Source organism: Ictalurus punctatus, chromosome 5, assembly GCF_001660625.3.
Source record: "Ictalurus punctatus breed USDA103 chromosome 5, Coco_2.0, whole genome shotgun sequence".
In the NCBI taxonomy this organism is placed as follows: Eukaryota; Metazoa; Chordata; class Actinopteri; order Siluriformes; family Ictaluridae; genus Ictalurus; species Ictalurus punctatus.
The window spans coordinates 17,759,191-17,831,279 of NC_030420.2; the positions used below are offsets into that span (position 1 = coordinate 17,759,191).

Consider the following 72,089-nt stretch of genomic DNA (forward strand, 5'->3'; position numbering starts at 1 on the left):
CTCATCACCATGCCCTACTAGGTGGGGAAAAATATTTCCCCAACTAGGTGGGGAAAAATAAGTACACCCTTCCTACTTTCACAATCATTAAAAGAGTAATTAGCAACCAGGTGTTACTAATGAAATTCACAAGATTATTTAATCGTCAAGAAGTGTGTCTACCTCTATAAAAGCAGAACTTTTGGCAGTTTGGTATTCTGGCATGTCTACATCATACCCAGAAGAAAAAAACATAAGATTAAATGGATGGTACGATATTAGAGGAGGTGTACAATTACAATCCAAAGCTTGACTGGTTCACTTCATATTTTTTTTCTTAGTCATGAATCTTTGGTCTTCCTTAAGAACAACCTTCATGTGGGAGACAGACTACCATGTCCACAGCATTTTTTATGGTGTTGGAAATATGGTTAAGAACATCAAGTCCTTTGAGCAATATGAAGGCTAAAAAAATGCTTAAACGTGAGGTTGATCTGTATCTGCTGTAAAGTTGGAATAGAACTAGTAAATAAATAAGAATACAATACAGTACATGACTTATGTCATGTGATAAGTAATACTATGATGAATTACATAATAAACATTTAGTAAATAAAGACAATTTATTTAATAAAATTTCATGAAAAACAAAATATAAAACTCATAAATTATACAAAACTTGAAAATCCTTTTCAAAATGCTGATAATTGTTGAACAAAATTTACATAAAGTATTTTAAATATAAAATAGATTTCTTTAAAAAACTACTACTCAAAAACAATGTTTTCGCAAAATATGATATATACAAAACATTTACAACAGCTAGTTCACACTGAAATGAAGGCATGAACGTAAACACAGCTGCATGGTATCATCTTCAGTCACATATATACAAAACTGTAAATTAAAGTCTTAGTGTGAAAGCAAAAATATTTATATATAAAAATTCTCTCAAACATGCTTCGTTACAGTAGTTGAAAACTGAACAAATAAAACGTGGCTTATTGAGCAGGGTGACGTTATACAACAGACCTCAGTTAGACAAAGATGACAAGACTTGTACAAACACATAAGGCACTGAGTGAGTCATAAAATAATGACAGTTGTCTGTTCTCAATAATAGGTATAAAATAAATACATTATTAAAATAGCAGTGGGAAATAAGTTGGATGGAACAAAGCAACCATTAATTAACATTTTGATAACTGATGCTCCACTTGATCAATTATATACATCTAGTACACAAATGTAAAATAACATGAATGAAGTATGAAGAAACATACTGAAAGCCCCAGATAGGAATCATTTGTAAAAAATTTGTAGAGCTGAGTTTGGGAATTTCAGCATGGATGCCTTTTGAATGGCCATGCTATGAGCAAAACAAGGAAATATAAGCAATATTAGAAGACAACAACAAGTACAATATATACAGTACGTTAGCTATATGTATGCTATCATTCTATAGCACAAGCTAGTAACTGATAATTGGGGCTTTAATTCCAACATTTTAACAGAAGCCTTTGTGCTTTTAGCAAACAGGTAAAGAAATATCACTTGCCTGAAACACCAAGAAACAGACAGTGCTAAATAAATGATAACATTATTAATATAAATGTACATTTAGCATTATGCAAGTTTTCATAAAAGTGATTTCAAAATATTACTTTTGCTAATAAGATTCAATAAATATTAAATATAAATATTCAAGCAATATACAGTATCTCAAAAAAGTGAGTACACCCCTCACATTTTTGTAAATATTTGATTATAACTTTTCATATGACAACACTGAAGAAATGACACTTTGCTACAATGTAAAGTAGTGAGTGTACAGCTTGTGTACAGCGTAAATTTGCTGTCCCCTCAAAATAACTCAACACACAGCCATTAATGTCTAAACCGCTGGAAACAAAAGTGAGTACACCCCTAAGTGAAAATGTCCAAATTGGGCCCAATTAACCATTTTCCCTCCCCGGTGTCATGTGACTTGTTAGTGTTACAAGGTCTCAGGTGTGAATGGGGAGCAGGTGTGTTAAATTTGGTGTCATCGCTCTCACACTCCCTCATACTGGTCAGTGGAAGTTCAACAGGGCACCTCATGGCAAAGAACTCTCTGAGGATCTGAAAAAAAGAATTGTTGCTCTACATAAAGATGGCCTAGGCTATAAGATTGTCAAGACCCTGACACTGAGCTGCAGCACTGTGGCCAAGACCATACAGTGGTTTAACAGGACATGTTCCACTCAGAACAGGCCTCGCCATGGTTGACCAAAGAAGTTGATTGCACGTGCTCTGCGTCATATCCAGAGGTTGTCTTTGGGAAATAGACATATGAGCGCTGCCAGCATTGCTGCAGAGGTTGTAGGGTTGGGGGGTCAGCCTGTCAGTGCTCAGAGCATACGCCACACACTGCATCAAATTGGTCTGCATGGCTGTCGTCCGAGAAGGAAGCCTCTTCTAAAGATGATGCACAAGAAAGTCCGCAAACAGTTTTCTGAAGGCAAGCAGACTAAGGACATGGATTACTGGATCCAGGTCCTGTGGTCTGATGAGACCCAGATAAACTTATTTGGTTCAGATGGTGTCAAGCGAGTGTGGCGGCAACCAGGTGAGGAGTACAAAGACAAGTGTGTCTTGCCTACAGTGAAGCATGGTGGTGGCAGTGTCATGATCTGGGGCTGCATGACTGCTGCCGGCACTGGGGAGCTACAGTTCATTGAGGGAACCATGAATGCCAACATGTACTGTGACATACTGAAGCAGAGCATGATCCCCTCCCTTCGGAGACTGGGCCACTGGGCAGTATTCCAGCATGATAACGACCACAAATACACCTCCAAGACGACCACTGCCTTGCTAAAGAAGCTGAGGGTGAAGGTGATGGAATGGCTAAGCATGTCTAAACCCATCTAAACCCTATTGAGCATCTGTGGGGCATCCTCAAATGGAAGGTGGAGGAGCACAAGGACTCTAACATCCACCAGCTCCATGATGTCGTCATGGCGGAGTGGAAGAGGACTCCAGTGGCAACCTGTGAAGCTCTGGTGAACTCCATGCCCAAGATGGTTAAGGTAGTGCTGGAAAATAATGGTGGCCACACTAAATATTGACACTTAGGGCCAAATTTGGACATTTTTACATATGTATATGTGTATGTATGTATATATATATATATATATATATATATATATATATATATATATATATATATATATATATATATTTGTACTCATGAATAGTACTCATAAACAGCCTTTCATCAGTTTCAGTTGTAAAGTCATATGGTCAGTGGGGACTCACTCTTATTAGGTAAAACATATAACACATATGCTGACGTAACAATGTACCCTAAAGTTGCATGTATTAATATCAAGCAAATTCAAATCTAGCTTTGTACACATTAAAGTGAATTAAACATCATTGGAGACCCAAAATAGTGAAAATGAGAGTCATAGAACATGCAATTTAGAGGCGTGGAAGCAGTTACATTTTAAGGCAGCAAAAACAGATTGTCCAAATACCTGTATACAGTCTTTATTGTTTTGATAATTTTGTGATGTAGCCAAAATATTATCAAGTACCTACTCACAAACAAGGGTTGTCAAGACACTGTAATGATAGTCACAGTGAGAAATGCATTTGAAAATTATTTGAGCGGTTTTGCTAAACAGCACCTCACACATCAGCATTTTAATCTGTTTACAGTCACTATGCATTCTTGTGACTTGGTGTATTTCCAAAAACCAACAAAGTCATTGCAAAATAAGCTTCTGTATATCCAGCACCTGATATCACAAAAAGAATAAAACACCTGAGCACATTTTACAACTTTTCTAATTTCTTAATAAATCTTATTAGAATGTTATTTTCGAAAACACTGATGCATATATGGTGTCTCTTATTTAAAAAAATATCCCCTTTAAAGTCCAAGTATAGGATAAATATACATCATGATTATGAGTATCAAAAATTTCAGGATACAATTTATCCTAAAACCCAAATCTATCTCCTGAAACAGAAAGGAAGAAGATTCACTATTACAAAAACACTGTCGATATCATGGTTGTTAGCAGTAGAACCCTGGCATGATCAGCAGAAACATTCCAACATTCACAGATAAGCCAAACTGCATCACATTTGAAACATGAATACTGACCAAATATTAGCTTCATAATGGCCATGTCTCTAGTCACAGAGTGGTGTTCAAAGCTAACAGCAAGTTAGGGCTCTCAAAGCAGGGCAGACTCTGAATCAAAGTTGAGGTCAGGGAGGGGGCAGGGGTCTTGGGAGAAGGATCCCTGTGCTCTGCGGTACTCCTGGAACTCTTGCATCAGGGCACTGAAACGTGCCTCACTAAGAGAATGATTGTATTGTTGTTGAGGAGGCTGGGAGGCTGAGGGAAAACTAAGGAAGGAGTTTGGGCCTATAGTTGAGAAAACAGGTAAAGGGAAGAAAGGAGTGAGCAGGCGGGAAGAACAGTGGAAGTCACATTTGTCCCAATACTTGCAGTGTATTTATACACTCATGTGAAAAAATAAATACACCCCATGTAAACTGTTGTTTTTATTTATTTATTTATTTATTTTTACATTTTTGGACAAGCAAACATTTGATCCTTTTAATAAAGGTGATACACTATCAAATGACACATACAATTGACATTTTATAGTAATTTTCACGATTTAAATGAACAAAAAACAAACAGATCAGTCACACAGAAAAAGTTAGTACACCCAACGTTTATCACACCTTCAAGTCCATAAAATTAGAATCAGGTGTTCAAGATTGTGTGGAAGTGATTAGAACGCACTTAGGGAGTGTAGGTGGAACCTGTCTTATTTAAAACTCTCACATCTAGTGTCTGGTGTTCCCTTTGATGTTGATGTGTGTGGTGTCATCATGCCAAGATCTAAAGAGCTCTGTAAAGCTTTCATAAAAAAAGATTGTGGATGCTCATGAGTCTAGTAAGAGATTTAACAAGATCTCTAAATTAAGATCTCCATCATTCCACTGTAAGGAAAATCATCTACAAGTGGTGCAGATTTCAAATGACATTTTGTACAGGCCTCTCCATCCCAGCATATTCAGCCCAAGAGCAGACTGTCTGATGCAAAAATAAGTCTCCAAGAACCACAAACTTTCATTATAAGATCTGCTAATAAGTCTTGCAACTGTTGGTGTCAAAGTGCATGCTTCTACAATCAGAAAGAGAGTGCACAAATTTGACCTGCATGGGAGGCGTGCCAGGAAAAAGCCTTCGCTGTCTAAAAAGAACATAAGAGCAAGACTGCAGTTTGCTAATGATCATACAGGCAAAGACCAGGCCTTTTAGAATTTGCTCTGGACAGACGAATCAAAGATAGAGTTGTTTGGCCACAGTAACAGCAGACATGTTTGGTGCAGACCAAAGACAGCCTTTCAGGAGGAGAAACTATGAAGCATGGTGGAGGAAATGTTATGGTTTGGGGTTGCTTCGCTGCCTCAGGGCTGGATTGCTTGCATTCATTGATTCAACTATGAATTCTACATCATATCAAAGAGTGCTTGAAGATAAAGTGAGGCCAGCTGTCCAAAAATTGAAGCTGAACCGAAAGTGGACTGTTCAACAGGATAATGATCCTAAGCACACTAGCAAATCCACCAGGGAATGGCTCAAAAATAAGAAATTGGAGGTTTATGGAATGGCCTAGTCAAAGCCCAGAGTTGAATCCCATTGAAATGTTGTGAGGGATTTGAAATGGGCAGTACATGCAAGAAAACCCTCAAACATCTTGCAACTGAAAGAATATTGCATGGAAGAGTGGTTGAAAATTCCAGCAAGCTGATGTCAGAGACTGGTGGACAATTATGCAAACAGCTACAAGAAATTATTTCCGCTAAAGGGGGCAATACTAGCTTCTGAGGCCAAGGGTGTACTTACTTTTTCCCAGAGAATAATATCGCATTTATTAATATTTCTGTTGAATAATGATTGAAAAATCTAATTTTTCTTTGTGAAATTTGAAAATTTCAAAGATGATCAAACGTTTGCTTGTCCAAAAAAGTAAAAAAAAAAAAAGTCAACAAGTTCCATGGGGTATACTTATATTTTCACATGACTTTATATGGGTAAATAGCTTATGGGACGCTTACCTTCCTCCTGAAGGTCCTGGAGGCCAGTGCTGGTAACCCTATCATGCCTCAGTTCCCTCCCTTGCCTCATGCCTGCGTGCTCCATCTTTATGGCCTCCAGGAGGTCAAGGCCTATCTGGTATTCAGTAGCATCAAACTCATAACACTCATCTACTGATGTATTCCTACTTTAGACAGATACAAAACATACAATAAGACTTCCAAACAGTATGTGGGGCCAATGAAAAAGTTGTTACAGAGGTAATTCACCTTTTTGACCTTCGCTCTTGCAGGTGTGATTCTCTCTTGTGCCTCTCACTCTCCTCTGTAATCTCAGGAGAGCTCAATAATGTAGGAGTGATGGAAAGGGACTGGCGGAGGTGCCCAAATGGCCCCACGCTCCCCCTACCACTGCTCTGGCTGGCATAACTGGCTCGACCACACTCTCCTGTACTGTCCCTGCCCTCACCCTCGCCCACCACTCCATGTAGTTCTCTCTGAATCTCCCTTGAGGGAAAAACTGCATGGTGGGGTGAAGGCCAGCTGTAACCCCTAGGCAAGAATGGCCTCTGAAAACTCTTTCTGGAGACCATAGGGTGAGGATGGCCCCACCTTGCAACTAGTCTGGGTGCACTAAGGGGTCGAGGGGGACCATGGGGGACATACCTGTGCTGGACTAACCTTAGGGTCTCTTGATATGACAGTGGCCACTCTTGAAAGACTGTAGCTTGTTGATGTTGATCTGACTCTCGTCTGTAAGGTTCTACAGGTTTTGGTGGATCTAGGACTGATGGGCCATGCGCATTGATGAGAGATGATGGAGTCATGTGTGGTCTTTCACTATTACAAGGTCTCTCTGGGCCATAGCTGCTGTATGATTTGGCATGCCTTGTCCCTTGCCATGAGGGACCAGACCTCAAGTAAGAATTTGCAGGTGTGCAACCCAAATTGTAGGACTTGTCTTTTACACTAAGATGGGGTAGCTCATCTTTGTAAGATTTATTAGAGACATATGTCCTGGAGCTTTGATGATGATCCCACTTCTGAGACCCTAAACTAAGAGATTTCCTTAGGAATGGACGGGGCTGCCCCATACCTGAGAGTGTCCTGTATTGACCAGTGCTTATTGATTTCTTCATTAAAGGCACAGGAGCCTGAGAGATCCGTGTACTTACTTGGTTAGTCCTCTTATTCTGAGATTGACACCACTGAGTGTGCTCTGATAAAGATTCTTCCATACTCTCACCTTGATAAGGGATATTATAGACTACTTTAGTACTCTCTAGAGGCTGTGCTGGGCTCAAGTGTCTGGGTTTATCAGAACCAAGGCTTTTGTCAGAGATCAATGGATAGGGACTATTTCCTTTATAAGCTAAATACTGTGTCGAAATAAATTTTGTGTCTGAGGACCTTGGGTTTATACTTGTATGTCCTTGTGCCAGCTGTAGACAGGGTTTAGAACTAGTTACATTTTCAGGAATAGAACATTCTACAGGAATGGGTATTTTATGATCCACCAAAAATCTGCTTCGGTGATCGTCATTCTCCTCTAAGTGGTAATGACCTTGATTCTCCCAGTTCTTAGGAACCACATCAGGTTCACCTCTTAACAGAGTCCCATCTGCTTGTTTGGTGCTGAGCCAAGTAGATTCTGCGAGTTGACACTCCTCAATAGGTTCATCTACACTCATCTCAACAAAGCCTGGCAGGCTTAAATACTCCAGAATAGTGCTTGGTTGCAGAGCAGGCATCCTGTCAGGCTGTGGCACTATCTTGCCTTTCAGTGATTCAGATAATCTAATGGAGAAATTAGACTGATCACTTTCAACTTCATTTTCAAGAAGGGGCAGAGGAGAAATGTGATTGGGGCTAACACTGAACACACACTTGTCACTCTTGCGAGAGCGTGCTCTGACACCCTCTTTCTCTTCTTCAGGTTGCAAAGATGAGGAGCTGGGTTTATCTTCAGTTTTGATCTCACTATCGCTCTTCTGATTATCATGGGTAATGGTGAAACAACCAATAAAATTCTGGCTCAAGTTAGTCCTGAATTTTGGGAAGTGTCCTTCAGGGCTGGCTTCTTTTCCCCTTTCAGCAGCAGAGTGCTGTGTTCTCATCCAATGATCCTCGGTTATAATTCTTGTACTGGAAAGCTCCGTGTCTATTGGTCTCTCTGGGCATTTGGCCTGTGCCTTACTTATGTCTGACTCACAGCAAGAAGGACTGTCCCTTTGGTGGGAAAGGATTGAAAGAGAGGTGTACTGTGTAACTGATGATTGTGAAAAATCTCCTGCTGCTGAGTCTTCTACACCCTCCAAACCTCTGTGTGATGTGTTTGGGAACATGCATTGAAGTGTGTTCCCCTCTGGGGGGCTCAGAGCAGGGACCTGGCTGGTAGGAGAAGTCACAGGGCTGATGTCCCATTGAATGTATGGGGAGGTGGAGGAGAGTGGACTCTCCATGGGACTACTGGTGTTGCCAAAATAACAACCCCTCCGATATTCTGAAACTCGTTGGGCCAGGCTGCTAGGTCTCTGGGCTTTTTGCCGGAGAGGAATATCCTGAGGTTTCGAGATGGGTTCATCCAACTCAACCCCAGCCCATCTTCTAATAGGACTTGCTGACTTAGACTGTTTCTGCTCCTTCTCACGCTTTTGTGCTCTGAGGCTGGTCGTGAAGCTTCTCACCACCTCTTGCTCTTTCATCAGTGTTAGACATTTGCTGTGGCTGCCCTGCCCTGCTGATGGTGGATCTTGTATCAGTCTCTTCTCTGACCTAACTGAACAGGATTTGGGAGAGTCTCGGAAAGAGCTACTCTTGCTCCTTTCAGCATTGTCCTGTACAGGGGACTGAGGGAATTCTTTTTTTGTTTTAATTTGCATTGCCTTAGAATCCTCTAAACATGGTTGGGCAATGAAACGGCCATCGGGACCTCTGGATATAGACTCAATGGCAGACAATGTGGACGGGGAACCGCCTAGGTGGCTCTCAAACAGAGTGTAGCATGGTGGTGGAGATGATGAGGGGAGAAGTTGCTTCTTCTGATCCTGATACTCGCTGTGGCTGCCCTTATCAAAGGATGAGCGATCTGAACGGTCGGAAGAAGAGGAATTGGGAAAAATGTTAAGTGGAGGGCATAACTTCATCTTCAGTATGCTCTTGGGACTGTCATCAGGCAAGCTAGCTCTGAGTGGAGAAAAAAGCAAGACAACAAATAAAAGAGTTTTACCAACAAGATATGCAAAAATATATTGTTTAGTCAAAAAGCATTTGGTCAAACTCATCATATTATTCATATTCACACTAATTAAAATGTATTGTTATAGTATATTACTGTGGTATGTTTAGAGCGCAGGAAGGGTCATATTACATGACCTAGGAAATAAGTAACAAATATTTGTCACGAGACGGTAACTGAGGTGGAAGCAGTGCAAGTAAAGACGTTTTATTAAAGAGAGAATGGCAGAGAAATCCAAATCGGGAAACAGAGACGTAGTCAGAAACAGGCAATGGGTCGGGCGATCGGCAAACACGCATAAACAGGGCTAGGCAGGAATCGAAGTCGCGGTCACTATAAATGGGGACAAAACAAGAAACATGAAACTAAGACTAGGAACTGGGAGCGGAAAAAACCAGCGTGGTCTAAGTGAACTAATCTAACGTTAAACTAAATAAATCTATCGAGGTACGTAACTTTAACTATCTACTTCGTATCTAACCTAATACTCTGCAAACTGTACTGTGAAGCGAGGGGTATATATCCCAAACATAATCAGCGTTAAGTGCTGACAGCTGAAAACAATGCAGACACACCTTTGAACAACAACCAATGACAAAACAGGGAGGAGACAGAACAGAAACAAAACAAACGCATGTGTCCATAGTAAACAATGTCACAGTTATCAACCTTCGAAGAGCGTGCGCCCTCCGGCACTCCAAGCGCACCGCAGGCTGCAGCTCTGACTAAAGGGAAGTAATATTGTAATATTATATTCTACTGTTCGAAAACTCCCTGAAAGTTTGTGAGAGTGTTTTGGAATGATGTTGACATGCAGAGTACTGATGGAGACTTACTGTGCAGATCGAGTCTTCTGGAAGGCAGTAGAGATAACTGAAAACAGTAAGGAGGTGGGAAATAGCAATTTATATAAAGTCACAGAGAACAAAACAAATGATCAAACAATGCAATTTAAAAAAACAACAAAAATACATTAATGTTTATACTTTAATTCTTGACAAATTATATAAAGCCTCATTGTAATTGTGTAGGATGTGATGTGAAATATGATAGTGTTCAATCAATGATCATTTCAATGTTGGTCTTTCTTTCTCTGTGGCTGTCTAACAAAATTCAAATACAGGTATGCATTCGGAATAAAAAAAATAAAAAGCAATTAACTACCTAGAACACTCTATATATGGTTTTTGTCATCCAATCAACTACAGTATATAATCTTGGGCAGCGCGGATTAGTGAAGCTTTCACTGGTTTTCCGCACATGCCTTAAGCGGGGTCCCCCCATTTCTCATCATTCCTTCCTGCGCAGTTTTCTTTCTCTCCCAAAAAAACACAGCTGAGGAGAATTACTTTAATTGCGATGTAATTACTGGTGGCGCTGGTGGTACGGACTAGTAAGAAATTACTAGGATTCCATATGTGCCTGAAGTGGTACCTCATCCATTTTTATGTTAATTCCTTCCCGCGCTGTTTTATCTCCAGTCAGCAAACGCAGCTGAGGAGAATCACTATAAGTGCAAAGACTCTTTAATGCCTCTGGGGGTGGCCCCCCTGCCACGGATGGGGAGCTACTGGGCGTTGCAGTGCTATATAGGGGAAGGGAAGCCCCGAGTAGAACAGAAGTTTGAGCACATTTACTCCAAAGTGAATGGATCCAAGCATCAGACATACACTCTTTCATTGCTTTACCAAACAAGCGTGATTATGAACTGTGTTTCTTCCACCATCAGTCACTTCAGGGTTTTACACAAATATTCAGCTCTGGAGCAGGTAGTGAATTCTGGAAAAATGGCAGCTTGAATCTTCTTCACAATATGACATAAAATTTCTGATAGTCAAATTCTGGACTGGAAGAGTGGCTGACAAGGACGTGGAGACCTACCACAGACGATTCTGTGAGCACTTACAAGCAAAAAACAAAAACCACTAGACCAGTTTGGAATATGGTATAGCATGAGATGTTACAAAGTCAAAATAAAAAAACAAACAGACGGTACTCTAATGCAAATTTCCAATTCAATATCCATGGGACCATATAACAACAAAATCACTTTCCCTGGACAGATCCAAAGATGCTACATATGTAACTCAACGGAACACCAGAACAAAGACTGCGACAACCTGAAATGCTGGAAATGCGGTAAACATGGACATAAGGGCAAAGAATGTAACAACATAGAAGTCTGCAACCTCTGTGGCGAGATGGGATACCTTTACTTCAGATGTCCCAGATTGTTCAGCAACAAGCCAAAAGGAATACACAATGAACAAGACATCCAAGACAACAATCACGACAACAAGGATGAGCATTGGGAGCAACACAGAGATGACACGAGGAGACACGCACAGAAACAGGCAAAGGCACAGGATGATGTGAAACCGGACCAGGAAGAACAATGGAGAGGAGAGGACAATACACATAGCAGCGACACAAACGACAGCACTAACAGCAGTGACCCTACCTCATCATCAAGCAGTTTTGTGGACGAATTTATACCACTTCCCGGACATTCAAACGTAAACAAAACCATGAGAACTGTACAAACACCCAAGGACACTAACGTGGAAACGACAACACAATGTTGAGACAGAGAGGACATAACCCCCAGTGACTTATTCAATGAAATAAAGCTATATATATATAAGCTATATAATATAATCAAAGAGATGTCATATAATATGTGCACAAGAGCTACGATGAACAAACACAAATGATATAGAACACATAAAAAAAACTATGGACAGAGGGAACAGCAATAATATCTATAGGTGAAAACAGAGCAGATGGAGTGGGAATATTTTTTAAAGAAGAGGTTGAAATAATTAGAGAGAGATATCATACTAGGAAGAATACTGACGGTCAATTTATTTTTCAGAAAGCATAAAATACTCATCATTAATGTTTATACACCTCCAGAGAGAGCGGGGAAAATTAGGATATTTTATAAATTAGAAGAACTTTTGAATGTCGGGTACAACATAATAATGTGCTGGGATTTTCAAAAGTGAACTTAAGGATACCTTTAGAGAGGTATACCCTAACAAAATTGATTTTACAAGAATGGACAAAAAAGTTAAAACCAGACTAGATAGAATACACATATCTAAAGGCTTTTAAACTGAATTATATAACAAGAATACCTGGTAGATTCAGACCACTTGGGAGTAAATGTTAAATTAAACCTGAACGTGAATGTAACAAGGGGATATTGGAAATTAAACACACAGTGTCTTAAATGAACAAGTTATTTTAGAACTAAAAACTGAAAAAGAAAGAATCACGCAAACTACAGGTGTTAGCAAAATCAAATATTGAATTATGGGATATTTTAAAGACTAGAATGCAAGCAATATTTAAACAACAATGTAAAAAAATTAATAAACAAAGAAATATATATTATGAGACTTTAATGAACAAATATGTTACATTGCAAAATAAAACAAATAGAACTGAAGAAGAAGATAATAAATTGACTGATAAAGATGAATTGGCACTGCTTAATGATGAAAATGATGAGATGGTATTCTCCTTACCATCTTGTCTCTTCCTGCGGCGCTGCTTCCTCCTCTGGTTCATAACACATGCTGTCACCACTGAAAGAATGATAGCCAAAAACAGGAAGCACACACCCGCAATCACACCAGCCATCAGGGGCTGAGTAACAAAAGCCAACAAGCTGGGAGGAGCTGGGTATACCTCCATACCTGCAGAGCACATTGTAACAAATATGATAAAATGAAATGGAAATAAAAAAAACTTTTACTATTACTTGAGCTAAGTTAATGACTACCAAACTGATTTCTTTGTCACTATTATTATAACTAGAATCTCTTACTAGTAGCTCTTTCGATCTTTCATTTAATCCTTTTTGCCAAATCAGAATTTTGTGAAAATTGTGCTTTATTGGCCATGAACACTAGTGCATACAAGGAATTTGAATAGTTGAGCTCTGACTCTACTTATAAGATAAGATACTTAAAAGATGTACGATAAAACCATAAGGACAAGGACACAAACAACACTAGAAATATAATTCATGTTCAAGGCAACTGTCATAATTTTGTATGTATAAAATTCACACATACAGTGAATCCGGAAAGTATTCACAGCGCTTCACTTTTTCCAAATTTTGTTATGTTACAGCCTTATTCCAAAATGGATTAAATTCATTATTTTCCTCAAAATTCTACAAACAATAATCCATAATGACAACGTGAAAGAAGTTTGTTTGAAATCGTGGCAAATTTATTAAAAATGAAAAAAAAAAGCACATATACATAAGTATTCACAGCCTTTGCTCAATACTTTGTTGATGCACCTTTGGCACCAATTACAGCCTCAAGTCTTTTTGACTTACAACGAGTAAGTAGTTTTTGAACTACAACAAGTTTGGCACACCTATTTTTGGGCAGTTTCTCCCATTCTTCTTTGCAGGACCTCTCAAGCTCCATCAGGTCAGTGCACAGCCATTTTCAGATCTCTGCAGAGATGTTCAATCAGGTTCAAGTCTGGGCTCTGGCTGGGCCACTCAAGGACATTCACAGAGTTGTCCTGTAGCCACTCCTTTGTTATCTTGGCTGTGTGCTTAGGGTCGTTGTCCTGTTGGAAGATGAACCCAGTCTGAGGTCCAGAGCACTCTGGAGCAGGTTTTCATCAAGGATGTCTCTGTACATTGCTGCATTCATCTTTCCCTCGATCCTGACTAGTCTCCCACTTTCCTCCGCTGAAAAACATCCCCACAGCATGATGCCTCCACCACCATGCTTCACTGTAGGGATGGTAATGGCCAGGTGATGAGTGGTGCCTGGTTTCCTCCAGACATGACGCTTGCCATTCAGGCCAAAGAGTTCAATCTTTGTCTTGGTCTGAGAATCCTTCAGGTGCCTTTTGGCAAACTTCAGGTGGGCTGTCATGTGCCTTTTTCTGAGGAGTGGCTTCCGTCTGCCCACTCTACCATACAGGCCTGATTGGTGGAGTGCTGCAGAGATGGTTGTTCTTCTGGAAGGTTCTCCTCTCTCCACAGAGACATGCTGGAGCTCTGTCAGTGTGGCCATTGGGTTTTTGGTCACCTCCCTGACTAAGGCCTTTCTCCCCGATTGCTCAGTTTGGCCGGGTGGCCAGCTCTAGGAAGAGTCCTACTGGTTCCAAACTTCTTTCATTTACGGATGATGGAGGCCACTGTGCTCATTGGGACCTTAAATGCTCCAGAAATGTTTCTGTACCCTTCCCCAGATCTGTGCCTTGATACAATCCTATCTCGGAGGTCTACAGACAATTCCTTGGACTTCATGGCTTGGTTTGGGCTCTGACATGTATTGTTAACTGTGGGACCTTATATAGACAGGTGTGTGCCTTTCCAAATCATGTCCAATCAACTGAATTTACCATACGTGGATTCCAATCAAGTTGTAGAAGCATCTCAAGGATGATCAGTGGAAAAAGGATGCACCTGAGCTCAATTTTGAGTGTCATGGCAAAGGCTGTGAATACTTATGTACATGTGCTTTTTTTTGTTTTTTATTTTAAATAAATTTGCAAAGATCTCAAACAAACTTCTTTCACGTTGTCATTATGGAGTATTGTTTGTAGAATTTTGAGGAAAATAATGAATTTAATCCATTTTGGAATAAGGCTGTAACATAACAAAATGTGGAAAAAGTGAAGCGCTGTGAATACTTTCCGGATGCACTGTATCCCTAATCTCTGTAGTAGCATGTTTGTTAAACACAGGACTTGCTGTCTTATCTGAATAATCTGAATAAATTAAAGGTGCACTTAACTTTAGATCTACCATGAGCTCTCATTAGCTTTTTTAGTCTCACAATAAAAAAAAAGATAGTACCTAAATTTTTTTTAAAAAAAGAGTGCGTGGTACTGGATTCATGTATGGTGTATATATTTGCTGACCAACATAGCAGTCATGCAAAAATTTCGGCATTTACTTAAATGGTAAAGCTGGATGTTTACAGTAAACACAGTGGATATAAAAAGTCTACATACCCCTGTTAAAATGGCAGGTTTTTGTGATGTAAAAAAAATGAAACTAAGATAAATCATGACAGAACATTTTCCACTCTGAATGTGAAATTATAACATATAAAAATTAAATGAAAAACAATTAGAAACATTTTAGGGAAAAATAAAAAAAGTTACAATAACCTTGCTGCATAACTGTGCACACCCTTTTATAATTGGGGACGTGGCTGTGTTCAGAATGAACCAATCACTTTCAATCTCATGTTCAAAAGTAATTATCATACAGATGTCATCAATTAAATTATTCTGATTAACCCCAAATAAAGACCTGCTGTTTCTGTAGGATTTTCTTCACATCTTTTTGGTTTCATCTGACAGTTGAAGCCAAAGCATGCATGGTATCTCACTTGCTGAAAGGAACCGTTAAAGAGAGGGGTATAAAAGAATTTCCAAAACATTAGATGCAACATGGAACACTGTGAAGGCCATCATCAACAATTCGAAAAAATGGAGCACCACAGTGACATCACCAAGAACAGGAGTTCCCTTCAAAATTGTCCCTTCAAAAAAGACAAGAACTTACAAGGGAGGCTGCCAAAGAGACCTACGGCAACATTAAAGGAACTGCAGGAATATCTGACAAGTATTGATTACGCATGTGACAAAAATCTCTCATATTCTTCACATGTCTGGGCTATGGGGTAGGGTGGCTAGACAGAAGCCCTTTCTCACAAAAAACATCCAAGCCTAATTAAATCACCCCAAACCATGTGACAAAATGTGTTTTGGTCTGATGAGACCAATTCCAAAAGTTATAATAATTCCATAATTCCAAAAGGTATGTTTGGTGCAAAAAAAGCAACACCAAAAGAACACCATACCCACGATGAAGCATGGTGGTGGAAGCATCATGCTTTAGGGCTGCTTTTCTTCAGCCAGAAGTGTGGCTTTTATCAAGGTGGAGGGAATCATAAATAGCTACAAATACCAGTCAATTTTAGAATAAAACCTTCAGGTGTCTGCTAGTAAGCTGAGGATAAAAAAGAATTTCACCTTTCAGCACAACAATGATCCAAATCATACATCCAATTCAACAAAGGAATGACTTAACCAAAAGAAGATCAATGTTTTTGAATGATCTAGTCAGAGCCCAGACCTGAAAATCTGCAAATAAAAATCTGTAGAGTGACCTGATGCAGGCTACGCACAGGAGCTGCCTTCACAATTTGATGGATCTACAATGTTTTTGCAGGAAATAGTGGAAAAATATTGCCAAGTCAAGATGTTCCACACTGTTAGGCTCTTACCCAAAATTAGTTTTGTAATAAAATCAAAAACTGTAAGTACTACAGTTGCAATCAAAATTTTTCAACCCCCATTGAAAATTAGGTTTATTTCAGCTGTTTGCAATGAACAAATCAAACAAAAGCAATTGAAATAGTTCAACACAACGTATGCTTCAAGTGATTTCGCCAAATTCAACTGAAAATGCAACTTATAATGATTTCTTCAGTCTCAAAATTATGCAAGCCCTTCATGGACAGCATCTTCAGTACTTAGTAGAAGACCTTTTGCTGTTATGATCTGATGCAAACGAGATGCATAGCAAGACACCAGCTTCTGGCAGTGTCCCTGAGGAATCTTAGCCCTGAGGAATCAACTGCCTTCTTCAAATCCCACCAGATAATTTTTATGGGGTTCAAGTCAGGTTACTGTGATGGCCCTGTAGAATCTTCCAGGACTTCTTCTGCAGCCAAGCCTAGGTGGAATTTGAGGTATTCTTGGGATCAATGTCCTGTTGGAAAGTCCAATGACGCCCAAGCTTCAACTTCCTCACAGATGGCATGACATTTGCTCCTAGGGTTTCCTGATACCGCAATGAATCCATCTTGCCTTCTACATTGTAGGATCTCAACCAAAAGCAGGATATATGACCCACAAAAGAATTAGACACACAAAACCCATGGACACTCTCAGACAGAAAACCCAACAGACAGCTCTGGAGGAAATGTTACAGACTACCTTCCATAAAACAATTAACCCTAACCCAGCAGACACTCAGGAGCCACTTAATTACTCTCTGTTTGCATTTGTCTTAACTCAACCACCTTATCAAAATAAGACGAGTGTTGGAAGCATCACTGATTCAGGGCTGGACCATCTCAACCACAGAAACTGCTGTCAAATACAGTAACTTAGGCTTTTGGGCTAAACCCGATGGCTTACCCACCAGATAATATGCAAGGATCCTCAACAGGAATGTGATAACTTCAGTAAGAAAGGAGGGGGGATCCCCACTTGGAATGTGGCCTTTGGCTCCCTCAGGAAAGAGTCCACACCAACACCCCCCTGCCCCTTTTGTTGAACCGAACCACAGATTCAAAGACTGAAAATTAATACATCTTGAAAACAACTGCAATCACCCATTTTCTGCCATGTTTATAACTACTAAGTTGCCACAGATCAGTTATTTAGCATGCCTTAGTATAATAGTACTAGTATGATTATGATTATTTTTCTAGTGTACATAACAACGGTTAATACATGTCATGTGTGGTATGTGTGTACTCATAAGGAAATTTAGGTTGAACGTTGTTGTATGTACATGTTATTATTCCGGACAAAGTTTAATCCACACATCATGAAAACATGTGGAACCACCCATCTGCAGAGACAATGGACTGATTACCATCCTGGGTGGAGCATATGGCTTACACCCAGCCCTAAGAAGATCTCTGGTTGGTTGGAACCCTTAGATGGTGGGACTAGCCAGAAAGAGTTAAAATTCAACTCTCTGCTCTCTTACTTTGCTCTCTTCACCTCTTGGTTTGTTCATCTCAACTCAGAACTCATCTCATCAGAGGTGGCGGCGGGAGTCTTCAATCGGCTCTGCTCAGAGACCCAGCCTAGAGCTCCCCAACCTCTCAAACCTCCCCCATACTAGCAGCTGTTTTGTTCATCATTCCGGCTGGTCTTCTGAGACGCCACTCAACGCCGACCAGACCATGACTTAATGAGGAAATCCCTTCAACACAACCATCGATAGGCAGGCAAGCAATACCCGAGAATCTAGCTAAGACTGGTGCATATAACATTAACTTTAAAGCCCTTCTAAAGAAGTGAAAATAGATTGATAAGATTGATGGTTGGTTCAGGTCATGATGTGTGAAATAACATCCTTTGTTATAAACTCGGAACTTCATTCACTTTCTTAAAACCATTTAACACCTGTTTGCTGTGTGTGTCTGTGTGTTAGTGTTAGATTAGTTTCTCTGTTGTAGAACAATTCAATAAAGTTTTGTCTGATTTTAAACATACGTGTCTTATTGTTAACGAGGTCCATTGCCTTGAATTGTCGATCTTGCTACATGCTCTTCAAATAATGTTTAACTGTATTTAGGATACTATTTCTGCTGGCCATGAATGTAATATCTAATGCACAATTAATGAATATGCCAAATTCAGCTTATCGCTGGATGAATAGTTGATCAGAAATACTAAATTAGCCAAATTTCTACTTTCGAGCTGATCAGCTAGCCTTTCCCCCATTTTTGGTGGAGAATACAGGTAGCTCAATTTAAACAGCAAATCTTTGTTACATATAATAGTGGAGAATACAACAATTTAACCTGAACAGCTAATTTTCCATGCTTGACTGTGGACAGAGTGTTCTTTCTTCATTCTTCTTCCTCCAGACATACTGCTGATCCATTGTGCCAAAAAGTTCCAGTTTTGTTTAATCGCTCCACAGAACAGAATCCCAAAACTTCTGTGGCTTATTTATATAATTTTGAGCCAACTTTTCTTTTGCTTTTGGGTCAGTAGTGGTGTACGTGTTAGAGTTCTGGCATGGAAACCTTCTGCGTTTAGTATGCGTCTTACTGTGCTCACTGAAACCTCGGTGCATGTTGCCACCAAGTCATGCTGCAGGTCTTTTGCAGTCACTAGAGTTTTTTCACAACCTCCCTTCTCAGAAATCTGGTTGCAGGTGTTGATAACTTCCGTTTTCTGCCCCGTCCAAGTAGTGTACACTAAACAAACCCCTAGCCAGTTCAGGTATTTCATGTGCTCCAACTCAAGCACACCTGGTGCAACTAATGAAGCCTTTGGTTGACAACACCTGTTTTGCATATTTGTGCTGTTGTGAGGGATTCTATTCAGGGGGTTGACTAATTTTGAGACACAAAAACCTGCCATTTTAAGAATGGTGTGTAGACTTTTTTCCACTGTATGCAGATATTAGCTAGTATTTCTGTTATTAATGGTGCCAGTGAACAATAATTATAGATAAAATCTGGACTGGATTTATGTTACATTAATTTTGTTATTATTGACAATAACAAAACAACAAAATTCTCAAACAAAAGCAGATTGTTTACCAAATAAATGGCTTCATTGATATCAGCCAATACTTAAATGAAAAACAGTGACTACGTTTACATAGACAGCAGTAATCTAATTATTGACCTTACTCTGATTAAGATAATATTGTGATTAAGGTGTTTACATGAGTCGCTTTTAGAATACTCCTGTCATGTTCCCGTTTTACATGTTTTAGAACATAATTAGATTAACAGCCTGCATCATTACATCACCGCGCCACGCCGTCCGACGTCCCTCCAGAATTTCACGTATCAACATACAGTCCGTCTTTGTTATGGAACTGTACACAGTTTTGGGTTTTTTTTACGAACGCTTTAAGTGCAGTTAATTATTTGTCATGCTATACGTGCTAATAAACAACTGCTTGAAGCCGTGGGCTGCATCTCAAACCGCGTACTTAAAGTCTATATAGTAGTCGAGATACATGTATTTTTCCCCACTATAGGCCTATAGTAGGAAAGTATGTGGTTTGGGACGCAGCCGAACTCTGCTCTCCGTAAAACGTAAAACTGCAGTGTGTGATCGTGTCCTGTCGCAAAATGCGGTGAAAACTCTCACATGACGTTCATAGTGTGATTAAGGTGTTCCCTTTCAAAGGGAACTTCGACGTTGCATTTAGCATAACAGTATGGGAACGTCCTTGCGCGTGTGACCGGTATCTGAAGCTTGTGTAAAATCATGCCTCTACTTATAGGCCTGCCATGATCAGGTGACGTGGCAATTAAGCACGTCACATGATATATATGGCACCTGTGAACCATGCCGCCAGCCTTATTATCTTCAGCTAAACTGCATGTCTGTGGTTTGTGTGACAAAAGAAAAAAGAAATGCTTAATTTCTACTCTGTATTTCTCAATATCTCTAAACTTTTCTATCCCTTTTTTAGAAAAAAAAGAGAAAAGAAAAGAAAAGAGAGTGAAAGAATCAGCGAGAGGGATTTCAGGAAGTGTGTTTCATCACGGGAGGAGACGGACACGCTTTCTGTGTGAAGCGTTTGGGCATAGAGCATGCTACAGCAGCCCTTGAGGGGTCTGACTGTCAGCACTGTGAGCATTTCACGATTACGCAGCTACGCTCTCGGCTCGCTCTCTTCTTGTCCGAAGGGAGCTGGGTTTCAGAGCCTCACGGATCTGGTCGTGGGGTTCTTGTATGGATTTGGAAGAGGAGCTGGAGACGAGTGCTGCTCCGTGTCTTGCTCTGTCTTCCGGGTCCGGCTCTCCTCCTTCCCCTATGGAAAGCCAAAACACTCTCGCTGATTCCGAGGAGTCGGTAGAGGGTGCCATTGCACCAAAAACCGACAGCAGCTCTCAAGCGTATAAAGAGCTGCTTGAGGTGATCACTAGGGTGGTTGAAAAGTTGAATATAGGCTGGATGAGCGCTTCCTCTCCAGTGAAAATAAATATAAAGCTCCCTCACACCGCAGAAAACTCCCCTTTTTTCCGGAAGTGCCTGATGAGATATCACGCTTCTGGAGAACACCATACACTAGCCATCTTTATAAACCTGCAACGTCTAATTACTCAGCCATCATGGGGAGTGAGCAGCGTGGCTACTTAGCGATGCCAAAGGCGCTTGATTATTAATCTTGCGCTTGGTAATTTAGGGAGGCCTACTTTACCTTCTAAGCCACGTAAGGCCACTTCGGTGTTGGTGGGCAAAGCCTATGCGGCATCGGGTCTTGCTTGTGGGTCCCTGCATACAATGGCAGTGTTGCAGGCCTACCAAGCAGACCTGCTGAGTGAGCTCGATACTGGTGAGGGAATTGGGCCTGAGGCAGTGGCAGAGCTGTGCCGCGCCACAGATTTATCTCTCCGGGCGACCAAACAAACGGCCCGCCATATCGACCATTCAATGGGTAGCCTGGTTGTGGCGGAGAGGCACATATGGCTCAACCTCTCAGGGATGGGGGACAAAGATAAGGTCTCCTTGCTGAACGTGGCGCGGTCAATGCCATCGCTGACAGGTTTCGCGAGGCAAAACAGCAAACGGCAGCGTTCAGCCAGTTCCTTCCCCGTCGTGTCGAGTTCACACGGGCCTCCATGAGTGGGGCCCGGGCCAGCGCTGGTGCGAGGGAGACGCAGAAGATGAGTGTGGCAGCCCGCCTCCCCCTGCAGAAAGCCATGGGGACCGGGCGGCCACAACCACAGCCTGCTAAGAGGCCTGATCTAAGAATGATCATAAAAGCAAAGCAGGCAAGGAAGGAATGGTCCTGATGGGCCATGGAGGGACGTATCAGGGGACATGAGGTTGCTAGGGCAGTTAGCCTGCCCTGGCCAAGGCCACCCCATGTTTTCAGTCTTCTCTGGTCAGTGATCTGTCACAGGGCGACGGAAATCTGATGCTTTCCCTCCAATGAAATGTGGAAAATCTAACATCACTGAAAGACCATTTGGCAGCGTGGAAACTACTGCCAAATGTGTCCCCATGGGTTCTGTCTATCATAGAAAAGGGTTACCGGGTCCGGGTCGACCCCCCCGGTTCAGAGGTGTGCTCACCACAGTTGTCAGCACAGAGCAGAGCCCAATGTTAGCGCAGGAAGTAAGTTCCCTTTTGGACCAAGGGGCCATAGAACATGTACCACGTTCCCTAAGGGAGGGAGGTTTTTACAGCCGTTATTTCCTGATCCGCAAAAAAGATGGGCGTATGCGGCCAATTTTAGATCTGCGTCATCTGAACCGTACTCCTCGAACATACAGGCTCAAGATGCTGACGCTCAAACTTACCATGCCACACATTCAGTCCGAGGACTGGTTTGTGACGATAGATCTGAAAGATGCATATTTCCATATAGGAATATCGCCCAGTCACAGAAAGTTCCTGAGGTTTGCGTTTGGAGAAAACACATACCAATTTCGGGTTCTTCCCTTCATACTAGCTTTATCCCCTCGCACCTTCACAAAGTGCATGGATGCTGCTCTGGCTCCCTTACGACTCTAGGGCATCCGTGTACTAAACTACCTGGATGACTGGTTAATTCTAGCACGATCCAGGGAACAGATTGAGATGTTGTTCTCGCCCACATGAGGAGCTTGGGGCTCAGGTTGAACCTCAAGAAAAGTATGCTTTCTCCAGTGCAGAGATTCTACTACGATGAGGGCGTTTTTATCCCCAACACGCGTACAATCGATCCTATCAACTTTGAGCAAGGTAAAGCTAGGTCTGGGCATCCCCTCCAGTCTTTACAAGAGGCTGTTGGACCGTATGGCAGCTGCAGCCAACATCATACCATTGGGCCTAGTGCACATGAGACCGTTTCAGTGGTGGCTGAAAAGTCGGGGGTTTCATCCGAGGATGAAACCTCTGAGAGTAATCAGTGTCACATGGCGATGCCTACGTGCTCTGAGTATTTGGAGATGCCCGCAGTTCCTAGCCTCGGGTCACACTCTAGGGGCGTCTTGTTACCACAAGACGTTAATGACTTACGCGTCCCTCACGGGCTGGGGTGCAGTCTTAAGTGGCTGTCCAGCTCATGGTCTTTGGAGTGGCCCTCATCTGGAGTGGCATATAAATCGCCTAGAGATGCGGGCCGTATTCCTAGCGCTGAAGTTCTTTCTTCATCAGTTGAGAGGTCACAATGTGCTAGTTGTGTCAGACAACACAGCGGTGGTTTCATATATCAACCCCCAGGGAGGGTTACATTCACGCCCCCTGTTCAGGCAGGCGCAACTAATCCTTCTCTTGGCAGAGGGAAAGTTCTTGTCAGTGAGTGCAATGTACATTCCGGGCAGCCAGAATGTAGGGGCAGACATCCTGTCGAGGCAGGGGCTGAGGCCTGGGGGTTGGAGGCTCCATCCACAAGTGGTGGAGTCCATATGGTGGAGGTTCGGACAAGTGGAAGTGGATGTGTTCGCCTCCAAGGAGACAACACACTGCCCGCTATGGTTCGCCCTCACTCCTCCTGCACCATTGGGGCTGGACGCTATGGTGCACATGTCGCCGAGGTCACGTCTATATGCTTTCCCCCGGATCGCTCTGATACCACAAGTTCTAGCAAGAGTTTGCCAAGACCATCTACGTCTGCTGCTAGTAGCACCTTATTGGCCAGCTTGAATATGGTTCTTGGAGATAATTTCCCTGCTCGATGGCACTAATTGAGAGATTCCCATCTGCAGGGATCTACTGTCTCAAGCCGGAGGGCTGATTTATCACCCTCGGCCAGAACTATGGAAACTGTGGGTCTGGCCCCTGAGGGGCACCAGCTCATAGATTCTGGTCTCACAACTGAGGTTGTAGAGACCATGTTAAACACTAGAGCACCATCCACAAGGAAATTGTATGCACTCATGTGGCAGCTTTTTGTCTTGTGGTGTGAGGAACGTCAGCTAGACCCAGTGAACTGCGCAATAGCTACAGTCCTGGAGTTCTTACAAGAACGTTTCTCAGCAGGGTTGGCTCCTTCTACAATCAGGGTTCACGTGGCCGCCATTTCAGCCAGCCATATCCCTGTTGATGGAGCCTCTGTGGGGCAACATCATCTAACTTCGAGGTTCATGCGTTGTGTCAGACGGCTGAGGCCCACCTGATGGCCGCGAATACGTTCCTGGGACCTTTCTGTGTTCTTGGAAGGTCTGTCAGGGGCCCCATTTTAAATGCAACGTCGAAGTTCCCTTTGAAAGGGAACGTTGGGGTTACGCATGTAACCCTGTTCCCTGAGAAGGGAACGAGACGTTGCATAGCTTTGTCATACAGGCAGGCCTGTGAATTACTTCTTCGCTTCATATAATAGAGGCTTGTGGCGTGGTTCACAGGTGCCATATATATATCATGCAACGCGCTTAATTGCCACGTCACCTGATCATGGCAGGCCTATAAGTAGAGGTATGATTTTACACAAGCTTCAGATACCGGTCACGTGCGCAAGGGCGTTCCCATACTGTTATGCTAAATGCAACGTCTTGTTCCCTTCTCAGGGAACAGGGTTACATGTGTAACCCCGAAGTTTACATGTCTGTAGTACACATCCATAATTCAACTAAAACAGGAGTATTCCACCTGTCTTAATTCGATTAGAGCTTAATTCGAGTATGACCTTAATTAGATGAAGGTAAGTAAAAATTGCTGTTTACATGGTAGTTTCTTAATCAAAGTATAGTTTTAATCGGGTTAAGAGTGGATTATTGTTGTCCATGTACAGTGAGAGAAAAAAGTATTTGATCCCCTGGTGATTTTTACGTTTGCCCACTGACAAAGAAATGATCAGTCTATAATTTTAATGGTAGATTTATTTGAACAGTGAGAGACAGAATAACATCAAAAAAATCCAGAAAAACGCATGTCAAAATGTTATAAATTGTTTTGCATTTTAATGAGGGAAATATGTATTTGACCCCTCTGCAAAACATGACTTAGTACTTGGTGGCAAAACCCTTGTTGGCAATCACAGAGGTCAGACGTTTCTTGTAGTTGGCCACCAGGTTTGCACACATCTCATGAGGGATTTTGTCCCACTCCTCTTTGCAGATCTTCTCCAAGTCATTAAGGTTTCGAGGCTGACGTTTGGCGACTCGAACCTTCAGCTCCCTCCACAGATTTTCTATGGGATTAAGGTCTGGAGACTGGCTAGGCCACTCCAGGACCTTAATGTGCTTCTTCTTGAGCCACTCCTTTGTTGCCTTGGCCGTGTGTTTTGGGTCATGCTGGAATACCCATCCACGACCCATTTTCAATGCCCTTGCTGAGGGAAGGAGGTTCTCACCCAAGATTTGACGGTACATGGCCCCGTCCATCGTCCCTTTGATGCGATGAAGTTGTCCTGTCCCCTTAGCAGAAAAACACCCCCAAAGCATCTTTCCACCTCCATGTTTGACGGTGGGGATGGTGTTCTTGGGGTCATAGGCAGCATTCCTCCGCATGTATATGTGCTTTCTTGAGCAGGGGGACCTTGCAGGCGCTGCAGGATTTCAGTCCTTCACGGCGTAGTGTGTTACCAATTGTTTTCTTGGTGACTATGGTCCCAGCTGCCTTGAGATCATTGACAAGATCCTTCCGTGTAGTTCTGAGCTGAACGTCACTGTTCTCATAATCATTGCAACTCCATGAGGTGAGATCTTGCATGGAGCCCCAGGCCGAGGGAGATTTGACAGTTCTTTTGTGTTTCTTCCATTTGCGAATAATTGCACCAACTGTTGTCACCTTCTCACCAAGCTGCTTGGCAATGGTCTTGTAGCCCATTCCAGACTTGTGTAGGTCTACAATCTTGTCCCTGACATCCTTGGAGAGCTCTTTGGTCTTGGCCATGGTGGAGAGTTTGGAATCTGATTGATTGATTGCTTCTGTGGACAGGTGTCTTTTATACAGGTAACGAGCTGAGATTAGGAGCACTCCCTTTAAGAGTGTTATACTCGTTACCTGTATAAAAGACACCTGGGAGCCAGAAATCTTACTGATTGAGAGGGGGTCAAATACTTATTTCCCTCATATAAATGCAAATCAATTTATAACATTTTTGACATGCATTTTTCTGGATTTTCTTGTTGTTATTCTGTCTCTCATTGTTCAAATAAATCTACCATTAAAATTATAGACTGATCATTTCTTTGTCAGTGGGCAAACGTACAAAATCAGCAGGGGATCAAATACTTCTTTCCCTCACTGTAAATGCAGCTAGTGTCGCAATGGAAATACTGGAAAAACTGATGGTCCTCAGCTAATATGACTATGATGGTTAATAAATGAATTACTGTCATGTTTTTATACTTACCTTTAGTGGTGATACTGACTGATTCACTGGGATCACTGACTATTCTAGTTCCACGTGACAGCAGCCTCAGCTCATAGTAAGAGTCCTATGGTGTGGAAATTAAGCAACAATAAATTTATATGCCTCAGTGGTGGTTTCTGTTGCATGTCATTTTTACTCTTGTCAAACTTACTCTTGTCAGTCCTTGAACAAGGATTTCTGTGGAGTTGACATTGATTTCTCTATCAAGTGTAACCCATTCACCCATCTCCTGCCTTGCCTGGAGCACAAAGGCTTTGATCAGTGGAGACTGAGCATGGTGTGGCAGCCACTGCAGCAGCACACCCACTGCTGTGTAATTGACTGACAGTGAGGTGGGAGCAAGTAGTGCTGCTACATCAGTTACTACAGTGGGTGGATATGTTGGAGGACCTGAATATGGGAAACAAAATAGGCAGATCAACATCACAATCATATAAAGAGCAATATCAGAAAATACAGTTTACAGTTGCAATCAAAATTATTCAACCCCCATTGCAAATCAGGTTTATTGTCAACATGTACAGTCTTTCAGCTGTTTGCAATGAACAAATCAAACAAAAGCAATTGAAATAGTTCAATACAATGAATGCTTCAAGTGGTTTCCCCAAATTCAACTGAAAATGCAACTTATAATGACTTCTCCAGTCTCCAGACATACCGCTGATCCATTGTGCCAAAGAGTTCCAGTTTTGTTTCACCACTCCACAGAACAGAATCCCAAAACATTTGTGGCTTATTTATATAATGATTTTCAGACAATTGTGTAAATAAACCTGACATTTTGTAAATAAACCTGACTTGCAATGGGGGTTGAACAATTTTGATTGCAACCTTATTTAAATGGAGTACACTGATCATAATTTTTAAATACATATAACAAGATAGTTAGCAGAAAATAATTACAGCAGCAACAATATAACAACTTTAAGTAAATGAGAATGTAGTAAACACAGGGTCAGAAATTTCAGAGACACTTAGCCAAGACTATACTACTGACCAAGGGTCATGATGGTGACAATCCCACTGAATGGGCCAGAGCCCAGCTTGTTCTGGGGCAAGATGCTGAACTGGTAACTGGTGGCAGGCTGGAGACCTGTCACAAGGAGCCTGGATTCAGATGTGGAGACTGGGAGTGAGGTCCACTCATGTTTCTCTCTATTAGTGGGCTTCACCCTGAGGTGAACAAAAAGAACAATAAAATAAAAAACTAAAAGCTAACATTCTTGCCTAGAAGCTTCATACTACAACTGATAATATATACTAAAATAAGGTCACTCACCAGATGCTGAACCTCTGGGTATATCCTCCATCAAAGCCAGGCTGCCAGGATACATTGGCACTGTTAGTGCCTGGATCTATAGATACCCCAGTCACAGCATGGGGGCTTGTCCCTGAGAATGCATGAACAGTTTATGCATAAAGACAATGCAAAAAAACAAAAATAATTAAGTTTACAATGTTAAATGCTTTTCTCTCTAAATGTTCTTCACTCACCTAACACTAGAACCACAGTGCCTTTACTGACTGTGGCCAGGGAGTTGGTAGCATGACATTCCCATGCTCCTTGATGATTTTTGCTGACTGGACGCAGAACCAGAGAACCATTGGACAAAACAGTAAATTGAGAGAAAAGTGTACTCCCAGCCTGCAATACGAGACCAGAAAACATTCTGAAATGAGCAGCACAGCAATATCGTAACATATTCTGAATATGAACTTAGTGTGTAAAAGAAGAAGGTCTTAATATAATTTGTTGCCATTTCTTTATCGTTATCTTAGGAAAGTTAGTGCTCACTTTGGTCCAGGTGATATTAGGTGCTGGGTCCCCATGTGCTTGGCAGGGAATGATCAGCTCTCTACCAACTTCCTGTAGGTACTCAGCCCTGGGGGACATCTGAAACAGTGGGGGATCCTGTAAAAGAGAAGGAATGTTAATGACTAATTCAGGAACTCTTCAAATCTGGGGCTTCATTTTTTTAATGTTTTGTACAGATTCCAGTGTGGGTGTATGCATGTACCAAAAACCAAATAAACAAATAAAGCACACAACAAGAATTATCAGATATATAGAGCCATGGGTACACAGTCTCCTACTCATAAGCCCCTTTATAAATCACAAGCTTTTGGTCTAACCCATCTCCTCTACCACTTATAACCATAAGTGGTTCATATCACACCTGCTTTTTGTTTATTTATGGTCTCATATGCATATAAATAGAATTATAATTGTCTAGTGTGTACAATCTTTATGTGTAGAAGTTTAAAAAAAACATTTGTCAGAGCCAGTTACACATCTCAGATTATTTGTAGACTCCTGTACCTTCAGAATGACTTTGGTAGGTTCAGACTGACCCATAGTCCCATAGCTGTTGTAGGCAGTGCAGGTGTACATGCCTACTGCATCATCATTGGCTGTGTCTATGAACAAGGAGCCTTCTGAGTTTATCATCCAACCTGGGTACTAACCAACAAACAGAAAACAAACTTTACTGTCGAGAAATATTCTATTTATGTATTTGTGATAATTTGGGTGATGGATATGCATTATTTTGTTCAGTACCTGGCGTATATCCAGTGAGGCACCATCTTTGGTCCAGTTGACAAACAGCATCGGAGGTTCAGCTTGAACTGGGCACACAATTGTTCCGCCCATGCCAGCAGGGAGGTAAGTCTCTCTGGGCATCCGCACCACCTGTGCAGGATCTAAGAAATTGAGATAGGATAGACGAAAAAAACTAGCGTAACAAATTGTACCATACAGTAACAAACTAGAGAGTACCAAATTACTGTTCAAATAATGCATATACATTTTGATATATGCTAAAGTACTTTGACTATTATGCAGCAGGTCTTGTTCAGTCTTTAAACACAATACTTACATTTCACTTTCAGGGTAGCAGAAGCTGAGGGTGGAGTCAGTAACCCATTGGAGGGAATGCAGGTGTAGTTTCCTGAGTCTTCAGGGATTAACTCAGGAATGAGTAGAGAACCATCCACCAGGATCTTTACACGAGACTTCATAGATCTATGAAGACATGCACACATTGTGTGTGTTAACAAAGGATTAAATATAATAAAATATCTTACTACAGTGTAGAACAAGTAATATCTATATATCTACCTACCTACCTACACTCACCTAGCATGTTATTGGGAACACTATACTAATACTGGGTAGGGCCTCCCTTCCTTAGAGATTCTAGTACATGTTGACTTGACTGCATCACACAGTTCCTGCAGATTGTTCAGGTGCACGTTCATGCTGCGAAGCCCCTCTTCTACCACATCCCAAAGATGTTCTATTGGATTCAGATATGGTGACTGCAAAGGCCACTGAAGAACACTGAACTCATTGTCATGTTCATGAATCCATTTTGAGATGACTTTTGCTTTGTGACATAGTGCATTATCATGCTGGATGTATTCATTAGAAAATAGATAAATTGTGACCATGAAGGGATAAACATGGTCAGCAACAATACTCAAATAAGCTGTGGCATTCAATATCAAAAGTAACTGCTTTAAATACTACAGTGCAGCTCATCCTCATGGACTGCACCAGATTTGTCAGTTCTTGCTGTGAGATGTTACCCCACACTTACACCAAAGCATTTGCAAGTTCTTAGTTACGTCTGGGGGGACACATGGTTAAATGTGGTTTGCCACTGCAAGGACGACCAGCTGTCCTTCCTGTCTCCCTGTAGCACTGTCTTAGGCATCTTACATTACAGACATTGCAGTTTATTGCTCTGGCCACATCTGCAGTCCTCATGCCTCCCTGCAGCAGGCCTATGGCATGTTCACGCAGGTGAGCAGGCCCCCTAGGCATCTTTCTTCTGGTGTTTTTCAGAGTCAGTAGAGTGGTCTCTTTAGTGTTCTAAGTTATTGTACCTGTGACCTTAATTGCCTACCGCCTGTAAACTGTTAGTCTCTTAAGGACTGTTCCACAGGTGCATGTGCAATAATTTTTTATGGTTCGTTGAACAAGCATGAAAAACATCATTTAAATCCTTTCCAGTAAAGATCTGTAAAGCTTATTTGGATTTTACAAAATTATCTTTAAAATATAGTCTCCTGAAAAAGGGACATTTCTTTTTTGCTGGATACACACACACACACACACATTATACCTACATATTTACTATATTATATTTTTAGCAACTATAATCACATAGGCATATCATTAAAATATTCGCTAAATGACTGGGGCTCTTTGATTACTAAAGCAGAAGGAGTTTCCTTTATGTCTATCTAAGGGGTTAGGAATATTAGTTATAGCACAAAATTATGCTACTAGGTTAAGAATAATAGCTTCACTTTAGCATTATATTCTTTAAGTTACATGACAGAATAATAGAATGGGGTTTAAAGGTTAGTACTATAACTACACTTGATCTACATAGAAATTAGCCTATCACAGAGGTAAAGATGCACTGAGTACTCACTCAACATAATGGATATTTTGCCCTTCTTTCTGCCACTCATATGTGAGGTTAGATGGGTATGCATCAGCATGGCACTTCAGAACTGCATCCTGGGACATGTTCATGGTGGTGTCCTCAGGGGAAATAACAATGACTGGAGAACCTGTTTGAAACCAGGAATAGGGCCCAAAATTACAAACAAAATATGCTACAAATCCTGATTTAATCTTTTGTAATTAATGTTTATAGAAGCTGCTCATCTAGAAATAAACAACAGGTGGCACTATTTATTCTCTTATATGACTTCTAAGATGCATGATTTACAGTAGGATTTTTATCATTGCTTATATTCTGTTTTTTTACTCATTTCTAAAGAACCAAAGCTCATTTGTCTTTTGCCTGAGCCATTGGTGCAAAACATTATAAACTCATTCATTATTTCACACACTAAACCACCTCTAAACACATTTTCATGATACTCTCAGGCCAAAACAAAAAAGTGCATAAATCTAAAAATGAATGAATGTAAAATGACCTTACCAGCACAAACATTAAACAGCTTTTCACTATGCTTCGGTTTCAATAGCCCAGTAAGAAAAAATAAGTTAAAATGTTTTTCTATAGAAAATACAATGCAAAGAAACTGTCTTCCATCCATTTTCTGTACCGCTTATCCTTACTGGTAGGGGACACCCTGGACAGGGTGCCAATCCATTGCTGGGCAATCAGCCTACAATGCATGTCTTTGGACTGGGGGAGGAAACTGGAGTGCCTGGAGGAAACCCCCATAAAGAGCATGCTAACTCTGCACACATAGGAATTGAACCCTCAACCCAGGAGGTGTGAAGCAAACGTATTAACCACTAAGCCACCGTGCCCCCAGAAACTGTCTTAATCTTAATCCTGATCTGGATTGCAGTGGATCTAGAGTCTGTGCCGGGAACACTGGGCATGAGGCAGAAAACTCACACATAGGGAGAATATGCAACATGTAGCACACAGATATCAGGAACAAAAATTATTCTTCCAGTGAGCCCAAACACACACGCACAAATATGAACAGCAACTAAAAAGGCCTGTGCTACAAACTGCTGGATAATAGAGAAGGATATAGGCAAATGAAAATATGTACAGAGAGGTAGAGGATGAGGAGCCAAACAGTCTCAAATGAAATTCAGCCTGAAATTCAGGCTACACTAGTTGTCCTTGTCATCAACCATGCTTTGAGAGACCTATACTTTTCAAATATCATTTGGATAAAGAGAACATTATATGTGGTGTACTGTGGAAAAGAGTTGTTGAACAAACAGAAAGGATCAGTTCTAAATTTCTTAGTGTTCGTTTACTTTTATGTTTAATGAATTCTTCCTATGCAAATGTAGTGTCTATTTTGGTAAAATTTTTTCCACTTGTATACAGCAAAACAAAAAAGGAAGGACAAAGTATTAAAAGAATGATATAAAGAATTACACATCTATGCAATTTTCTCTTGATGGACACAACAATGACACAAATGTACATTCACAAACGATTAGAGCAGCACGGGGAAACATTTCTTGTTGTAATACATACTTGTAGATAAGTGTATTTGGGATGCAAACATTTCACTTTGAGAAGCGTGTTTATGGTTTTTGAGGCAGTGTTTCATTTTGCTTACAACATACAGATTTGCAAAATCTGTATTATGGTTCTGAGAAGTGTTGTCGCATTTGAGGTGAGAGACACTGTTACCTGAAATGTGTATAAATAAAGTAAGAAAAATTTAAAGGATTAAGGTTAAGGGATTGTCTACAGACTTTCATTACGGTCATGAAGCCTGGTCCAGGATACTTGCTTCTCTAAGTTAATATTTAATGCCTCTAGAGCCAAACTAACCTGGTTAAGCCCCACTGTGCCAAACAGTACCTCTTGCTTTGTTCCCTCACATGGATGAGTCAGGATCACTGACCTTTAACCTGTAGTTGGGTAATGTGAGTCAAGTTTCCCTCAGAGTTGGATATGTGACACTTGTACATTCCTGCTGTTTCCCTGGTAACCTTGACCAAAGATAAGGTTCCATTGATTACCTGATGGGAACAACAATGTCAATAGTTAAAAGAGAAATGTTACATGCATATCTCAGTTTCAACAATTGTTTAATTAATTTATTTAAGTACTACAACAATTTAATGCATGTAATTCTACTTTGACTTTTGCCATGTTGAATCTGATTGGTCCCCTATATTTCCTATTGTTATATTAATCTTCCACGGCATGTAACATTTCATTTATTTTAGGTATAATTTTAATGTTAATTTTGACCTCTCTAGTGCTGTTTTTCTAGGATCCCAAACAGAGAGTGGTAATTTGTGTGTGTAATCTGATAAATTTGGCAGTTAGTTGGTGGGTGTGTTGTGGGATTTGGGAATAATTGTGAAAATGATGCAAAGAGAAAGAAACAATATGAAACCATATAAAGTCCAATTGAAGTCAATAGTTGAGGCCTATTCAGATCTTTAAGAAAATCCCACAAGGGTAAACTGAATGCATTTCTAATTTGGTGTCAAGTATAACACTGATTTAAGGTGGTGCGATGTGTCAAAAAATCACTCAAAACTCAAAATATGATATGAATGCAAAAGTGCAGACATTACACTTTTCACATGTATTCTTTGAATGCTAATTATGGCATTATATGTATAAAAATATGGTGAAAATCCAATATGAAACATCATTTTGAGAACACTCAAACACTTTTATTTTGACTTGAAATCGCAAAAACATGCCCCTGAAAATTGAATACCTGCCATCCTGCAACATTAACTTGTGCATAAATTTGTTGTTGCCAAACTGACTTTGAGGCCAAGTAATTCTTACTAATAGTGAGAGCTAAACAACGAGAGTTTAATGAGTTTGAGTTTGCTGGCCAGCAAATGATGGGTTTACACTGATAAAATCATTTCACAAATCAGCAAACCATGCTCTGCAATTGTGTCTTTTAAGCAATCTTTAGTTTACTACCTTAATCTTGTCTTCTTCCTCCAGTGTGTTGTCCTCTTTTCTCCAGATGACTTTTGGTTTTGGGTTGCCATGTGCACCACAGCTAAGGGTGAGAGATTCCCCCAAAAGGACCTCCACAAAGGAAGGGGGTATCTTTATAAACACTGGAGGAGCTACAGTGAAGAGGAAAGGGGAAAAATTCATACAGACTTTAGCTAACGGAGAACTATTATACTCTACCTATATGGCCAAACACACCTGCAATATTTATCTAATCACATATACATATAATAAAAACTTTTAACATCTGTTTTTTCACTTTGGCCCAATCACAAATGATTAAGTAATCATAGCCATCAGTAAAGCATGACTAAACCTATTAAACACAAAACAACAAAACAAAGATTTCCCAAATGCATAGAGCCATTCACAACTTGGAAAACAAACAGGCACTATTTAATATAAAATATGTGAGCAAAAGTTTTGGAAAAACATCTCAAAGGCGACCAGTCAAAGGCGAATAAGACAAGACTCCTCATTTGAGCACTGAGCTGTAATGTGAAGAGATCTGTCACGAGCACTGATGTTTTAAAAATATGTGTGAGTGTCTTGGGGATGTGAGTAAAACAAAATGAAAAAACAGGCAAAAATGTGTGAATGTGAAAGATAAAAAATGTGTTGCTCTCGGTCACTCACACACACACACACACATTTCAGATGATACAGCATGCTCAAACACTGTTGTTAGCATAGTGCCAAAATACACAGCATTGTGTAAAACCCTCATGTACACTGCAGTACTTGAAGTGGTCAGCTTCTTCTTGTTATAAATCCCTGCTTAAAGCTTTGTATCACAAGACAATCACATAGATCACTTACACTTGCAAGACTTTATTACATATACATTATGTATAAATCACAAGATTTATACAGCATTTATACTGGCAGCATATACAGTATGTGTATAAACATAAATGTATGAAGTGTGTATATATTTCTAACATTTTTAACATTTGTTTTTGTAATTTAAATCATTATTATCTCTACACACTGCTTTCTAAGGTGGAACATTCTAATGTTACTTTCTAGCTCAATATCACTGATAAATGAGCATGGGTTACTGTCTGTGTGGAGTTTTGCATATTGTCCCCATATCCACATGGGTTTCCTCAAATCTCTCATAAACCATGCAAGTATGTGGATTCCTGACTCTTAGTTGCCCCTAAGTCTGAATGTGTGTGTAGTCATAATGAGATAGACTGGTGTTCCTATCTTGGGTGTACCCCCCTTGCAGGGTCCCATGGGCTCAGAATCCACCACAACCCGAATCAGTCTAGGCTAAATCAGTTCAGGCTAAATTCTCAAGCTGTGAGGAATCATACCTGTGATTGACAGGAAAGTCCATGTGCCATTTCTGAATTCATCAGCTGTTCTGTCCAGCAAAAGTATCCGACACTCAAACCAGCCTTCATCCTCCAGAGTCAAGCCATCAACCACTAGAGACGCTCCCCGTATCAGAGACACACGGCCTGAGGAGAGAGAGTAAGCCAAAGAGACAGCAAAATGAATAAGAAAAATACAATACCTATAAAAACTTCAGAAATTTTTATTTGAAAATATACACAAGAACAGGAGATATTTATTGCAAGAACTTTGAACACATGATCCATACACATGACAATGTAATCATATGACTACATTGAACAGCAGAATATAACAAAACAATTGTTGATATAGTCACATGAAAAAATAAGTATACTCCATGGAAATTGTTGGCTTTTTTGACATATTTGGACAAGCAAACATTTGATCCTCTTTAAAACAGTGTCTATTAATAAAATTGATATACTTGAAAAAAACCACAATGAAAATCAGCTTTTTCAATCATTTATTCAACAGAAATAACAATAGATGTAATATTCTTCTGTGAACAAGTAAGTACACCCTTGGCCTCAGAATGTAGCATTGCCCCCTTTAGCAGAAATAACTTGTAGGCATTTTGCATAATTCTCCACCAGTCTCTGACATACAATATTCTTTAAGTTGCAAGATGTTTAAGGGTTTTCTTGCATGAACTGCCCATTTCAAATCCCCCCCAACATTTAAATGGGATTCAAAGCTGGGCTTTGACTAGGCCATTCCATACACCTCCATTTCTTCTTTATGAGCCATTCCTTGGTGGATTTGCTAGAGTGATTAGGATCATTATCCTGTTGAAAGGTCCCCCCTTTCAGGACTACAGCAGGACTACAATTCCCATCAGCCACCTGAGCACAACACTCACGTCACATGACTGTTTGTACCTGATTCACATTTTGCGTTAATGAACACCAGTATTTAAGTCATGTTTTGTATAGCACTCTGTCTAGATTCTGTAGTGAGAAGCGTCGCTGTATGTTATTATATCCATGCCATGTTCATGTGTGTTCATGTTAAGTAGTCTTAATTCTTGTTCACAGGTGTTCACTTTAAATAAAAGACTCCGCACTTGCATCCGTCTCCTACCAATCTGTGACAGAATGCTAGACCCAACCATGGATGCAGTGGAATTGATTCAAATCTTGCCTGACCAGGCCAAGCAGATCCAGGAGAATCAATGGGAGTTCAATCAAATCAAGATTATCCTGGACCAGCTCCAGGCTGGGCTCCCTCAAAAAATATTTTTTTAGGCCAAGCCTAGTCAGCTGAACACAGGCAGCAGTGCGACACCGGAGATCATACCAGAGGCAGAGGAAGTGGCCTCTCCAGTGCAGCTTATGCTAGAGGCTGAGGGGGTGGCCTCCACAAACCAGCTAATGGCTGAGGCCGAGGGGGCGGCCTCACCAGCCCAGCCAACAGCAGAGATCAACGGGGCGGCCTCACTAGCCTAGCCAACACTGTATTTTGAAGTTGAGAATGTAGAATTTGTATAACTGCACTCTCAGAAAAAACCTAAACACCCCTGACAAACATATAAAAATATCTAAACACTTAGCTTGAGACAAAGTCTATTGTGCTTTGGTTTGAAATCAATAACTCTGACAAACTGAAAAGAAAGCCAGATTTAAGAAAGAACAGTAAATTGCAGTAGATTGCAGTCATTGTGGAAGCTGCAAGTGTACACAGAATCACACAATGCTGTAATTACACATGCCACTGTGGAATTTGAACTAATCGCCAGGATATGATCATTTTATTGAAGGCAATAAATTTTTTCATTCTATGAGTGAATGACTGTGTAGAAAAAAAACACTGTATACTCCTTTCCTCTCATAGGCCCTTCCACCCCACATCTATACTCGCTGCCTCACTATCTCATGCTGATGGCTTTTTAAAAACTTTTTGAAGTTTTTAAATGACAACACTAGAGGAGATGATTGTGTGCTGGCAGGAGACATTTACTCTTTTACTTGGAATTTCAATGCAACCCAAAACCCATAGTGGTGCTACAAACAGCTTGAAACTTGTTGTGAAACAATTTCGTCTTGGCTTGAGAAATGTACTACATACACAGTAGGCTTTTCTTGACCTTCAAAAGTGAAATGTTTAACTCCATGTCTGGAACATTACAAGCGCAGGAGTTAGCTGGGTAGACTCAACTGCCATGTTAGCAGTTGTACTCCAGTTTCCCTAATGGCTTGATGTATAAGTCAAAGTCAAAGACATACTGTTTCAAATAATGATGCAAAAAAGTATACAGAAACATTACCCATTGTGTGTTTGTGTATTTTGTTGTATAATGTCCACAGCACACTAAGACCAGCAAAAGCATTTTATTATATAGTAGACTTTTATATAAACTTCAACATGCCCCTACTAACCATGAGATGATAAAACAAACCAAGACTATTACTGTACAATAAAAGTTTATAGGCTCCTGAGTGGCACAAAAAATGTTTATCCTATTGTTAGAAAATAATAAGAATTTGATTCTGAACAATGCCACAGCCATCCGTGACCAGGAGTCCAAGACAGCAAACTTGGCCCTATATACCCTAGGTGTGAGGGATGGCATTACACTCTCCTGTCAATCAGAGCAGCATTAACCAATTGTGGGCATCTGTGAGCTTGTATGTGGAAGTGGGTAGTTAGTGCTTCATGACATTCATTCTTGACAATAATCTTATTCATTTATTTCAGCCTTTTTCACTCAAAAAATATAGCACAGTATAACACAATATACAGAGACCTAAGGCACATTATCCTCCACAGACTGCCCCTGGTAGAAAACTCTGACAATCAAGCAATCTTATAACCTCAGTTTCTATTATACATTGACTCTGAATTACCCTTATCCCCAGACCCATTTCTCTGTGTAAATGTTTATGTTCTCACTGGGGTTAGATGCTGCATGATAAAAGCTCTACTCCCATCCCCCTAAAGCAGTTTAACAGAGGCATCTCTTAAAAGGAGTGCCTGTTTATGTTCTAATAAATATGGGTGCCAGATCGAGAAGGTGGTTATTAAAAGAGCAGGGAGAGGGGCAAACATTTACAGATGTCACAGCAGGTGAAGCTGCTGAAGCATGGGCGGGATTTGCTCTTATCTCTCATCTGAGCTCCTCCCGGCTCATACCATTTCCTCCCTGTTTTATTTATAAACAGCAGTAAAGATTACTCTGAGCAGACTATAATTAGAAATGCCAAAATAGTCTTAAAAGTGTCAAAGTTCCTAACTGATCCCTGAAAAACTGCACAGAACTGCCACAAAAAGGTTAAAAGTCTGCCAAGTAAAATTAAGACAAGAATAAGCATAAACCTGTATACACACATAAATACTTATACATGCACAAAGGAACTGACTGAGCCCTTTTGAACTGGTGTACAGGGAATACTAGTGTCACAATATTGATTTAGAGACGGATGCAAATGCAGAATCTCAGTGAAACATTTAATAGGGATGAACCAAAATGAGAATTCTTGGCCGAAGCTGAAACTGAATAGAATGAAAAACTTGGTGGAAGGCCGAATACCGAACACGTTTTTTTTTTGCGTTTTTTCCATGTATTTTTTCATTTTTTTCACCATTGCATAAATTAAATAGTCAAAATGTGCTTTTTACTATTTTGCCTTGCTTTTCAAAGAAAAAAATCTATTACAAAAACTACAATTTCAAAATATTTATTTAACACTGAACATTTTTTCTTCATTCCAGCAGGCATAGGCTACCAACAAGGCACAATATAACTTTAAATAAATAAATTAGTAAAATAAAAATATTTTTATCTGGTCATCTTTGAGCCCCCCTTGAATAGCCTATGTTAGGCCTATAACTGACTGCTGAAAGAATGTAACACTCTGAAGCCTACAACAAAAAAGGGTATTAAAAAGTGAATTGACAAGTGCAAAAAATGGTTCTATTCGGTTATATACGGCTGATTATATTCGGGATACATACCGCTCGCGTCCCTGTACACCTCGCGGAGTATTATAGTAGATATAGTATAGGTAGATACGTTGTTAATGTTATGTTCCCTTAAATAAATACGTCTTTACCTGCTTCCATACTCTACTCCCTTATGTCTCGCGATGTGACAGAATACTCCGGAACAGAAACAAAACAAACGCATGTGTCCACAGTAAACAATGTCACGGTTGTCAACATCCAAAGAGCATGCGCTGGTGCACGTAGCTCGTGCATGCGCGCACCCCCGGAAGTGGAGGTCGTGAAATTTGCGCATCTCACTCTGGTTGCTAGGCTATCTGGCGCGTTGTCAAACACGTCATTGTTCGGTCAAATTTATTCGGTCAAATTTATTTTTTTTTAGCTGTTTTCAGCCAAATTATTTCGGTTGCCAAACATTCGGTGCATCCCTAACATTTAAGAAAGTATCAAACAAAACACCATACAAGACTTACATAAAACGAGGACAAGTGTAATATGATATATATATATATATATATATATATATATATATATATATATATATATATATATATATATATATAGAGGGACAGAACAAACAACGCAAGACAACAGTACAGTGCTGAACGTCATTATATATATTAGGGATGTCACGGTACCAAAAATCTAGTAGTTGGTACCAATACCACCAGAAATGCACGATACTCGATAACAAAGTGATACCATGGTGTGGTATAAAAATAAAATGAAAAAAATGACATTAGAAACTCTCCTGGACTACATCCTCCTCTGGCTGATACTGGCAAAGAGAGAAAGAGAGAGAGAGAGAGAGAGAGAGAGAGAGAGAGAGAGAGAGAGAGAGAGAGAGAGAGAGAGAGAGAGAGAGAGAGGGAAATTAGTTATCAAACACTTTCTGACAATGAGGCTACAGTGGAGGTGCAGCACTCCTAAACGCACGTGCACGCACACACATGAGCACACACACACACGCAGACCTTATACTCTGAATGCAAGCATTAGTTTAAATTCACTGATATGGTGGCAGGCCAAAAAGATTTATTAAAAGCATGAACATTTGAATAATTATTAGTGACATTAGGCTACATTTAGCTGACAGGACACGGGCTGAATGGCGATGCATGGTGGCCCATTAGGAGGTAGTTTATAACAGTGAGTTTTAAAGTGGGGGCTGCAGCCTCCTTGGGGCCTCAACAGTTTGGTGTGAAAGATAAATAAATACATGATTTTATATACATACATACATACATACACACACACACACACACACACACATACATATACATATACATATACATATATATATATATATATATATACATACATATATATATATATATATGCATTACTATAACATTTTATATATATATATATATATATATATATATATATATATATATATATATATGTTATACAGTCAATTCCTAATGTAATGTAATGTAAAGATGTAATTATTAATAAAAAAAGGGGGATCTATTCAGAAGTCTGTATTTTAATGTGTTATAAAGACATCTTGCAAAAGGGGGGCCTCGGTCAAATGTTAATGCCATTTGGGGGGCCTTGCCCTGGAAAAGTTTGAGAACCCCTGGTTTATAACACTGCAATGTGTTAGCGTCGTTAACAAATAACTGTTTATAGCAAACATTACATGGAGCATAACGTTAGCTGGTTTCACGGCTACAATGCCAGCTGCCTCAAACAAACATAATATACGGACTGTCTTTCAGGTGCTTCGTCAAATTTGAGGTGTTTCCTCGCGTTTGAAATGAATGATAGCATCAGTTGCACACCGGCTTCACAGCATCAATTATATGTTTGTTGTCATCCGCCTCAAATGCGAAGTATTTCCATATGCCATACTACCTTTCCTCTCAATGAGTCGCGGTGGAGCTAAACTTCTGTAGTTTTCCCGTGTGCTTATAGTTGTTGTTCTTTTTCTTCACCACTTGTGGACCGACTAAAACACTTGTGCGTATTTGCTGCCCCCATCAAGTCCGGAAGAATTGCAACCTTGGTACCTCCATTAGAATTGGTTCCAACGGTACTCCAGAAAAACAAGTACCATCACGTTTTAAGAATATTGGTACTGACTTGGTACCGAAGTATCGGTTCTCGTGACATCAATAATATATGCACACCAGTGCTGATGAGACAAACGTGAAACAGGTGATGTGATGTGACATGGTGCCGTGGCTGATGGGAAATGTAGTTTCTAGTCCTTTACCGACATTACATGAAATTACATTTTGAAATACAGAAAGGGGGGCTTCTTTAATACATTTAACAATTTAATTCAGGTTCACTACACACAAAAGTGAGTATAAATCTGCATACAGTAAATACACACATACAAGATAACTGAATGTGCAATATCCTCAGTCCTGGCTACACATGCACCAACTACTGTAGTGGGAATATAAACCTATTGGACACTTAACCCTTTCCTGCTGTGGTGTGGCCGTCCATCAATGGGCGGAGAATGAGGCTCCTCACCACCCTGCTTAATTCTCAGGTTACCATAGTGATGGACCCAGGGGCGGGGAGTTTGGATTTGAATTCATTTGCTGCAGAAAGACAACAGGGCAAAAGGACTGGGAGGAAGGCAGGCTCACGAGGCGGGTAGTGTTTGTGGCTGTGTGCTTTTTTTTTAATGACGTGTGGGATAGAAAAGGCTGTGTTTTGATTTAAACTGGCTAAAGGATCTTGACAAATAAGGTTGAAAGGAAAAAGAGGGTGCATAAGGGAATGTGTGTGTGAGTGTGCGAGAGAGAGAGAGAGAGAAAGAAGGAAAGAAAGAAAGATCTGCCCTTAGCTGACAAATGGCTGTTTGGGTATTTTTTTTGCTTTGAGCACATTTGTCTGTTAAGCATTTCAAATCAAGAAAATATCCTCTGCTAATTCAAAACAAATAAATATGGGCACGTATCAATATTTCCAGATTGAATATTTACAAATTTTATCATATGCTAATAAGTGCATAAAAATAAAACTACAATACTAAACTGCAATAACAGTGATGAAATTCCTTAAGAGGTTTAAGTGGGAACCTCTGGATCAATAAATCCTCCAAGATCAATGTGCACTCAGTGACGTCTGACCTCTCTGTCCCCGCAATTTTTCTCCAGACACATCCATCAGTCTGCACACTGTTTTACTGGCATGATGGCCAGGTCATCCAGGCCTGACGAATCAAAGCACAAGAATCTCAGACAAAGACAATGAGATGGGGCTTTGCCTTCCTTCTCAGCAACTATCTGTTACATTGCTTTTCATGCATTCTGTATTTTCTATTCCCTTTTTACTTGATATTTTTCTCTTCATTACTCTACTTCCTACTCATAAATTCACTAATTTCTTTTTCTTTTTTTTTACCATTAAGGTCTTATACCATGCAATATCTTTCTTTTAACACTGTTATTTTCTGTCTTTTTATACTTTTTATTACTGTCACTTTCACCTGTTTGCATTTTCTCTTTCCTCTCCTTGTTATTCCATTTTCACTCACCTATTTATTTTTCCACCCACATATAACATGATATCTCCCCCGATCATTATTATGAAATTTCAGTATGAAATTTAATACGAATACACAGTTAAGGGTGTAGATTAGCGGATGTAAGGGGCCCTTACTTAGACGGCCGCATAAACCCCCAAGATGATTCGGCATACATGCATTTTTTTTCTAATCAAAATTAAGTACCAAAAGCTGTTTCCATAAATAACTGACAATTATTTCTTGATGATTAGATATACTCTGTGTATAAATTTTTGCTCAAATACACATTGTATCACTTGTGAGTGGTGAAGACTACTATAAGCTATTAAGTTTCCCTTTGTTTTGTTATCCTTATTGATCCAATTTTTGTCTGCAGGGAGTGGACTGTAAATGTGTTTGTTATATCTGTGGGGTCTTCCTGATACATAAAATAAAGCCCCTACATGGTGGAGTCCTGTCCCTACACAGCAATCTATGGAAAACGATGGATCATTGTGTAAAGGTGGCTTGGAGCCTCGTTTTTCTTTGTTCAACCCTGTGTGAGTTGTGGCCTAGTTGCATTTTGGGATATGTTTGGATTTGAATGAAACAAAACATCTAGGGACCCCCCCCCCCCCAAAAAAAAAAAAAAAAAAAAACCTTAGCGCCTCCCCTCATCTTTCTGCTTTGCTTCAAAATCAGAAAGCCCCAATCCTCTACTGCTCGGTACTAATCAGTTAAACCCTCCCATGAATGGCTCTTTGTCATGAGATAGATTACAGTGAACGCTCTCACTGTCTCACTGCACCAGTAAACAGGCTAAGGCTAGGAAGTACATGGCTAATAGCAGAACATTGCTCACAGACATAGATCAACATGCCTAACCTTTACAGTTTTTTCCTTGACTACAAGACAGTTCTTCAAACAGTGAACATAACCATCAAACACTTAATTATGCAAAACAGTGCAAGTCCACTGCAAACTAAAACACTGCTTTCTTCTCAGGTCATCTTTTGATTAAATAAGGCATTCAGCCATAATCATACAAGTACATGATAAAACATATTTATCAGACAGTTACAAAGCACTACTGAAGTTTTTTTTTCAACATATAATTTTTTTTTTTTTTTGAATAGTACAGGTAACATTTTACAATTCTTTAATCATGTTTGCCAGTTTTCATGCATTTTAAATATAACTGTTTGTGTAATACCTATCTGGCTAAAGTAACTACAAGAAATCCAGCTTTTCTTCCACAAAAATCACAGGGACAGTTATTGGTTTCTTTCATATGCTTTCCATCTACAGCATTACAGAAGCATTAGAAAAGAAGAATATGGTAGAAGACACACTATTAGGAAACATAGATATATGTTTACCATCCACTTTTACATCAGTGCTGAATAATGGAATGGTAAAAGTAAATTAGGTGTGTGAAGATAAACTTTATAAATTTGTTCCAGTGTTGTGGAAATTGGCACACACACTTTTGTGAATTGTGTGAAAACTGTCAAAAATTCACTCTAGCTTTTGAGAAATATGGGTTTATAAGTGGCTACAAAATTGTTTTCAAAACATAGATACTTGGTTTTAGGTGTTTTGCATGTCACTTCTGGGAAATAATGTGAATGAAGTTTTCAAATTTGTGTTAGAGTTTAATTTAATTATTAGTGCTTCAGTTAGCTGTGTTTAATAGTTTGAGTGTACTGACCTCACTTTGGAGAAATGTGTTACTTAAATTGATTAAAAAACCAAAAACAAACCTGCATTACTCAAACGACAAGCTTCATTTATAACCATTTAAAGGTCTCTAAACAACAGTCAGTAATCTGATATGACCATGTGACTCCAGAATATAACTATGTCTTGAGTATTCACAAGGTAGTAAATGATTGCCAAGTTTCAGCCTAGATTTCAAGGCAGTGAAAATAGTCAGTTCCTCATTCATATTAGTTAGTTCCTTAGGCAATATGCTATTTCTTACCACACATTAATAAGTGGACTTATTTTGCTCTTAAACCACTGACAATTCAGATCAAGTGTGTATTTAAACAGAGGCCAAGATATCCAGAAAGCCAAGCTTCTGAGCCTGGGAAAACCTTAATGACTGCCATGGTCACCCATGAGTAGTTTCACACACAGAAACTGTGCCATTCCCTCTCCGATTGCATTCCCAGGTACAGATCCTCCCCATGGAGGTAAGACCAAGCACAGTGAGCTCAAACACAATAGCAGTCTAGTCTAGTTACTCCATCCTCTGGCTAACAATCTATTTGGTCCAGTTTGAACAGTATAATAGGTCTGAATAGTCTGTCTCAGTCACTTCTATGTGTTGATTAAACACATGGTAAACAATCTGTGAATTTTTTTAAGTAAGGTGAAAGAATGGTAGAGTCCATGAAAGGTGCAAAGTTTTTTTAAGTAAAAAAAATTGAGGAATTGAAGAATTTAGCCACAAATGACTGGGTAGTGAGGGGTGGGTGGGACTGAGAAGGACTATTCTTTCAAGGATTTATAACCTGGTCTATACAAGAGCAGTCTTTTCATGTTCTGTGGTATGGCAGACACTCAAGACTTTGGAGGAATGGTACCATGCCTCAACTTAAGACAAAGCAGTGAAAATCACAAACGGTTTAGTGGGGAAACAAAGTTGTTGACTTCTCAATACATTTAACTGGCCTTTAAAAGGCAAGGGACTAAAAAGGGAACAAATGGTGCAAAAGAAAAAAAAAGAGAAAAAGGTTAAAACCACAAAGTTATAGAGACCTGGCCTGACAGAATTACACTCCCCACCCCTTACAGGGGGCCTTGTCCTTCATTTCCTTTGTGCTGGGGGGCATTTGATCTACCTTTGCTTAGGATAACAGACTTTGACAGTGGAACATAGGCTAAGCATCCAGGGAAGGGCTACAACTTAAAGAAATGCACATTTTCACCCATGAAAATCACATGATTTCTATATATTACTTCTGACCCTGGAAAAACCTTAATGACTGCCATGATATTAAGGCAAAGTTGCACAATAATCAGTACTAGAATTGTTACTTATATACCAGGGTGTTTAAGTATTAAACTTATGAAGTAAACTTGCACTTACCTGTATTAAAACAGAAACAAAATTTTAAACACTGCATCTCTTTTTTGTATCTTTTTGGATCCTGTGGTATAGCTCTCTTCATCTGGTCTCTCTAGTCATCACAGCAGTGCCATGACATGATCAGTAGCCAAGGCACCTGGTTTCTGACTAGTGCAATGCAATTAGCCCTTATGCTAGTCCGAGACTCACCTGAGAGCTTATCAGGTAGCCCACGGGATATTTTTTTTATTTGGCTCAGGTTTTGTCAAGCAGAAATGGCATATGGCAAATACTGAAATAATTTAATAGCTTTTGGCCCTGAATCTGTTTTATTATTAAAACTGTCTGTGTTGAAAATCACTGATAATTTTATTATCATATAACAATAACTGCTTAACCTACTGTATTGTCAGGGTAATATTGCATTTTTGTAATTAGTTGCCTGTTATGTTGTTCTGCAACTGATCTCTTAACTGGAAAAACCGAATTATGGCATTGCCTTTTCACAGAGGGGAATTTATGACATTGCTTCAAATATATCCAAAATGAGAAATCTTAAAACATTGTCTTTACTCTGCTTCCTGTAGTGCCCACTTCCTATTTCACTGCACCTTCCTAATTCAATTCAGAAGTAGTATTGATATTTGGACACTTGCATGATAACCATATTGTGCCTCATTTCCTTGCTCATTATTTAAGTGTTGCTGACAGATCTGAATTGACGTTATATCAGCTGCTCTCCCTAAAGGGGTTGTATGAGTGATAGCACAGAGCACGGGTGCAGGCCAGGCAGAGCCCCATCTGTGCCATGGCCCACTGGGGAAACAAGGAAATTATCATTTTCTCTCTGATCAAAACCTGCTCAGATGAAATAAAAGCCCATCAATGTAAACAGCATTAACCTAGATGAACCAAGGCTTATGATAGGAGTTTACTGAAGTAGAAGAAGTGGTGAGGGTTATTGTCAGGGAGCCAAAGGGAGGAAAGCCTCTGGGAGTTAATGACAGATGTTTGTCTTTTGTTCTTCATGAGACAATGCCTGATTATCATTTCTGGATTAAGAAGTGTATTATGTCCTGTGCTTCATCATTTCATGTTTGTAGCAAAAAGAAATCCTTCTCTTAGTGAGTCAGACATACAGGATCAAAATACTAACCCAGACAGCAGTGGCCCAATATATCCCCCCCAAACTGCTAACCCCATGCTGCTTAATCCAGAGCCCTCTGAAGACCCACCTCCCCCACAGGCTACACATATCGTAACCCTCCTGTACTGCATCCAGAAAAGCTTTTCCCTCCTCCCCTCCTTCCCTTCCCTTCCCTTCTAGTGCCATCTCTCCCACACACAGACACACTCAGTGTAATTACAGGGCACTTGGGCTGGATCACCTATTTGATGATATTATTTCCATGATCAAATCCATATACACATACACCCAACAACATACACATAAACACACACACCCATGCACACACTATCATCAAGAAAACAAGTTGTCTTTTCATTGAAGTAGTTGTCTTGGGGAAGAAATCCCTAAATGAAAGCATCCAAAAGGCCTTCAAAGCTAATGTAAAAGGTGTTTTTATCCTGAGTTACCTTGGAACCTTTATAGTGTCTACACATCTTTCACTAAACAAGCACTATCATGCTCTACAGAAGAGATAAGGGGATCTCTTTTCAGCACGCTTCTACTGTTGATTTCAACCCTGCCATAATCCATCTTATAATACAAATAAACTAAACACCTTTGTGCTATACACATTGAATTGCAACTTTACTTACTTTAATGACTTCTTTAGATATGAGGATCTAAAAGGTGGGGCACAAATGAAGTAATAACTCACCTTTATAATTTGGGTGCACACGTGGCGTGTAGTCTCCAAATTTTATAAGAATGGGGACGTTGTAGCCCAGCCGCACCCACTCAACCACGTGCAGAGGGAATAGATTGGGAGTCATGACCCCATCTGATGAAGAGGTGAGGGTGCAGCCCAGTTCTACAGTCCCCCCTACTCTTCCTTTCACCACTGTTTCAGCACTTAATGAGGGATCTGTGATAAGACAAACACAGACACACACACACACACACACACACACACACACACACACACACACACACACAACCTCAGCCTGCATGTTCAAACATCCATACAAACCTGAGAACAAGCTACACGCTTCTCCCCTCAGATCCATAGTAAGAGGCATTAAAATGCTGAAAGTCTTGTTTATCAACCAGGCCTTTACAGGGGAGGTTTGTAGACCCCATGCTTCATGCTGATAAATTGCAATCTTATTTCAGCCAGCTGTTAACCTTGTCATCTTTCACCTGTTGCCAGAGGTCCTTCACTTTGTCTAGAACTGAGATTAGAACTAATCTCTCAAAGATGATGCTCTCTGTTAAAGCGAGAGATCAGCATGGCCCACCACACACCCCCTCCTCAGACTGCTGTAAACACATGGCCTGTGACCTATCAACATACTGCTCCCCCCTGGCACAGACAATGAGCCCTGCATTGACTAAAGGGGAGAGCCTAAATCCCAGACTGATCAAAATTCAGATTTGCATAATATATTTTTTGTGGCCAGATTTGGGCCCTAAACACATTCTTGCTCTGTCTCATGTTCCTCCCCCATTATGGTTTGGTACAATGCTGGCTGATCCCGCATAGAATATTTATGTTAAATTGGTTCAGCTGAATCCACAGACCACAGCCTTTCCTGGTTTATTATGATTACCGACACTCCTGTTAAGTGTTAAATTCTGATATCCAAATATGATTCGAAATTAAAAATAGGAAAGGGTGGCAATCAAGGAGGGCAAACAAGGAAAAATAGAATTAGCATCCAGACAAAGGGGATGGAGGAATAAATAATGATATGAGGAAAGAAAAGTTGGAGAAACTACAGTGGGCTCCAAAAGTCTTAGTCTACTAGTGAAAATTCTTTTCTAATTTAATATGACAATTTTTATTACAAATTATATTATTGATGACAACAACCTGAGTAAAAAGTAGAATTGCTGAAATATTTACATGAATTTAAGAATTTCTTAGTATTTGGTATGTCCCCTTTTTGCTTTAATGACAGTGTGCACTCGAGCTGCCGTGGAGTTCAAAAGTTTGTGCAAAACCTTATGATCCATTTTAGATCAAATCCATTGGAGTGTCGTCTGAACACATGTTTCAGTAGAAGAGATCAGGCATAAGGAAAATACATGTACATTTAAACAGGGTTCTAGAAATAAAGCTGAATCTTGAATATTAAATATTCAAGATATTGAACGTTTATTTCCTTTTTTTCAATATTTCAAACTTCTAAAACCTTCTGTTATTTAAATTTTTTATTATATTATGGATTATTTAATTGAAAATGTTAATAAAAAAAATTCCCCACTGTAAGTGGTGAAACAGAATAGGGGACAAAGATGAGATAAGGAATGTAAACCAAGATAAGTGGGTAACACTGTGAAATAGAATATTTGGGAGTAGAGAAAAGTAATGTATAGTGACGGGTAATGCACTATAGTAGAGCAGTAGGAAGTGCTTGAGTAAAATTAGCAAAACAAAACAAAAAGATGTATAGAGTACCGGGCCTGTTACAATAACTAATTTGATTGGATGAAATATTGTCCCAGAAATAATTGCAATAAACAATATTATTTTAAGACAATTTTTTGCCACCGATATAACGATAATATAATGGCATAGTTTTTGTCTTCTGACAAAAATATCCTTTAAATTTAGTCAATATTTTGTTGTCATTTTTATTAATTTTAGTCAATTTTACTCTGACTAAAACGGCATCAACTATTAGTCAACGGCATTTTAGTTGATGAGAAAATGCAAAAATTAAACCAAACATTCACACATTTTATATATTAACTTAAACACATATCAACAAAAACATGTGAAAACTGCCCTTGTTGTGAAAACCTGGTCTCCTGAAATAAGAGCATTACAATGAGTACACTACTGTAATACAATATTGTGAATTCTTTATGCTTTAGTTAGTCATTATCCATGTTCTAGTGCATTGTTACGGAAAGAGTGTATTCATAAGGTGACTTACCCGTTCTACCTAGCGCCTTCAAGTTCAACTGTGCATTCGCGTCATTTTGTAAAGAAGGAAGTGGTCATGTTAGATTTATCTTGTGTATATGTCTGATTAATCTCATATGTGTATAGGATACGTTTGGGTGAGTTAATTAACCTGCTAGTAAAGTGTTTCAGTTTACTGCTGTTTATTCTCTGTTCAGCTTCAGCTCATGCATCTTAAGCAGCTCAGTCCCTGAAATTATTAACTATGGCTAGATTATTTGAAACACTAAACCTATTCTTTCTGGATTTTTCTTCTTCAAAAAACTTGTTAATGTATCTTGCGTGTCATTTTTCCAACAGTATGTTTTAAATAAAACTGTGTTTAATAAAATACTGTGCTTGTGTAGCGATTGCTACACGTCTTAAATTCAAAAGCAGTTTTTGCATTTGAATGCGCATTTTTATCTTAAATTTAACAAGTATTTGAAATTTGGATTTTAATTTGACAGCCCTAGAGCAGACGCGAGGCCAGAAGCAGTGCGAGTGGCTAAAAAACTTGCCGTCGAGTGTTGTGTGCAGAAGCCATCAGCATGTAGCGTGTTTAGATCTGGTTTTGTTTTCTTTTTCGTGTATTTTGGATTATCCTTGTTTTTGCTGTTTGCTGATCACCTTGCCTGTGCTCTGTTTACTGATTTTGATTCATGATTTGGATTGGTCTGCCTGCCTCTCAAATAAAACGCTTAAACTGCATTTGCATCTGTCTCTACTTGCCAAACATGACATGCTGATATTCATTCTTATGTAAACAAACAAGCATGTAAACACAATGGGCATTATCGAGGTCAGCAAAAATGATCGAGGTCATGTCCATATATCGTATGATAAGTCGATAACGTAATTACCATGACAGGCCTATAGAGTACAGCACATTATAACAAAGTAGGGAAAAGAACAATAGAGTACAATAGCATAAAGAACATTACATTAGAACATAGAAGACAATATTAAATTACAAATTCACAGTACTTACTTGTAAGATAGAGGAAGGAAGCAAATGTGACACAGAGAAGCAAGATTTTCTTCTGTCCCATGGCAAGCGCTCACACACCATCACACATTTCTGTGAAACAGAGAAACATACACAAATATTGGATCACTGTTTTCTTTGGCAATACTACAGTTATCATAAGGTAAAAGTAAAGTCTTTATGATCTGAAGCTGAATTATATGCAACCGTGTAGCACCATTCATTTATAGTGAGTGGGTGCATCACGTGATTCAAACTATAATGTAAGACAATGGTGAAACAATGATCAAATACAAGTTATTTAAACCACAACAATAAATAGTTGTCATTTTTGCCAGTCACACATCTCCCATAACAAGAGTTTGGCAGTCAGTATGAAAATCATACTAAGTGCATGCATTCTTTCATTAAACATTCATCCTGACATTACAGTGAACTGTCTGAGCTGTGGTTTGGAACAGTTCAATGGTTAAATATTCCTTTAAAGAACAGCCAGATATGGGTTTAATGCTTTCATTATATCATTTTACACGTAAACTTACAAATTATTTGAAGCACAGTATACATTATAGAAGATCTGGTAGCAGATCAAAACCAACAGATCAAGGTGGAAAAATGGAGCACTACAATCATGTGATGGTAACACAGCTAAATCTCTACATCAGTCCACCACACAAATAGGCAATACTCAGACAGATCTGGCCGGCTGTTGGTTTGATAGCAGATAATTTATTAAGTGGCCTGGGTAAATGGAGATCAGAACTAGAAATATGAGTTGACTAAACATTATCAAATTAAGCAGACTCTATGTGTAGACATGATTCTACATATCATCACCCTCAACATGCTGGGTTTCCTGTGCTTCCCTACTTAAAAAGTCTGAGCAATTTTAGTCTGAATCTAGAATACTTTACAGGAATTAAGTCTGTGCTGCATAGTGCTGATGAGAACCTGTATTCCAAGCAGCCGTGAAATGCTTTATGTACTTGTGTATAGACAAAGCCACATGGCATGTATATTTCACAATATCATTTTCATAATAAACTCACAAATAGCAAACTTTCAAAATAAGGAAGGACACATTCAAATCTCTATAGCCTTCTTTTGCAGCTAAGATATAGTGCATGGCCTGCTCAGTGGAAAGGCAGATTCCTTGGCTGAGTAATATAATCCAGAACAACCACAGGTTTGATACAGCCCTTAGTACTCCACTGCCACACATTCTGAAATGGTATTTATCAGCTGAGAACAAACATTATATCAATATCTTGGCAACAGAATGTTTTATATGTGCCATATGGGCCATTTATATGTATTATTTGATTGAATTATATTTCACTCTCTAGAATTACAACAATTCTAGAGAGGGTCAATATAAGAAAGGTGTTTTTTTATATAAAGACATATACAACTGTAGGATACATTTCTGGAGGGCTAGTTGATACATATTATTATGAGACAAAGAATGCTGTTAAAGTTAAATAATGTGTGAGAAAGGTAGGGATGACGTGCAACATGAACTAGAAATGGTATGTACACTGTGGTCATATTTCCACAATGAGGTTTTTTTTAATTGTGTGAATTGCTGTCATTGCTTATTTTGTATAGACTGTTGTATATATGAAACTTAATGCCCATATTTTGGCCCATATTGCATGCAACTGCATGATTCAAATCGAAACAAGGCTACTGTGCAGCAGCACATTTGAGAGGAAAATTAATTTCCATCTGGAGATGAAGACCTAACTCACTATTCAGACAACTGAAGAAATCAAATTGTTCGTTAAAATATCAGACAATGTTCACAAGGCAATATACAACAATATACAGGGCAATATGCTTGTTCAATCACATAATATATTTAACTTTTGACTATTGTAACTGATAAGTTATGATATTGGCTGCAATACCTGATACATTTGTAACTGGGAGCTCACCATTTAGCTGCTGTGCTCGTGACCTGAATTTGTGAGTACAAATCCAAGACAACACTGTTGGACCCCTGAACCTAATGCCCCTAACCCACAAATATCCAGCTCCATGATTATCAGTTTGTGTTCACTTGTTAGTTCCTTCACGTAAATCATAAATTTTGTAACCACTTTATAGCGGTCAGGGTCATAGTGGATCCAGAGCCTATTCCAGGCACAATGTATGCACGTCCCATCATTCCCACGCTAGATGGTACGCCAGTCCATTGCAAGGCACTATGCACACAGATATCTGCGCACTCATTCATGCCCAGGGAAGATTTAGAGTAGCCAGTAAGAGACCCTGGAGAAAACCCACATGGACAGGAAGAGAATGTGAAACTCCACACAGATAGTAACCCAAAGTCAGGATTGAACAAGAGACCCTGGAGCTGCGAACTTCCTGCTTTGGATAAATGCAACACCAAATGAATTTGTTCAAAGGCTCTTAATTGAATGTTGGTGTGTATTTTAACTTCCTCACAGAATATGTTTCTAAGAAAGGGATGTAATCCAGAAGTAGTCCAAAGAAACACTGCCAAAGAAATCCTACTCTAATGCAGGTAAAACCTGGTTTAATGATTAACTGATGGGTCAAAAATGGGTGTCATAGAGAATGCAAAAAAACAAAACAAAAAAACACAAAAATGTGTAAAGCACAGGATTCTCTGGACAGAAACTGAAAACCACTGTTTTAAGTAAATGGAGCAGTAGGGCTTCGTGTCTCTCTCTGTGTCCCGTCAGCAGGCTGGTTGTAGAACAAGGGTGCCTTGTGACAGGCTTTTGGAAAGAGGTGTCAGCCATGAACATGCAGAGAAGGGAGACAGGAGAAGGGAGAGAAACTCCAAATACAAATAAGGCCACTAATGAGCTTATATTGTGGCCTCTGTTGACATTTAAAGTTCCATTGGTCAAATAAATATACATGTTATATTATAGGATTAATGTAATGATACAAAATGGACAATTGAAGTACCCTGAAGGAACCTTTGTATATTCTTTGTCCAGGATGACATACCACTTGCTTAAAGTTTAACCTTTTAATTAAAGGACTGGCAAATTAAATCATGCCAAATGGTCACATCTCTTTAGAGAGTAAGTTCGGAAATATTTCCCCAACAGTCATGCTAAACACAAGCCAATGCAATTTTTTTTTATCATTCAGTAGCCAGATTGATGTTACAGGCTGAAGTGTTTCTTAAGTTACACAAGGACCTGGAGGACCACTTACTGGCTGATGTGAAACAGATGGCTGTGGAAAGTTATAAGGTGATGAACAGTTCTATGGTAGTGATCTTAGCCCAGTGGCCACACATGGCATCCAGCTTTGCTTAGCTATGAACATGACATTCATATAATACTGTAAAAAATAACTATGTAACCAAATACAGTTTTGTCACCATATACAGCTTTTTATCCGCATGTAATGTATAATATGAATGAGTTTGTCCCATTAGACTAACAGTATCAGTTCTTGACAGAGATTCTACAGTTTGCTAGATTGTCTATATTTGAGGCTCATCCACTCCTGCTGCTCAGTCTTGCTAAGCTAAATGTATTAAATACTGATAATACTTGTATCAGTACTATGCTGTCAAACAAATATTAGTCAGCAATCACTGCTAGCTTCACTGAGTTTGTTTCGATCCATTTGACAGATGGCATGCTTTCCTTAATTTTTATAGGTAACCTTAAAAGTTTGTTGTCCTTACTCCTCAGCAAACATAAGCTGTGATCATAAATAAATGGATATGTGAAACCGGATCTGTCATTTTATTTTCATCATTCACAAGTGGTTGGTTTATCTCATATCAGGTGGTGTTGCATGAGATGCATTTAGTGGCTCCATGAATGTGATTGACTTTGGTGCTTTGCTCTGTGAGAGTAGATATAAGTACCCTTGTGGTGTATTATTTGGCTACAAAATGGGCAATAATAGTTCCTCTGCCTGTAGAGACCTGATAACGAGAGTTTGTTGGATTAAAGGTTCATTCAACAATGAGGATGGCATGCACTTGCATGTACAGGATAAGCTACCCAATGCAGTGTAATATTTCTGCAGGCATGCACATAGAGTGTCAGAGTGCAAAATTAGAAGTGAATATGACTTAAATGTCTTCATAATACATATATGGCAATTGCTTACCATCCTACAGAGTGCACTCAAATGTACACATCACAACAGGTATACACCTAAAACCATTGCGAAACACTTACTGTAAATGCAAGGTGTAAGAATGGTAGTGGGAGGAATACTCAGCAACCATATAAAAAGGTGAATACCAATGGTGCGGTATGTGCCTGTTCACCTCATATACCTGTGAGTTACAAAGAATAGCATCAAGAACATGTGCGCATGAAGCTGCATGTAGTCATGTAGAATATGCTGTTAGTAAAAACAAGCTAATAACTTGCAAGATATGGATAAAGAAAATACAGCAATATAATATCTGAATCAGTCAACTCATAATAATTACTGATGGTTGTTGTTCTCTCGCCCATGTAAAGACAATGTTGCAAATCATCTTATGTGTTTTGACATACAGGTGCATCTCAAAAATTAGAATATCATGGAAGTTAATTTTCTTCTGTAATTTAATTCAAAAAGTGGAACTTTCATATATTCTAGATTCATTACACATAAAGTGAAATATTTCCAGCCTTTTTTTGTTTTAATCTTGATGGTTATGGCTTATGGGTCATGGAAATCAAAAATCCAGTATCTCAAAATATTATAAAAAAAGAATTTATAATACAGAACTGTCGACCTGAGAAAAGCTCTAATCAGATAATTAACTCGAAACACCTGCAAAGGTTTCCTGAGCCTTTAATCTTTCAGTCTGGTTCATTCAGTACACACAACCACTATCATGGGGAAGATGAAAGTAAATTTTGCATTTCATTTGGAAATCAAGGTCGCAGAGTCTGGAGGAAGAGTGGAGAGGCACAGAATCCAAGTTGCTTGAAGTCCAGTGTAAAGTTTCCACAGTCAGTGATGATTTGGGGTGCCATGTCATCTGCTGGTGTTGATCCACTGTGTTTTCTCAAGTTGAGACTCAAACGAGCATCTAACAGGAGATTTTAGAGAACTTCATGCTTCCATTTGCTGACAAGCTTTATGGAGATGCTGATTTCCTTTTCCTGCAGGACTTGGCACCTGCCCACAGTGCCAAAACTACTAGTAACTGGTTTGCTGACCGTGGTTTTACTGTGATTGGCCAGCCAACTCGCCTGACCTGAACCCCATAGAGAATCTATGAGAGACACCAGATCCAAAAAAACAGATGAGCTGAAGGCCGCTATCAAAGCAACCTGGGTTTCCATAACACCTGAGCAGTGCCACAGGCTGATTGCATCCATGCCACGCCACATTGATGCAGTAATATGTGCAAAAGGGGCCCCGACCAAGTATTGAGTGCATAAATTAATATACTCTTCAAAACGTCAACATTTCTGTATTATAAATTCTTTACTCTAATATTATGAGATACTGGATTTTTGATTTCCATGAGCTGTAAGCCGTAATCATCCAGATTAAAACAAAAAAAAAAGGCTTGAAATTTTTCACTTTATGTGTAAAGAATCTAGAATATATGTAAGTTCCACTTTTTGAGTTAAATTATGGGAAAAAATTTACTTTTCCACGGTATTCTAATTTTTTGAGATGCACCTGTAAGCCTTTCATACGTTCTCCACCACTGCTTCATAATATATTCATGCAATGCTTATAAATGTGTTATAAAGGCACTATGTAACCTATGGGACCTTTCAAATAAGGAGTTAATTTTATGTATGGGTTTTAATCTAGGCTGCAGTTATACAGATAAATGATATACCATTTTACTTTTCTCTGGCTTCATGTGATTTTTACATGGTGCTATCGGCGCATGCCATTTTGATGATGTTAGAACAGAGAATTTCCACATTATCTGTGATTAGCAGTTGTAACTGGATGTCCTTATTGAAACTATACACCTGCTTTTATGAAACATGACTGTTTTAATCGCGTTTACTACTATGATTATGATGTTGATGATGATGATGAAGAAATAAACACTAGTATGACCATGCTTATCCCCTGTTTCTTTTGCACTTCTATTTACTTGTGCTATGGAAATGGGACATGGTTCATTGATTTATAGTGATATAGTAACTCCTTAAGTTAAAGCCCTGAGATGTCAAAAGGAAAATGCAATTAATACCCTCTGATGTCAACATAGTGTCCTAAAGTTCATTTGGTCTATACATACATGGTCTATATATCATTTGGTATCTAACATACCCAAGATAAGTTGGTACATCATATTTGCAAGATCTCTGGGTTATTAAAAAACAGGTGGCACCAATCTGTTAGTTAATGGGTTAATGGCCTTACTGTGCAATGACCTTACTGAGCACCACAATGTTATGGATTAATATTTTAAAATCACAGAATATCAAAAAGAACCTTTTAATTTCAAGGTCTCAGATTATTTCAAGGTTTGATCATTCAAATTCTAAAGTAACAGTACATTCAGAAGCTTTACTGTCAAATCCATCTAGCAGTAATTGTTCAATAGTGAAGCAAATGGTCTTGTGCCTCCCTCACACTTTAACTCTCAACCCAAGGTCATGTGTAGAAGTGTTTCTGAAACAAAGCCAGGGAACTCACACAATGTTCCCTTACTTTTCTGATCATTCTCGCTTCTTACTTCTAAGTGAAATAGAAACAGTTTTTTTTTTTTTTTAACCAAATGCTTTTACTGTGTAGGAACAAGAATTACTATCCAGAGAAGAAACAGGTGTTAGTTAATGGCAGCTCCTCAACAAACTAGTGGTTCATGCGGCTCCAATATGACAACATGACAGACATTTGTTCAATGAGAATAACAGAAAAAAAGCAAAATGTGATGTTTTGCTTTCGGCACACCCAGGGAGATCTTTTACCACAGGTCTTGAGACAAAGCAACCTGGACTTTGGCAACAGTGGCAACCCTCATACTGATTAATCAGTTCATATTTCTAAAGCTATTTTAACCTGTGCAAAACCAGTATTGACCAGGACAGAGTATATACACAGGGCAGTGTATAGCACATGTGTAACTAGAGCAGAAAACAGGGAAAGGACTAAGTTTCATTAACTGTCTGCTTCATTGATGATTAAACAAATATTTGAATACACACATTTATAAACCTGTCTCAAGCTGTAACAAATATATTCAATAATAAGATGCAGTCCAAGAGGCAAAAAGGGCAAGGTAAGTATAATTATATTAGTGTTGAAAATGACAAGTGTATTATAAGTGACTATGCAGGTACTTATTATTTACTATATGTTTATAATAGCCCACTGACAGAACTCACAGTATGGGAACCACAGGCCTATAAACAAACTACTGTGTAAGTTCTGTGTATAGTGGATCTGACTGAATAAGATAACATGGCTGTTTGTCAAGTCACGTCAAAGGATATAGACCAAGAAACATTACATGAGTAAGATGAGACATATCATACACTGTGTAGTCCCAGGGCTCTTACCATAAAACATACATGCTGTTAACACTGGTAAATATAGAAGGTATACATGTGTTTCACTTGCTTTAGATATACATTTATGGCATTTGGCAGACACTTTTATGCAGATTGACTTACATTTATCTAATTTATACAACTGAGCTTTTATGTTTATTAAGGGCCTTTCTCATGGGCCCAGCAGTGGCAATATGTTAGCACACATGGCATAACATTACCACGGTCAAACACACGGTCTAACAAAACCACGCGGTCTAACGTAACCACACGGTCTTAAACAACCACATGGGGGTGTGTGGCAATTCCGTATAAAAGGCACTCCATCCTAAACTCGGTGTGTTGGATGGAATACGGCCAGCATTTGGAAGATGATTATAGTTTTCTAAGGCTAATATATCGCCAACAATGTGTTCTTAATTAAAATGCACATCACGTGTGCATTAACTGACATACTACAAATGACGCATGCCGATAACAGGCGTACACAATATACAGCATTTTCAGTAGCTTCCGTGTAAATGGTATGTATCTTTACCTGAGGCTCTACACCTTCTGTGATACATCACTCCATAGAAGTTTTCCTTTTTCGTATACCCAAGAGAAGTTCCTTCCGAATATGTCCTGGTCAGTATAGTTAAAAAAAAATATATATATATAATAAAAACAAATGTTTGTTTGAAGGTAGATAGAGGTGTTTCTTGACCCTCCTCATGCAAACTGAGCTGAGATAACGCGTGGCTCTGTTTTCTCTGAGCTTTACATTATCGCCCGTATCAGGTGCCGAATTGAATAAGGTGTTGCTGTAGAACCATTAGAATTTTTTTTTTACACAGAGGGAAAACAGATTTTCTTCACAGGAATTGCCCGAGGCAATGCTTTTCCTCTCCCTTTGACCGGAGCGAGTTAGGGCTTCGTGTACAGGACCTTACCTGCTGACACAGGTTGTCCAAATGCGCAACGCTAAACGCAACTCGCTACATGCTACACAAGCGCGCACTCTCGCTTCAACTCCCCCTTTTCTTTTCGGTTTAAAGTAGACTAAAATCACTGAAGCCTCCTGAAAACCCGTGGTCGACCAGCTGAAGAACGGATATAGCTGCTTTAAAAAAAGTTTACTACACGAGATATAGAAGCCATGTGAAATGAAATGAACAGCGTCTACTTTGTGCTGTTCCTCCCCCCTCCCCCTCTTACTCCTCCTCCTCCTCCTCACCATTCTCCTCCCTTCCATTCTTCCCTGTATCCTTCCCTCTACACCCCCCTCCCCCGTGCGGGGGACTGATGTAAACTATATAGTAACAATCTCACCCATTGTTTCTGACTGTAACCGTCAACCCCCTCCCCCCTTACCTAATTTACTCTTTTCTTTCTAGAGATTCTGTATCAATAAACTTTTGTACTACTTCTGTTGCCTCGTTTAGTCTAATACCTTAGTCCAATTTATACAAGAAACCGGGAAACGAAAGGATACAAATATGGGGTTAGAATGGTTTCAATTCCAAATAAATAGATTACGATCCACAAATAGATGTAGTGAGATTCACAAAAATTAAACAAATTCACAAATGCATTGAATGAGATCCACAAATATGAAGCCTGGTATACACTCGACGCGTCTGCAACCGCGCGAGGGAGCGTTGTAACTGGCATTTATTGCAACTTGCCTTATTGTAACTTGCATTTACTTTTAACTTGCCCTTATTGTAACTTGCATTTATTGCAACCTGCCTTTATTGTAACTTGCATTTATTGTAACTTGCCCTTATTGTAACTTGCATTTATAGCAACCTGTCTTTATTTAACTTGTATTTATTGCAACCTGCCTTTACTGTAACTTGAATTTATTGCAACTTGTATTTATTGCAACCTGCCTTTATTGTAACTGGCATTTATTGCAACCTGCCTTTATTGTAACTTGCATTTATTGTAAATTGCCGTGGCGCCGGATCCGGAAATTAATGACTTGGTGGCGACTCTTGCCAAAAGGTACGGTTGTACAGACGTCTCTATGATCCATCCATGTGGGACCATAGAGATGGCACAAAATTCATGGAAAGGTTTTTAAAAATAGTGATTTAGATTTGCTTTGTACATACTGTTGAAAGAATAAAGCCAAAGCTGAAAGTTTTTTTTGTGGCAGAACCATGTTTTCTTCACAAATAAACAGTCACTACACTACACCGTCATACAGTGAACAAACCTCATTCTTTTGTCTTTATACATAGAGACATTTACATGGATGGGTGAACATACAGAGTGATCATTCTGTAATATCTTTCTTTTGTCTCTATACATAAAGATACATAATAATCACCTGATTGTGTAAATGTGAGAAATGACCTTTGCAGGAAGCTCCCACTTTTTGCTTATGTCTGTAATTGCTAACATTCATAAAATGAGCCTACAACAAATAATAAGTCAATTTAATGAAAGTAATGGTCCATGTTTAATAAAAGTTTTAATGAAATGAATAAAAATTTGAGGTTCAATTTAGTTTTATACATGTTCTCATAATTACAGCTAGGCCTGTATTTTGTTGTAATGTGACAAGTGATAATCTCAAGGTTTACTGGGTTTTATATGATTCTTGTATGGTTCTTTGCTCTTTTTTCATACTGTGGGTTTTAGTGAAGTTTACTTAAAACAAACATCGTCAACAACAAACACAACAATTCCTCCTCAGTATTCAGCAACTACTGTACACGCGAGACGCCTTGTTTGTAAGCGTTGCTATGGTTGTTCCGACAAACTACTTCTTTCAGCTACTTCCTGTTGGTTTATAGGACGATTACTCCGAGTCGCCCCCTTCCGTTTCAAAGAATATTACAACAGCGAGCGCGTCAAGTATACCCAAGTATACCTCGTCCATTTGGGAAGGTGCGCGCGCAGTCAGCGGAGGCTCGCAGTGCGGAGCCTGGCGAAAGGCTTGACTCTGTTCCCGCCCTAATTGTAAAAACAACACGTGATTGGTTGGAGCGAGAACGTGCTACGATTGGTCACTGCACTGTGGCGGTTATCCGATTAGCTTGAGTAGATGGTGGGCGGAGTCCACTCTTGACGCTACAAATGTTTAAAAACTCACAAATGAATGCAGGGCAAAAAAAAATGTTTGCAAATCTTATTTTTTATGGCCCGAGCACCGCTGGTGCGAGGCCATATGGGATCTTCTCTGTTTCTTCTTCTTTTCTCAAATGAATCGCATTTTAGAGGCCCTGAACATACCCGAAAACTCAGGAAACTTTTCAGACTCGTCAGAACCGGTGAACATTTACATCCAGAATGGAGTGTGGAAAAATGGCTCACAAAGTTTTAAGTTTCGCCATGAAACAGGAAGTTGTTATAACTCAAACATACAATGTCCAATCTGCTCCCAACTTCACGTTTGATAACAGTCCCAGCCTGAAGACATACAATAGTTATATTCATAGCGCCACCAGCTGGCAACATGAACTGACATGTTTACACTAACTCCGACATACAATGTTCAATCTGTTTTATACGAATCCTGGCCTGAAGACATCTACACGCCAATATTCAGTGGTAGTCATAGCGCCACTTGCTGGCAACAGGAAATTACATGTTTTACATTGTGATACACTCCTAACAACATATAAGTGCTTAAACAAGTGGAATGGTGTTCCCTGGGCAGAACAGCCCCCAACATGCACCCGGGTGCGAGGGCCAGTTCATCGCTGCTTGCAGCTTTAATATTTGTCAATATAATTTATTTTTGTGAAACTACTAACATATATTTGTGGATCTCTTTCAATGCATTTGTGAATTTGTTGAATTTTTAAAAAATCTCACAACATTTATTTGTGAATCGTAATCTATTTATTTGGAATTATGAAACAATTTTAACTCCATATGCAAGCATAGGTCTGCATTAAAAAAACTATAATTTATATTTATAAAGCACACTGTTTCTGGGTCTTGACCACAAAAACAAACAAACAAACAAACAAACAAACAAACAAACAAGCAAAAAAAGATCACACTTATAGAAACAAACACTTGCGTCTTTTTTCCTTCCTAATATATTCACTTTCAAGCCACTAGAGGGCGTAAGGCGCCGCATATAATATTTATATCAGTGTGTGCTTCCAAATTACTGCCCAACAAGTAACTGTTAATTTGATATTTTAATATAAAATATTTAATATAAAACAATAGTAGATGTTTATAGGTTGTATTAAATATATTTTACATGTCCCTATCCTTCATTAGTTAGATGGCCAGTGATAGCTCAGTGGTTTAAAACATTGGACTACTGATTGGAAGGTTGTGAGTTTGAATCCTAACGCTGCCACTGCTGGGCCCTGGATCAAGACCCTTAACCCTCAACTGCTCAGTTGTATAAAAAATTAGATAAGTGTAAGTTGCTCTGGATAAAGGTGTCTGCCAAATGCAGTAGATGTCATTACAATGTCCACATATCTTTAAAATGCTTTTTTTGGGGGGGGGGGCACTTGTTTGTTAGCAAAATCCAAAGTGGGCAACTTTTCCTCCAGAGGTATTTGTTTAATTTGAAGACTTAAAAGCAACTTACTTTGATATAGATATTAACTGATTACAATGAAGAGGAATCACAGGAACTGAAGAGCAGTGTATATTAAATAAATAAAGAATGATAGATTTATATAGCACATGGATTATATAGATTTATATATCAGCATTTTAAACAGATCAAAACTCTAGTACCATATAATAAATATCAAAGATAAACCATGGAATGTAGTAGTAAGGATTCAGCAGGAAACCAGTCATAGGAGGGGTTAGTCATGATATATTGCTATTCAACAGACTTTAAACAGAGTTCTGTCTGACCCAGGGATGACAGAATACTTTTCCCCATAAAAAAAAAACTATTATACAGTAGTAACATATCAAATACAATAGTAAAAAAGTTTAACAGACCAATATCTATACATTTCAATTTGCGTCCTCTTGCCTCAATTTTAATCTGCACTAAAGACAGCATAGCATTAGAAATGTTAATTTTTTTCCATTTCTGAAATATGGAATATAAATCCATACATGGGATTCTTGAGGCTCAAATTACCAGCCTTTTTTACAGATGCAATATGAAAGTCAAGCCTCTCTTGACTGAAGCTGTGCCAGCAGATATAGGAGGAGACCTCTTTTTCAGAGATCAGTTATAAACACCAGTAAAACATTGCTCTATGTTACTCAGTCATCAAAGTCTGGGATGTCATCGTAAGAGTAACCACGGTAACCCTTATAGGCATAGTAGGCAATCCGCAAGTGGTAGAATCCTGGGATGAAGACCAGAATTCCAATGATGAGGACAGGTATAGTGCGCTCACGGTGCTGTAAGTGAAATAAAATATATTGTCATTCATGGAAAACCTCCAGAAAGGACATAAATCTCTATACGTATCATGGTGTGGTAAAACATCTTAAAACAACAATAATAAATGAGATGGCAATCAGATAAATATCTGACTACTGCACTGGTAAGGAAGAAGGGTACATTACCATTAATCACATTCTAAATTACCATGTCCAGCTGACATGGTCTGCTCAGACTAGTAAATGTCCTTTAAAGGTCTGATTGCCAGTTTTATCACCTTGATTGAGAGAAAATATTGACCCTGCCTCATCTTCGCGCATGTGTGTGTGTGTGTGTGTGTGTGTGTGTGTGTGTGTGTGTGTGTGTGTGTGTGTGTGTGTGTGTGTGTGTGTGTGTGTGTGTGTATATACAGGAGTGCAAGCTAGAAATTCAGAGGCTGTTACACCATCTGGACTAAGTCATGAAATCATGCTTGCCTGCTTGTCTTTAGTCTATCCTGATTAATGGCTGACATAAATTCTAGTAGGAGTGGCACCTCACAGAAATAACATTATAACACTAGGTTCTGAACCCTGAATACAGCTTTAATTGTGTATTTTCAGCAAGACTAGATGCTCAGTCTTTTATCATGCAGCGACCATCTCTAGTGAAATCCAAGGTCAAAACTTTTTATAGCTTAAGTGTTTTCAAGATTGCAAGTCTGTGCTTTTAAATAGATATTTAGATGATGGTTCTGAAGTGTGTGTGTGTTGCGGGGGTGTGTGTGTAAAATGTCTTAGTTACCTTCTTTTCAACATGGTACTTCATATACACTGGCAGTTTTAAGAAAAAAAAACAGACGACAAGTATTTACACTTTTTGTTTTTATTATAAGTATACTGTACACTGTTAATGACATTAACATTTTGCTTGCCTTAAGAGCTCTGGATTTTAATTTGACCATTGTGGCAGTATACATGAGTTAATACAATCATGCGATTTTTCTAGTTAGATTACTAGCTCTTTATATTTGTGTCATCTAGCAGGATCACGGCCGCTGGAGCAACAGGGGTGAGCTGGTATTTGACCTGGCACTTCTGAAACTACTCGGACGGTGACCCATCACCCCAGGCTGTAACAGACAAGCCTGACTCCAATCAAAACTTCCAGTTCAGCTGGGGTGTGGGACATTTCACCTAAAGTTGATCTCCTATGAGCGATAAATGGTTAACCATGCTTTGACACTCACTGGCACTTAATAATCGTGTGCTGAATCAGTACTGCTAACGTTTCAATATTTGAAGTGACATATTCTGTACTCTGAATCGATTATAGGAAAATTCCTCAAATGGCATTCTTCAATATAGCACATAAAGTAAGTAAGGCTTGCTGGAAAAATGTTTAGTGAAACATACAGTTACATTTTATTTTGTGTTATTATAGTCTTATTTTGTGAACTACGTTTTTGCTGTTATTAGTTGCATGAGGAGTAAAATGCTAAATGAAGCATGTGGGGTTGATTATAATCAGACCGTGGATCCATAATGCAAAAAAACATAATACATAGTTAGTCTGTTTTTACAGACAAATGACACATGTACCTCTTCTCTCAGATAAAAAAATCTTGCCCCACCTCTTTGGGCTTAGTGGTGCCACCCCTGAGCAGGATCATCACAGTGCTGTTCTAAAACCCTTACCCTACCAAACACTACACTACTATTTGGCACTACCACAGCCTGCTTAGTGAATGTTTAATTTTTTTAAAAATTAATCTGAGTGTGAAATCTTTCTGAAAGCAAAAAAACAAACGAAGAGGTTTTTATGTTTTCACACCATCTGTGGAGTGCTCATCAGAGTTCAACCCTACCAGCCAGAATGAATGATCCTTAATCTCATTTCTTTTCAGTTCATGAACTGCAAATGGGTTTCCTGCTCCAAGACACCTGGTTTGACTTAACAAAAAGCATACTCTTATATAACCAAAAAGCATAAACATCTGTCTAAATTAACTACTTGAAATTGCATGCAGTCTACCTAACCTAATAATTTAATGTTTGTACTGTTACTGTACTGGTAGGTAATGTCACTCTCTTCTAAAAATGTTCACACTTGGATCAGCAACAAAAAGCACAGACTCAGTCTAATGATAATACCATTTTTGTGGTCCTCATTTATAGGCATTAAGGCTCAAGTAATTCACAACAGTGGTTGACTAGATAAATCAAAATCTAATTCAGGACGTCTTAGTGCAATTAAACGTGAATAAACAGCAGCAAATAATGTACTACACATCAAATAACAGCCATTTATAGCCTACAAATATATATTTTTAAAATTATAATTGTTTTTAAAGCTTTAATTCTTCTTTAGGCTATACAGTTTTACTGTCCCCTCTGAAAGTATTGGAATGGCAAGGCCAATTCTTTATTTTTTGCTATACACTAAAGAGATCAAAATCTGAATATGAGACAGTATATCAGAATTTCAGCTTTCATTTCCTGATATTTATTTTGATATTTACATCTAGATGTGATAACCAACTTAGAACATCCAACAGCAGACCAACTAATTATTAGGAGAGCAAAAATAAACAAGTAAATAACACTTCTTAATATCTGGTTGCATATTCCATGCTTGCAATAAATGCATCAAGCCGGTGACCCACTGACATCACCAAACTGTTACATTCTTCATTCTCTGTTTTCCATGCTTGTACCGCAGCTTCTTTCAGTTGTTAAGTTAAGGTCTGGTGATTGACTTTTCCAGTCTAAAAGCGTCCACTTTTTTCCCCTGATGAAGTCCTTTGTTGTGTTGGCAGTGTGCCTTGCGGCATGATGAAGTTCCTTCCAATTAGATTGGATGCATTTCTCTGTAAGAATATTTCTGTAGACTTGACAGAGGAATTCATTCCTCTGCTACCATCACAAGTTACTACACATCATCAATAAAGATTAGTGAACTCATTCCAGAAGCAGCCATGCAAGCCCGAGCCATGATGCTACGTCCACCGTGCTTAACTAATGAGCTCATACATTTTGGATCATGAGCATATCCTTTCTTCTGGGTGGCTGTGGCTCAGGTGGTAGAGCGGGTTGTCCATTAATCATAGGGTTGGCGGTTCGATTCCCGGCCCACATGACTCCACATGCCGAAGTGTCCTTGGGCAAGACACCAAACCCCACGTTGTTCCCGATCTCAAGTTAGCGCCTTGCATGGCAGCTCTGCTACCATTGGTGTTTGAGTGTGTATGTGACTGGGTGAATGAGACATAGTGAAAAGCAGTTTGGAAAAAAGCGCTATATAAGTGCAGACTAGGGATGCACCGAATGTTCGGCAACCGAAAATAGCAAGTGAAAAGGCCGAATAAATTTGACCGAACAATGATGTGTTTGACGATGCGACCAAATAGCCTATTCACCAGCGTGAGATGCGCGAATGTCACGACCTCGATGAGGGGGCGCGCGCATGCACGAGCTACGTGCTCTTCGGATGTTTTCTGTGCGTTTGTTTTGTTTCTGTCACGTCGCGAGACGTAAGGGAGTAGAGTATGGAAGCAGGTAAAGACGTATTTATTTAAGGCCAGGCAGACAAATCCAGTATCTACTATAATACTCCACGAGGTGTACAGGGACGCAAGCGGTATATATCCCTAATATAAACAGCCGTATAGAACCGAATAGAACCATTTTTTGCACTCTTGTCAATGCACTTTTTAATGCACGTTTCTGTTGTAGGCTACAGAATGTTACATTCTTCCAGCAGTCAGTTATAGGCCTAACATCGACTATTCAAGGGGGCTCAAAGATGACCACATAAAAATATTTTTATTTTACTCATTTATTTATTTAAAGTTATATTGTGCCTTGTTGGTAGGCTATGCCTGCTGGAATGAAAAAAAATGTTCAGTGTTAAATAAATATTTTGAAATTGTAGTTTTTGTAATTGATTTTTTTCTTTGAAAAGCAAGACAAAATAGTAAAAAGCACATTTTGACTAATTTATGCAATGGTGGAAAAAATGGCAAAATAAATGGAAAAAACGTGTTTGGTATTCGGCCTTCGGCCGAGTTTTTAATTATATTCGGTTTCGGCTTCGGCCAAGAATTTTCATTTCGGTGCATCCCTAATGCAGACTATAGACTATTTACCATTCTTTCTCCAGACTTTGGTCTTTGCATGACTATGGTAGAGGTTAATCTTGGTTCCAGAACTTTTGTGGCTCATATCTGTATTCTGTCTTCACAGGGAAAACAATCAATCTAACAGGGCACAGCTGGGCATCAAGAAACACCTGTCAGTTACATGTTCCAATATTTTTGATTGCTTGAAAAATACCACTCATGTATGTAATGAATCTAGAATATATGAAAGTTCCATTTTTTGAATTAAATTGAAAATGAAAACTGAAATTCTGATCTATCATCTCATTCTTTTGATCTCAAACCCAAATGTCTTCAATGTATGGCAAAAATAAATAAATAAATAAATAAATAAATAAATAAAATGCAAAGTAAATCTATGTATAATATTACACTATTTAAGGGCATACAGTCATGGGGGGTGGGGGTGTCATGAGGAAGAAAAAAGTACGCCCTCCTTCAATTCTATGTGTTCATCAGGGCCTAAATTAAAACTACGTTCCTCACCCACTCCAATAAGCAAACAAATAATCTTAATTAACAAAAACAAACAAAAAATATCCACAAAAGATTTCAATATGAAGTCATTTTTCCTAAAAAGTAAACCAACATTCAGAATCCAGGTGGGAAAAAGTTGTACACCCTATAATTCAGTAACATGTAGAACCACCTTTAGCAACAATAATAAAGTAAACAGTAGGAGTTTAACAATCTCTCACATTGTTTTGGCCCATTCTTCTTTACAAAATTGCTTCAGTTCATTGATGTTTGAAGGCATACGTTCTTAAGAACCTGTCATAGTATCTCAGTGAGGTTGAGGTCTGGATCTGACACCTTGATTTTTTCTTCTTTAATCATTCAGATGTTGATTTGCTGTGTGCTTGGGATCATTCTCCTGTTATATGACCCAATTTCGGTCCAGCTTAATCTGCTGGACATATGACCTCACGTTTGTCTCAAGAATATTCTCGTATAAAGTGGAGTTCATTGTTGTCTCAATGACTGCAAGTTTCCCAGGTTTCTAGGTCCTGTTGCTGAAAACCAAGCACAGATGAGATCTCCACCACCATGACTGACAGTTGGTATGAGGTGTTTGTGGTGATTCACTGTGTTTGGCAAAAACAAAACATGGCTTTGTGCATGATGACGAAACATCTCCACCTTGGTCTCATCAGTCCAAAGGATATTGTTCCAGAACTTTTGTGGTTGTTCAGATGCAATTTTGGAAACCTAAGTCATTCTGCCATATTATTATTGGAGAAGAGGGGCTTTTTCCTAATCACCATTCCATGAAAGCCATACTTATTCAGTCATTTTTTATATTATCATGAACATAAACATTTAATATGCTTACTGAGGCCTGTAGATCACATGATGTAACTTTTGGGTTTTTCTTTACATCGCTGAGCATTAAACAGGTCTGACCTTGGACTGGATTTGTTGGGACACCCACTCCTGGCAACTGTCTTAAAGACTCTCCAATTGCATACAATCCTTCTCATTGTAGAATGTTAAATTTCAGATTGTTTGGAGATGGCCTTATAACCCTTGCTAGATTGATGAGCAGCAACAATTGCTTCTATGAGGCCATGGCTGATGTCCTTTCTTCTCTGCATGATGTAGACACACAACTGAGTGCTCCAGAACACCAAACTGCCAAAGGTTCTGCTTTTATAGACGTAATCACAATTTTTGATGATTAACTAATCTTGTGCATTTCATTAGTAACACCTGGCTGCTAATTACTCTCTTAATGATTGTGAAAGTAGGAAGGTGTACATAATTTTCCCACCTGGTTTCTGAATGCTACTTTACTTTTTTGGAGGAAAAGACTACATATTGAAATCTGTTGCATTTTTTTTTTGTTGTAACCTGAGGTTATTTGTTTGTTTATAGAAGTTGGTGAGGACCAGAAAATTATTCAGAGTATTCTTAAAGCAAACTTGTGTGGATGACATCAGCATACATAGCTCATACAGCCCTTGGATGTGTACAGCAGTGTCTGGGGATTTTTTTTACCAAGCTGATAATGATATAAAATTTTTTTATAGCTTTAAAGGACAAAAAGCACACTTCTTCTACTCACATCTTGAACTTCAAAGTATCCTGCTAAAAGCAGCGCTCCAATGGTGATTAAAACTGAGCCGATGAGAAAAAGAACAGCAGCCAGGGCGATTGCTTTATATGGGACCTTGGGTGGGCTTTTCTTGAACTAAAACAAAAAGGAAAGAGCAATATCACAAAATATTTTTTTCCATGCCACAGTGTGGATCAACATGACTATTTAAACAAAGCGTAAACAATGAAATATATTAATAGTTGGCTGTCATAAAGTTTTCACATTATCTGTGATTAGCAGTTGTAACTAGATGTCCTTGTTAAAACTATACACCTGCCTTTATGAAACATATTTTACTTGCATTTACTACTATGATTATGATGTTGATGATGATGATGAAGAAATCAACACTAGTATGACCATGCTTATCCCCTGTTTCTTTTGCACTTCTATTTACTTGTACTATGGAAATGGGACATGGTTCATTGTTTTATAGTAATGCAACTGTCATACATAAGATTTACTCCAAATATTAACTTCTAAGAGCCGAGTTGCTCAGTGAACTTTTAAAACACATTTTTACTCAGACAAAACAAAATACAAAAAAATAAACAACAAGGATATTTTTGGGTTTTAAATAGCCTTCTGAGACTATTTATAAGAGTAATTCTCAGAAACTTTATACATACTGGCCCAGAGTTGTTCTCCTTAAGTTAAAGCCCTGAGATGTCAAAAGGAAAATGCAATTAATACCCTCTGATGTCAACATAGTGTCCTAAAGTTCATTTGGTCTATAGTATACATACCCAAGATAAGTTGGTACATCAGATTTGCAAGATCTCTAGGTTATTAAACGAATAGGTGGCACCAATCTCAGTTAGTTAATGGGTTAATGGCCTTACTGTGCAATGACCTTACTGAGCACCACAATGTTATAGATTAATATTTTAATCCATATATTAATACTTTAAACAAAGCTTAAACCATGAAATCGATTAATAGTTGACCGTCAGGCACCGTTTCATGATTTACTTACATGCTACACGCGTTAGTTATACTGATAGGCTGTATATTATAATAATATACAACGTGTATAGGTTTTGGTTAAACATTAGGAAAAAAATATTGGTGCTGGAAATTATTGGTGAAGTGATTTTTTTGTTTTCTTCTTCTGTGGTCTTAATCAAGTGTCACGTCATCAAGTGTAATTCAGTCTCATTTCTCACCTGAAGGTCAATGTAGCCATCATCATCACTGGCCAGTTTGGAGTATCTGACTCCACTCGTTACAGTGTTTCGCGCTGGCATTTTATCTCTTCTTATTACCCTTCTTCAGTCCACTCTGAAATAAATTGACTACTTTGTAGCTGTAAAGGCGATTTGACAGCCTTAATGAACTAAATTAACTATCTTTCACAAATACATAATACATGTCACCTAAGTAGAAAAGCAGGGGGGGGGGAAACCGCCACTATAATCGCGATTGTAAGAGTTACAGGATCTTAAATAGGATTTACATTCATTATGTTTCTGCATGTCTGTAACTGTATTTGACATCCACACAGTTTATTACACATTTACAGTATGAAGATATACTCGCAATATTAAATTCAAATCATAATCTTAATGTTAGACCGCCAGGTATGAAGTCAGCTAGCGTTTACGCTAAAGCTTCATCTGTAGCTAGCTATTTCTCTTCAAATGTACTAAATCTAAAATGTAACATAAATGAAAGGTACGAAATCAAGAAAACACAGACTGTTGCGATGACGTTAAAAAAAATACCTCACGTGAATATCATCTTCCCTCGATTACGGGTAGAAACAACATGCAGTTATATAGCGATATCGCTTCCGTATTGGATTCACGCATGCGCATGCGCTTCCTGGCGCACTGCAGTACCACAGGCTACGTTCCAAACCGCAAAACACAATTAGAAACGCACTATTTTGATACTTAGGGTACATTCAAACCAGATATAGCGTCTATATTAAATAAATGCCACACATTATTTGCTCCATTTGATCAGATTTTAACAGCCAATGGAAATCCACGTTTGAAAGTACCTATGGTAGACCCGTTTTTGATTGATGGATCTGTCATCAAGGTCGGTCTGGTCTTGTATGACCAAGATGGCCGTCAAGTGGACAGACTTGACTGGAAGGACCTGGGCCGGATTATTCAATGGGTATTATGGGAACGGGCGCAGGGGCCCATGCGCACTTGGGTCCCAAGCAAGGGGAAGACCCCCCCCCCCTTTCTTTCTTTTTCTTTCTTTTCTTTTCTTTTCTTTTCTTTTCTTTCTTTTTTCTTTTTCTTTCTTTCTTTCTTT

General features: G+C 39.1%; 2 protein-coding genes across 4 annotated transcripts; both read right to left on the reverse strand.

Annotated features, from left to right (window-relative positions):
- Positions 1 to 583: 583 nt before the first annotated feature.
- igsf9b (immunoglobulin superfamily, member 9b) lies at positions 584 to 59,448 on the reverse strand. Of its 2 annotated transcripts, none has more exons than XM_017468498.3 (21): positions 58,804 to 59,448; positions 50,791 to 50,880; positions 47,568 to 47,774; positions 35,194 to 35,340; positions 33,833 to 33,984; positions 32,781 to 32,898; positions 30,854 to 30,995; positions 29,288 to 29,433; positions 28,969 to 29,111; positions 28,729 to 28,869; positions 28,204 to 28,320; positions 27,903 to 28,053; positions 27,688 to 27,799; positions 27,406 to 27,581; positions 26,560 to 26,798; positions 26,388 to 26,472; positions 12,862 to 13,032; positions 10,165 to 10,201; positions 6,361 to 9,276; positions 6,112 to 6,275; positions 584 to 4,402 (listed from the first exon to the last, which is right to left on the reverse strand). In XM_017468498.3, the coding sequence occupies exons 2-21, from the start codon at positions 50,849 to 50,851 to the stop codon at positions 4,209 to 4,211; spliced, it is 5,619 nt and encodes a 1,872-aa protein (XP_017323987.1). In that variant the 5' UTR covers positions 50,852 to 50,880; positions 58,804 to 59,448; the 3' UTR covers positions 584 to 4,208. The 2 variants fall into 2 exon arrangements, with proteins under 2 accessions (XP_017323987.1, XP_017323986.1); XM_017468497.3 differs by having other exon boundaries at positions 6,112 to 6,278.
- A 3,277-nt stretch (positions 59,449 to 62,725) lies between these two features.
- Positions 62,726 to 71,636, reverse strand: tmem230b (transmembrane protein 230b). 2 transcript variants are annotated; one of them, XM_017466838.3, is made up of 4 exons: positions 71,543 to 71,636; positions 70,985 to 71,124; positions 69,786 to 69,911; positions 62,726 to 63,599 (listed from the first exon to the last, which is right to left on the reverse strand). In XM_017466838.3, the coding sequence occupies exons 2-4, from the start codon at positions 71,063 to 71,065 to the stop codon at positions 63,459 to 63,461; spliced, it is 348 nt and encodes a 115-aa protein (XP_017322327.1). In that variant the 5' UTR covers positions 71,066 to 71,124; positions 71,543 to 71,636; the 3' UTR covers positions 62,726 to 63,458.
- Positions 71,637 to 72,089: the final 453 nt, after the last annotated feature.

Coding starts and splice junctions, on each gene's coding strand:
- igsf9b (XM_017468497.3), bottom strand. CDS start 50,851: ATGGGACAGAAGAAAATCTTGCTTCTCTGTGTCACATTTGCTTCCTTC. Junction 29,434..30,853: donor CAAAATATCCATTATGTTGA/GTGAGTACTCAG, acceptor ATGTCTTCATAG/ATCTATGAAGTCTCGTGTAA. Junction 27,582..27,687: donor ACCCAGAGGTTCAGCATCTG/GTGAGTGACCTT, acceptor TGTTCACCTCAG/GGTGAAGCCCACTAATAGAG.
- tmem230b (XM_017466838.3), bottom strand. CDS start 71,065: ATGCCAGCGCGAAACACTGTAACGAGTGGAGTCAGATACTCCAAACTG. Junction 69,912..70,984: donor ATGGCTACATTGACCTTCAG/GTGAGAAATGAG, acceptor TTTTTGTTTTAG/TTCAAGAAAAGCCCACCCAA. Junction 63,600..69,785: donor GATACTTTGAAGTTCAAGAT/GTGAGTAGAAGA, acceptor TTTCACTTACAG/CACCGTGAGCGCACTATACC.